General features: G+C 41.1%; 2 protein-coding genes across 3 annotated transcripts; one reads left to right on the forward strand and one right to left on the reverse strand.

The window, feature by feature from the left end:
• The first annotated feature begins 227 nt into the window (after positions 1-227).
• pigt (phosphatidylinositol glycan anchor biosynthesis, class T) lies at positions 228-7,200 on the forward strand. 2 transcript variants are annotated; one of them, XM_034144991.1, is made up of 11 exons: positions 228-656; positions 1,283-1,460; positions 1,633-1,760; positions 1,925-2,025; positions 2,170-2,344; positions 2,487-2,584; positions 3,495-3,651; positions 4,198-4,401; positions 5,221-5,386; positions 5,557-5,640; positions 5,746-7,200. In XM_034144991.1, the coding sequence occupies exons 1-11, from the start codon at positions 248-250 to the stop codon at positions 5,993-5,995; spliced, it is 1,950 nt and encodes a 649-aa protein (XP_034000882.1). In that variant the 5' UTR covers positions 228-247; the 3' UTR covers positions 5,996-7,200. The 2 variants fall into 2 exon arrangements, with proteins under 2 accessions (XP_034000882.1, XP_034000883.1); XM_034144992.1 differs by having other exon boundaries at positions 4,201-4,401; positions 5,746-6,026.
• A 551-nt stretch (positions 7,201-7,751) lies between these two features.
• On the reverse strand, positions 7,752-30,804 carry wfdc2 (WAP four-disulfide core domain 2). Its single transcript, XM_034144995.1, has 7 exons — positions 30,690-30,804; positions 30,418-30,552; positions 18,958-19,105; positions 17,803-17,804; positions 8,672-8,815; positions 8,384-8,521; positions 7,752-8,299 (listed from the first exon to the last, which is right to left on the reverse strand). The coding sequence occupies exons 1-7, from the start codon at positions 30,781-30,783 to the stop codon at positions 8,166-8,168; spliced, it is 795 nt and encodes a 264-aa protein (XP_034000886.1). The 5' UTR covers positions 30,784-30,804; the 3' UTR covers positions 7,752-8,165.
• Between the last annotated feature and the right edge of the window lie 41,285 nt (positions 30,805-72,089).

Raw genomic sequence — 72,089 nt, forward strand, 5'->3', positions numbered from 1 at the left:
GCTACCTTACATAAAACCCCTTATAAGCTGCTTTACAATATTATTATGTTTAGAGTAATTGCTTAAAATAAAACATGTAACACTTTTATATGAGCATTTTCCCGTAAATATCTTTCAAATTACAATATTTTTGGTTAAAACAAAGAAGGTCCAGCATTGACACAGAAATACATATGGAAGCAAGTGACGCGTGATGTGGAAGCAAGTGACGCGTGATGCGGAAGTAAGCCACCGCCGGAAGAGAAAGATGGCAGCGCACAGCTGCAGCTACTCGGCTCTGCTGCTAATTATTTGCAGTGTTTCAGTGTTTATTGTCGCAGACAGTCAAGACACGACTCTATCTGGTGGTCACCATGCTGCTGCGGTCGAGGATAATCCACAAGCAGCCACAGAAGCAGTGGAAAAAACGTCCGAGCAGCCCGCGGTGGAGGAGAGGAGCTGGGAAGCTACTGAGGTTGAAGAGGCGACTCTCCATGAAGCTGCAGCCGACAAACAGGACACTCCTGCCCCTGAAACCGAGGCCCCCTCCCCGGTACCACAGCCCAAAGACGACTTCCAGGAGGAGCTGGTCATCAGACCGCTGCACTCAGGAGATATTTATGCCAGCTTCCAGTTCCGCACCCTGTGGGAGACTGACTTCATGAGTGGAAACAAAGGTAAGCTAACTGTTAGCACTGAATTAATTTGAGTCAGAAACACACCTACTAATTTATCTAATGTTATTATTCAAACGCTCCATTTAAACGAAGGTGACGACTGTAGCGTACACGGAAGTTCTGTAATGGTCTTGAAGTAAATATTCAGGGTTTGAACTGGTTCACTTTTATAGTCTGGTAAGAATAGGGAACATATGAACTCCTTAAACGGTATTATTTTTTGTGTTTAGTTTGCTTTTTCAGTTATACATTTGAATGTACTTACTCTACTGATTGACATAAGGAGGTCCGAAAATACTTTACTAAAATTGTAACTTGCTGGCACACTTTTATTTACCTCAGGAACGATATATTATTGTATAAACTATACTACAAAAAATGTATTGCATTAATATCAACATTTTAGTAAGGGTACCAAAGTGCTTTTCATTCAGGCTATTAGCCAGGCTTCTATTTTTTACCACAAATGTAGCTTCACACTATGACCACTGGTAAACTGTAAACAAAGTTGCATAGCTTGATGATTTTGATAAATACCAGTTTTTCCTTTTGTTCATTCACACCCACATCATTAGACAATGAGTTTGCTAACTATAAGCCTTAACTGTGTAATGTTTGTTTTTCAGTGTCCCACTACCGGCTTTTTCCAAAGTCTCTGGGCCAGGTCATCTCCAAGTTCTCAGTGCGAGAGCTGCACATCTCCTTCACGCAGGGCTACTGGAGGACCATGCAGTGGGGGCAGCCCTTCCAGCCGGCCCCCCCTGGAGCTGAGCTCTGGGTGTGGTTCCAGGACTCAGTGACCGAGTGAGTACGGCCCTCTAGTGGCTGCAGGGCATCAGAGGAGAAATATATTTTCTGTGTTTATGTTTTTCTTATAAATAAGTTCATCCCTAAAAACTTGCACTACCATCCAACTCATTGGACGAGCTTTGTCAGTTTTTTCAATATGCTCATAACATTTCCTTTCATTTTTCAGTGTTGATGGCACGTGGAAGGAGCTGACAAATGTTCTTTCTGGAATCTTCTGTGCTTCACTGAACTTCATTGACTCCACCAACACAGTTCAGCCCAGTGCGTCTTTCAAACCGCTGGGAATAGGGAACGGTAAAGTGATGCTTTATCTCCCTTTGCATTTTGTAAAGCTCTCTATTGATTATCCTGAATAAAAGCTAATGGTATAATTGGAAACCTTAAATGATGGCAGCGTGCCGGTGCTACAGAGACGTTCCAAGATGCATTATTTATGTTTTTTTGTGTTGAACTTGCAGTGACAGACCACCGCTTCCTCCGCTATGCCACCCTCCCACGAGAGATAGTTTGTACTGAGAATTTGACACCCTGGAAGAAACTTTTGCCATGTGGATCCAAGGTGGGCGTCTATGTTTGTCTGTGTCTGTATTTTTAACAGATCTCAAAATTCACGTTGTCTGGAAACGATATGAGGCCGACATTCTGACTGCAGCTAACGCAGTTGCTCCTTCTGTTTCTTTTTTTGGCGATGTTGCATTCATAGGCTGGTCTCACTGTCCTGTTGAAGTCAGAGAAACTGTTCCACAGTAGTTTTCATTCCCAAGCAGTGCACATCAGACCCGTGTGCCAGGACTGGCAGTGTAAAACCACCTCCTGGGAGCTGAGACAGACTCTGAATGTCGTGTTTGACCTGCACACCTCTGGACAGGGCAAACGAGGTGAGCAGAAGTGCATTCTTTTCAGCATTCATCCAACATTGATTGATTGGTGTTTTTGTGTGTTTTGTATTAGAATAGAAGATCAGCCCCCCCGGCCTGTTTAACCTACCTTTGTTTTGACCTAAGCTGTTTGTTGTTTCAGAGTGGTCTCTGTTTAAGATGTTCTCTCGGACCCTGACAGAAGCCTGTCCACTGGCCTCCTCCAGTAAAATCTACATCGACATCACAGACGACCCTCAGGTTTGACTCCTACATAATATGCCCTTACCCCAGTCTTAGTTATTCCCTCAAAGCAAAACATTTTAGTTTTACTGAACTGTCAAAGCTTCCCTTCAGAGTTTAATATTTGTTATGGCCTCTGTGTTGAGATGACCGTCTATTCATTTTTGTGAAGGCGATATCTCAGGAACATCTAAAAGCAATTTATTCAAATTTGGCATAGAGATCAACTTGAACTCAAAGATAATCTAAGTTGGTGGTCAAAGATCACGGTGACCTCACAAAACACGTATTTGACCGTAACTTAAAAATATACGCTTTTTATGACCATTTCGCACAAATGCCTTTTTATAGGATAAAATGAAGAAGTGAGAACATTTTGGAAAGACTTCTATAGTAAAAGGATAAACACAAAAAGGAGAAATAGAGGGGACATGGGTGGGCGGTGGGTCGGATCACACCCAGCCCGTGGTAAGGACTATATTGCATGGGGCATATAATCTACCAGGGTGACCCCCAACCCCCCTTTGAAATGTTTGACCTTTAGTAGCTATGGAGCTGTTTGTTGATGAGCTGGCAAAATGTGCTGCAATGCGCAAACAAAAGCAGTGAAGAAGAAGACTGCTCACAAGTAAACATGGCGTTAACAATGGAGGATATATATTACAATAAATAAAAATAAATTATTTTAAATAAACACCATTTCTATGTTTGATGGAATAAATGCACTGAACACATTTGTTAGAGTCAAGGATTAGCAACAACGTCTGACACTGAATGTAAACACAACATTAGTTTGCTATAAGGAAACTCCACACGGTACCTGTTAGAGATAACTTGATCAGACGTAGAAACATGTCAAAATAGATTCTATCTTTTACAGTGTGTTGTTTTTTTTGCAACTCAAGAGAAATTTGATGTGATTGTGCAGGGCGAGCTGTTTGAGTTGAGCCCGGCCACTCCCCTGCTGAGCCAGGCGATGGTGCTCGGGGACAGACGGACCTTCTCCGTCTACGATCTGACGCAGCCACTCACCTTCGGCACCGTGCGCTCTCTCAACCCGCTGATCCGCTGGAAATCCAGTGAGGGTGAGTGAGCAGAGGATGACACACCGCTTTGTACAAGAGGCCGGACATACAGTATTCTCACATATTTAATGCAACCAGACGGACTATAAAGGAGTTAACAAAATGTTTCAACTGCATCTGTTTGTCATCGCTCTCTTGGCTACATCTTCTGTTCTGCTATTCTCAGGGTTTGCTGTCATCATTTCTACCTGCAACCTGTTCTCTGTTTTGGGACAGAAAGTCAGTAATGAGCAGCAGCTGAAGTCACTTTAAGATTGCAACATGTGACAGTTTTTACAAAACATTTATTCAAGCCAAAAAGGCAAATAAGAAAACACTTCTTGTGTCTGAGATAATTGTGTTTTGTACCGAAGACAAATAGTTTTCATTTGTTCCCAGAGGCTCCCTAGTTTCTCAACATTAGTCATACTAACAGATATTTTTTAGTTCAGTCATAAACGATATTCTCTGACTTCATGAAATGAAACATTACCCATGTGTCTTATTGTCTCTGCACAATGTTTCCCATATGGTTGACCAATAATCCTCCATGTCTCATACCCCCAGCAGGAGACATGCTGCGTCCCCTGCTCCATGCTGAGCGCTACGTGGCAGGTTACGGGCTGCAGACAGGAGAGATTCACACTCTGATGTACAACAACCACCCGTACAGGTCGTTCCCTGTGCTGCTGCTGGACACCGTGCCTTGGTACCTCCGTCTCTACATCCACACCCTCACTGTGACCAGCAAGGGGAAGGACAACAAGCCCAGTGAGTCACTTTAGAAAGTCCAGACGTATGACTGTGCTGCACACATTAACATCTATTAGGGTCTGAATTGTGCCAAATGCTGGAACTATTTTTCTATCATTGGTTCATTATTGGAAGAAAGTGAGACATTTCTATTTAAATGTACTTTAATTAACTATGCAAAATGTTTTCTAGACACTCCCTGTATTTTACATTCATAGCACAATTACTTCCCCTCAAATTTAGTTAAAACTACCATCATGTCCCACTCACACCAACGGTAGTATGCATCGTCAGCAGCACGGATAACAACAGAACATTTCTGACCAATATTTTTACCTTAATTACACTGCTTTTATTGTTTGAGATTGCACACCTTAAGCCTAAAAACACTTCACAGCTAGGTTAGCTGGGCATTAGCCTCCCTACAGGATTCATTGTTTTATCTAATTTCCTGCAATTGCTTCTTCTCACCAGAGGGAGGAGAACACGAGTCATATTCTCTAGCAACTCTCTTTCTTTTCATTCACTGAGCATGTCAACGACTAAAGAAAGTGCTGAGCCATTCATGGATTTAAAAACATGAAAGAAGTATTTTACAATCTATTCTTTCTTTTCTACTGGAAATCTACGAAAATTGAGAATTAAATAGATATGATCAAATATTTAGCTTCTGAAAAAGCTGGACTAATTTAAGAGCTTCTTTGTCAGTCCAGCAAAAAAGGCACAGTCATCGAGTTTCATTGTCACATTGTTCAATAAGTATATAAAACTTGTGAAATTGCAGAGGTCTAGCATAAACATTACAATAGTGTATTAATGGTCTTCTTCCTGCACCAGGCTACATCCACTACCAGCCATCTAAGGATCGCCTGAGGCCCCACCTGTTGGAGATGCTCGTCCAGCTTCCTCCCAACTCCGTCACCGAGGTCACGGTGCAGTTTGAGAGGGCTCTGCTCAAGTGGACTGAATACACCCCCGATCCCAACCACGGCTTCTATGTTGGGTAAGCAACATGTAGGGTTGTTTTCAAACCAATTGTTTCCAGCACATGTTATCTGTGTCTCTTCACACAGTGTGGTGTAGCGTGAGTTTCAGGGGTGTAAGAGTGGAAGGTCTTTAAAGTCATTTTCCCTCTCTTTCGTAATGACTGACATTGTTTTCTCCAACATTTAGGTCTTCAGTAATCAGCTCTCTTGTACCGAGCATTGTCGCCATGGATACAAACATAACGATGGATCGGCCACTTTTCAGCAGCTTGTAAGTATAGAGTGTTTCGTTTTTCTGATGTTGACTTCCTGTGGAGGAACACATTGTACAGTCTATTTATAATTGACCAATGATCACATTTCCCATCTCCCCCAGTTTCCCCTGTAAAGAGGAGTCCAGCTTCTTTGTGCGCGTCTACACGGAGCCTCTGCTGGTCAACCTGCCCACTCCAGACTTCAGCATGCCATACAACGTAATCTGCCTGACCTGCACTGTGGTTGCCGTGGGCTACGGCTCGCTCTACAACCTACTGACCCGGAGCTTCCAGATAGAGGAGCCCAGCCCGGGATTGGCCAAGCGGTTAGCCAACATCATCCGCAGGATGAGGGGCGTACCGCCACTCTGAGGCTGGACTGAAGGCCAACTGGATCTACTTTTTAGGATGGACGTTCTCCTCTTGGTGAAACCACTGGTAAACATGTGACACTCAGGGACTGAGTCAAGCACTGCTATGAATGTTTCTCTAAACAGTCATCTTGAAGGTTTGTTTTTTTAAATGACAGACAACAAATCGTTTTTTTTAATATTGAATTATTATGCCGGGGAAGGACAAGAACATAAAGACGTTTCTCTACCTAGACGGAAAGTAAGAGCTCTGTTATTGTAAGGAACCAAAGCTATGCACTATGCTGCAGTGGATAGCGCGTCACTGGGTTGGTTCAAATATTATTGTTTTTTGAATGTTTTAAGCCATAACTCCATTACATCATAATATTATAGCCATTTTGTTACAATAGGGTAAGATGATGTTTCTACAAATATGAAACTGATTGCCTCTCACAGCATAAAAAGCCTCAGAGCTGAATGGAAAAGAGGATGATCCTCTTTGTTTTCATACTCTATTCCTTACCTGTTGTTTTGTTATCTTCCTGCTGAAAAAGATGCATATAATCACTCAGTTCGAATGTCACATTTCCCCAACAGTCATTATAGGATATCAAATAACTTTCCCATGTCAAACCAGAAATGTACACAGCATCAAAATGTAACTATGGGACACCGTGTGGTATGTTCTTTTATTTATTTGTCCCTAACTCATTTGTGGTATCTGACAACTGTTTTATAGTAGTTTTAATATATAAGAAAAGAAGACATGTCAACAAAAACTATGAAAAGTAATCAAAACTATAAAAATCTGAGCAATAGCATTGCTTGTTTAGAACTACTTGCTCCACAGAAAAGGGACAGCCCTCTTACCAAACATTAATTTTGCACTTGTTGGTTTTTGGATGCATGCTTGAATGTTGAACGCGATTGTCTGAAGGTCTCTTCGTAATACATTGCCTTTTAGTTTGTCGGCCTAACTCACTCATTAGTTCAATGCCGTTTCGGTGTGTCTTATAGCAAAAAGAAGTCCTACATTATGGAAAAGACCTTACCCTACCATGAAACACTACCATGCGTTTGTTTGTTAATTTTCTTTGTTATGTTTGTCCGTCCATTCTGGTCCCCTGGCTGGGAAAAAGTGCACAGAATGTTCGAAGCGGTACTTTGTGTGTTTGGCGAAATGTATGTTCTTTATTGCTTTTACAATAAACGAAAACATCTTTATTTCATTGTATTTACATTTCTAGCTGAGAAAGAAGGTACGCCAGTGTAAACTGCACTGGAGCTGTATTACTTCCCACCGAGCACCCACATTTTTGTGTAAACAAACTTGGCCCCACTTCTGGCAGACTCGAGAGAACAAACACAGACGTCTCTGTGTTTGGCCGGTCAGTGATTCTCACCCCTTCACGTTTGGCAACATGGAACAAAAACAAAGAAAAGAGCAGCATTCCACCTAAATGATGTTCATATCTGCTCCACTGCAAACTATGTTTTCTTTCCAATCAAGTACATAAACACAGCCAGAGAAAACAGTCTGTGAAGGATGCATATCTTCAATAATGAGTGGCTCCTCACAGCTATGGTACAATGTGTGTTTCAGACAATCTTGGCCACCTCTTTTAATAGTCTTGTTTCTGCCAGTAAGCACTTTCCATTCTTGGCATATTTCATCTTTGTTTATTCAGCCAAGCTCTCGCCTAATAAGTCCACAAAAGAGACCTGTTAAACCCAAGACCTATAACCAGCTAGGTGAGAAATACATAAGACATTCCTAAGTTCTGGAAACATGTTTATTGGTTGAAATACAAAGAATTGCAGTATACTAGTACAGTACATTTTTCATCAATTGAGATGAGGGATATTATATCAAAACCGGTAAAAAACCCAGATGTTCTAGTATAAGATAAAATCGCAAACATAATGTAGGGTTTGTGAAGACTATGCATGGCACCCTGCCAACTCTTCTTTAAATGAAGAGTAAAATACTTTTATTTTGGTTATTAAAGTACAGGTGCATAAAATAATATCCTAACTATATTTGAATGACACATTTCTCTCCTCCCCAAATAATCCAACTTTGTGCAAATCAATGCTGGGATATACTTCCAAAGGGTGCTTTTATGGAGTTGAAAAAGAGAACATGACACATTGTCTCTCCACATGCAGCTGAATCCCGAGCTGTCCAATCAGCAGGGCTCGCTGCAGGCGTGGCCGCAGGTTGTCTTGCAGCACTTCTGTTCTCCTGGGCACTGACCGTCATGATAGCAGTACTCGGCACACATGGGGGTTCCCTGGGGAAGAGCGCAGCGACCCCGCTTCACTGAAGAGACAAATCACAGTGTCAACACATTTATCACTCAAACCCTGCCAGAGGAACATTTGGACGATTTGACTAACATCTAACCTGTGTACGGGGCAATGCACTCATGTCCACATCCATTATGGCAGCACTTCTCATCATTGGGGCAGTCATTGTCATTGGAGCAATATTCAGCACACAGTCCTGAGCCCCAGTTCCTGCGAGGGCACACTCCTGGCTTGGCTGTAGGAAAAAGAGAAAAATAACATATACAAAGATGGATGAAGCAGAAATGTGTTACAAGAACCTGTCCATTCTTGGTTTCAGCGTCACTGAAAGATTAAACAGAAGTTTAAACAGCTGTCCACTTGAGAAAAGGTTTGAGGCTCGTACTGAAAGCAGGGGGGACACAGACAGCTCCACAGTCAAAGACACAGCATTTGTTGTCAGCAGGACAGTCTTCATCACACTCACACCCCTTATGTGATGGGATAACATTAAGAAGGCGTGGGCAGTGGCCTGGTTTGGGAAGAATCGCTGAGAGAAAGAAACAGTAAAGCAGAAGAGGAGATGGATAAGCTGTGGAAACTTGGATTACATTAATGGAATTGTCCTTGTAGTGGAATGTTTCACACAAACAACACATTTGGAGGTTGAACTTTAAAAAACAAACTTACTTGTTAAATTGCCATCAGCACCTGCAGCAAAAACGATGTCAAAGTGCACCAAAGCACTGAGTGCTAAAACCAGTGCCCAAACTGACCAGTGCTGCTCCATGTTACCGTCTTTCTCACAAGAATGTTCTCCTGTTTGGACAAATATCTCAGTACACAACCTGCAGGCTGAGCAGCCCAGGAGGATGCTGGGTCCTCGTGCCTGTAGAGTTACATTCATATTTTTGCACTTTAGGGGTCCTGAGCTTGTCAGAGGGGTGGACCTAATAATGAAGAGTGTTTGACTTTATTTAGAAATTACATGATGTTTAGGTAATAGTTTGAACATAATTTGAGTGCTTGCAGCCAACATATTCATCTCTATTTTATTTGGATTTCAATGAAACTACAGCAGAACATTTGATTTCATTTTAGTTTATCATGGAAAAAACGGAGCAATTACTTACCTAAAATGCCATGCTTATTATTGCATGAATAATCTTACAACGATTGGGCATAATTAAATGATTTTGAGCAAATTATAGTAGATGGTGATTACACTGTTATTAATAAATTAGTCATGATCATGTTTCCATTACAGTTTTTACAGAAATACAGTAAATGAAGAAATACAAATGAGTTGTTGAATGAAATCATATTTTATTCAAAAATAACATTGTGCAACATGCATCTCAGCACATAGTTACTATGCTTCGGATCTCTCTAAGTGTGATGGCATTGTTTGCCAAAACCAAGTTTGTAACTGCTGCTTCCTGTGCCTCATTGAAAATCCTTAGCCTTCCACCTGCACCTCTTTTTTTCTCAGCCCTTCAGATAAACAACAAAGATATAGTGGTTGGTCAGTGTCTGTGTTGCATAAAAGTAAGTTTACCACAGTAAATTGTGCAGGATTTGTGTAGAACTAATGGTAAAATTGTCTTTTTATCACTCATCAGAGACAGCAGAAAACATGCATTATGTATGGAGGGGTCTTTGACAGAGGATTACTCACAAAGTACACAGTAAAAGTACTTCATTTTATTTCTGGTAGCAGTCAAACTAGTACCGAGTCCAACAGTGTCAGTTTTATTAAGAACTTATGATAACAAATATTTGTATCGATCATCAAATATAGCAGGACAAAAAATGAAGAGCAGCTGAATTGAAAAAACAAACTCGAGAGACGGCTGAGTTGACTCGAGTCAAGTCATAGTGCTAACATCCTGATTGATGAGCCAACAATTATGCTATCAGGTGTTTGGTCAGGTGGAACGTGTTTCTTGATCATTGGTCCATGTGTGAGGCATTTTGAATATCAGTGTTTTAAACCTGCTCACACGTGACTTTATGTCAGATTCCTGTGTCTTACGTGGAGAAACGTGTGCAGTGGTTTGCAAAAAGTGCCATGTTGATTTGCAAATTGTGTGAAAAACTGAAAACGTGTTGAGAGTTTTGGAGATTTGAGCCGATGTTTTGCTCTTTGAGTGTCAGTTAAAATAATTGTGCTTTATGTATAATTTTAGTGTGTTAGCAATCGAGAAAAACTGTAATGTTATTTTAAGATGAAAGCCTTGTGCCGTCATAACTTGGCTGCACTCGACCAGCACTTTGTATTTACTAAGTTGTTTTTGTTTGTGTTGCTTTATTTTTTGTAATGTGGCTTCAGTTGTCCTTCTTATGCAAAATGGCACTTAAACTACACTATGAAACAATAAAGGTCCTCTGATGTTGTGTGTCTCTCAAAGCATGGAGACTCAGCCTGCCCCTGTGTGGCCATCTATTGGCAAAATCTGGAATTACATGTAAGCTGTTCCCAGTTACACTATGCTGCACACCTAAAGCACTGTAAATGGTATTTTCTTTACAATTCACCATGGTTATGGTTATGAAGGAAAAAACGATTTTATTTGGACGAGATATGGGGACTACTCCCAATTAAGGGTATGTGTTTATTTAAGTGTAGCTTTTTTGCCAAAATATAAATTGAAGGGAACAGAAAGTTTAATTTAAAATCTTCTCCCTCGTTACCTTTTAATTCCCTTATGATTTTCCTATCATCTTTATTTTTCCTTTTTTTATTTCCAGTATGACTCCACTTATAGTATTATTTGTATTCCATGAATGAAATCTGATTTCTTTGCTTAAGAGCATGAAAAACATCACAGAGCCCATGACCCATGAGCCATGATAGAAACAAACAACAAGAGATAGTCTGCACAATAGCATTTTGCTTCTCCATGAGTCAGCTAGCAGCTTTGCATGTATTAGATTTCAGATGAGAGTGGCTGAGGCTCCCACTGCAGCAACGAGACTGGACTATCTGATCCAGTCCCCTGATCCTGATAAGATGGTGCCAATGCATGCACTCTAATGTGCTGTGTAATGGTGAACCAGCCGAAAGCACAACATATCAGCATTACACTGACGGTCAAAGCTACAGATTCATGAACAATTTTCATAATGACTTTTTCTAAAGATGGAAAGATTTGCTGTACCTCATTTCTAAATGTAATATCACATGAACCATTCACCTCCATATTATCAGAAAGGAGGCAGAACATCCAGTGGTTGATACTGTAAGCTGCATTTTAATGGTCTAACTGGTCGAAAGCAAGCTAACTTAAACTATACTATAAACATGTAATCCAGTCTGTTGAGTAGCCTAACTAAGAAGGCTATAGATATAGCTGTTTAATTATTGCATGTGGAAATAGGTGTAATATCTCCCTGTGAAATGTGCTGTACCAGGTGTTGAACTAATTAGGCTTTCGTTACACTGTGCTTGCATTTTGTAATGACAATAAAGTAATCTAATCTAATCTAATCTTACATTTAGACTAAATATTTAGGCAACTGTTAGTCGTTTTTATGTAGCAGAACAATAGAAAACTAGAGAATGCAATTCCTGAAGAAATTGCTAGTGGGAATGCTTTATGCTGAAAAGCTGACGCTAAACTGCTATGCTGAAATGTAATGTGTAAGAAGAAAGTGAAGAATTTAGATTGAAATGATACATGAACACTGGGAGGCTTGAATGTGTGATGAGAGAAGAAAAAAAAGTAAAAAGGCTTGGAAAAGCAGCAGAATATTTGAACTGCAAACTTTTGAACTAACTTGATGGCGAATGATCTGTCGCCATGCCAACGGCATTTGATGACATCCCATAATATGCTTAGATGCGTTGATGGCTGCATCGTTACCAAACCTGTGAAGTTTTGGGCCGTTTGGAGCATTTTCAATGAAGTTATGAGAAACCGTGTTTCATGGCGAGCATTGTGTTGCCATGGCAACGGCATTTGAAGAAATCTCAAAACTGTCCCGTAGATGTCTTCACGGCTGGACTGTTAGCACACATGTGAAGTTTGAGCACATTTTCATAGGAGTTATACATTACATTAGGAGGTTACATTACTCTCTCTCTTCTCTTGATCGCCCTCTCTCTCTTCTCTCTCTCTTCTCTTGCTCGCCCTCTCTCTTCTCTTGATCGCCCTCTCTCTTCTCTTGATCGCCCTCTCTCTCTTTCCTCTCTCTCTTCTCTTGATCACCCTCTCACTCTTCTATCACCCTCTCTCTCTTCTCTTGATCGCCGTCTCTCGCTTCTCTTGATCGCCCTCTCTCTCTTCTCTTGATCGCCCTCTCTCTCTTCTCTTGATCGCCCTCTCTTTCTCCTCTTGATCGCCCTCTCACAGGAGAACACTTCACTTTAGGGTTTCTGCCATGTCTCCACTTTAGTTTGACTCTCTCTCTTCTCTTGATCGCCCTCTCTTCTCTTGATCGCCCTCTCTCTTTTCTTTTGATCACCCTCTCACTCTTCTATCACCCTCTCACTCTTCTATCACCCTCTCTCTCTTCTCTTGATTGCCCTCTCTCTCTTCTCTTGATCACCCTCTCACTTTTCTATCACCCTCTCTCTCTTCTCTTGATCGCCCTCTCTCTCTCCTCTTGATCGCCCTCTCTCTCTTCTCTTGATTGCCCTCTCTCTCTTCTATCGCCCTCTCTCTCTTCTCTTGATCTTCCATGGAAATGGCATATGATGACACCCCATAATTGACGTAGAGCTGTTGAGGGCAGGACCATTAACCATTATCTGAAGTCTGCTGCTCTGAGCATGTCAGTTGGAGTTATGACATCATCGTGTTCCATGACACAGGTGTTTATATCTGAGCTAACGACGTGTCAACGTGCAGTAATCAGTGAGAGGAGAGCATTTGCATTGTTCTGAATGAGAGATAAACCTGTTACATGTGAACGTTTTTGTTGAAGAACCGTAACAGATATCGGTGAAATTTCAAAGCGTGAAGCATCTCAAGGACCTTGAGTATCTGAAGTGTGCTTTTTGTGTACTTTCGGGTCAATAATGTGGCCTTTTTGGCAGATTAACTAAAGGTGTGCGGCTGCTGCTGTGAGTAAATATCAGCCTGAAATTACAATGGGCTTTAATGGAGACATGTTGAAAGTTTTTGTCACTTCATGCCCTCAAGAGGCATTTTGTTTAATTATTTTTTGCTTAATTATATGTCATTTTTCAAGCTACGAGATGTTTTCCTACGTTTGTCATGAAAAATTATGTCTCAGGAATGTAGGGTTTGGGAATTATGGCAGTTTAAAAAAAAAATGAATTATGGGATATATCTCGAGAATTATGAAAGTTATGAATGAGAAAAGTAATAGCCATCGATTCCCGACCGAGCTGAACGTTTTGATGTTTGAACTGAGTTTCTGCGATCTGGAATGTGGGAGAAGAAGACCGGCAAAATAACGGGCGGAATCAAGATTTTGAATAACATATAGTGGGAATGCTGTATCAGCATTCCCACTAAATAATAGTCACATGAAAAAGAAGCAGCAGCAGGAGAAGCTGAAACTCTGGAAATGACTCATGAAGGTCCCTCACCTGGCCTGCTGCTCATAGTTAGTGATTATAAGTAAACAATTGCACAGAATTGTACTTACTGGGTTATAGTTCATTCCTAACATTAAAAGTATAAATAATAGATCATTCCAATAAATAAAGGTTGCACCTGCCTAAATCACAGATTGTTATGCATCACCCAGCTAACATGCTAAGTGACCTAAATCAAACAGACCTACAGGTGCAATTTGGATCTGGCTAACATGCTAACTGCGTAAATGCTAAACCGTGGACCCTCCTGTAACTTGTGTGTTTACTCAGGGACTTTTACCTTCAGTGAGGGATTGTGAGGCCCTGCCACTGTTATTGACAGCAGAGCTTCTTTTTAGCACAACATGTTTGAAAACTTTTCGAAAACCAAAACCTGGCTAAACCAGCCATCCTGGCCAGCTAAAAAAAACAGCATAGACCAGCATAGTATGCTGGTATGCTGGGCTGGTCACCAGCATCCATCTATCTGGTGGATCTCTTTTTTGCAGGTCTCCCTTGAAAAAGAGATCGATGATCTCAATGGGACCATCTGGTTAAATAAAGGTTTGAAATGAAATGAAAATAACCAGTTTATGTTTAATAATAGTATTAAATATACCATGCTGGAAGCTTACCAGGATTCCAGGTGACCAGCATACATTGTTTGAATAAATACTGGTATGATTATTTAAACTAGAGAATATAAATATATTACAAAGATTCATTGTGTCATGTATTCTGGTATCTACCAAAATAAAGACATTGTGAACACATTTATCACTCAAACCCTGCCAGAGGAACATTTGGACGATTTGACGAACATCTAACCTGTGTATACGGGGCAATGCAGTCATGTCCACATCCATTATGGCAGCACTTCTCATCATTGGGGCAGTTATTGTCATTGAAGCAAAATAAAGCACACAGTCCTGGGCCGTTCCTGTGAGGGCACACTCCTGGCTTGGCTGTAGGAAAAAGAGAAAAATAACATATAGATGGATAAGCTGTGGAAACTTGGATTACATTAATGGAATTGTCCTTGTAGTGGAATGTTTTACACAAACAACACATTTGGAGGTTGAACTTTAAAAAACAAACTTACTTGTTAAATTGTCATCAGCACAGCAAAAACGATGTCAAAGTGCACCAAAGCACTGAGTGCTAAAACCAGTGAATTACATGATGTTTAGGTAATAGTTTGAACATAATTTGAGTGCTTGCAGCCAACATATTCATCTCTATTTTATTTGGATTTCAATGAAACTACAACAGAACATTTGATTTCATTTTAGTTTATCATGGAAAAAACGGAGCAATTACTTACCTAAAATGCCATGCTTATTATTGCATGAATAATCTTACAACGATTGGGCATAATTAAATGATTTTGAGCAAATTATAGATGGTGATTACACTGTTTTTAATAAATTAGTCATGATCATGTTTCCATTAATGTTATTTTAAGATGAAAACCTTGTGCCGTCATAACTTGGCTGCACTCGACCAGCACTTTGTATTTACTAAGTTGTTTTTGTTTGTGTTGCCTTAATTTTTTGTAATGTGGCTTCAGTTGTCCTTCTTATGCAAAATGGCACTTAAAGGTGGGGTAGGTAAGTTTGAGAAACCGGCTCGAGATACACTTTTTGTTATATTCCATGGAATGCTCTTAACATCCCGATAGCAATGAATATCTTAAGTGCTTTGACAAAAAATCCATTAAAAAAATTCATCTGTGGAAGCCGTAGTACTGTAAAAAGCACGACCAATCATTTTAGCCGGCCCGGCTAAAATAACTGGATGGCCTACCTGCCTGTCAGCCTTCCATCTGTGCACAAACTTATCTCGTGCCCTCATTGGTCATGTGCGCGTTCGTGTGTGTTGGAGGAGGGGCTCTGTAAGGAAGTGGCAGATTTTTTCCGGCTGTGTATTTTCAAATTCTAGCGCACTCGAGCCGGTTTCTCCAAAATTACCTACCCCACCTTTAAACTACACTATGAAACAATAAAGATCCTCTGATGTTGTGTGTCTCTCAAAGCATGGAGACTCAGCCTGCCCCTGTGTGGCCATCTATTGGCAAAATCTGGAATTACATGTAAGCTGTTCCCAGTTACACTATGCTGCACACCTAAAGCACTGTAAATGGTATTTTCTTTACAATTCACCATGGTTATGGTTATGAATGAAAAAACGATTTTATTTGGACAAGATATGGGGACTACTCCCAATTAAGGGTATGTGTTTATTTAAGTGTAGCTTTTGCTGACCATTTTATAGGAAGGGAGATATCACACATTAATAACAAATATTATTTGCCAAAATATAAATTGAAGGGAACAGAAAGTTTAATTTAAAATCTTCTCCCTCGTTACCTTTTAATTCCCTTATGATTTTCCTATCATCTTTATTTTTCCTTTTTTTATTTCCAGTATGACTCCACTTATAGTATTATTTGTATTCCATGAATGAAATCTGATTTCTTTGCTTATGAGCATGAAAAACATCACAGAGCCCATGAGCCATGATAGAAACAAACAACAAGAGATAGTCTGCACAATAGCATTTTGCTTCTCCATGAGTCAGCTAGCAGCTTTGCATGTATTAGATTTCAGATGAGAGTGGCTGAGGCTCCCACTGCAGCAACGAGACTGGACTATCTGATCCAGTCCCCTGATCCTGATAAGATGGTGCCAATGCATGCACTCTAATGTGCTGTGTAATGGTGAACCAGCCGAAAGCACAACATATCAGCATTACACTGACGGTCAAAGCTACAGATTCATGAACAATTTTCATAATGACTTTTTCTAAAGATGGAAAGATTTGCTGTGCCTCATTTCTAAATGTAATATCACATGAACCATTCATCTCCATATTATCAGAAAGGAGGCAGAACATCCAGTGGTTGATACTGTAAGCTGCATTTTAATGGTCTAACTCAGGGATGGGCAACTTGGATGGTGGTGGGGGCCACATAATTTATGTACTGGCCACCAGGGGCCGCAGATTCACTTGGAACACACACACACAAATTCCATGTATTGTATGTAATTATTAACAAATATACTAAGTCTGACATCTTCATTGACATTTTACAATCTTTCAGGGAACCTCCTCTAATCAGCTCACTAAACAAATATCAGTTCACAGAAAAGTTATTTAATTTTTACAAGTGGCATGTTTGTATTGAACAGGTTATTTAACAGTAGAATAAAACTATTTTAAACTATTGGAAAGCACGGAAAATGTGTGTGCATTGAGATTAACCATTAAGATGAGATAAACATGAAGTCATGAACACTAACCCAGACATTAGTTGTCTAACTTGAACCTAAGACACTTGGAGCCTGTCTCTGCTGACGCACAATAAGGGGAATGTCAACACAGACACCTGTCAACCCGCACTCTGCTGTTCCTCAGCGCCGCTCCCCCTCCCTCCCGCTGAAATTATGAATGAAAAGCGTATAGTAATCATAGATAACACGGAAGGGTCCGTGACAGTTTGTTTTCATCTGATTTCAAATAAACAATAAAGTCTTGGTTTTTAGAATATTAAACTTGTTTCGCCAAATTCAGATGATAAATACAACTTTTAAGCTTGTAAAGGCCTAATAACAAGCGGCAACTTAACGTCATAGCAGGCATGACAACAGCTGGTATTTCTTGTGAGTGTTTCCCCGGGAAACAAACACAATACACACAAACGCGTCACAGATTATTTTGCTGTATTTGGCTGCTGAACGAAATTATGTACGCAGCTCGCGACGTAACTAGGAGTCTAGTTGACGTAATAATAATACATAATTCTTATAATTCTTTTATTAATTACCTTGTTTATAAATTAATCTGAGTGCCGCAAAAAGAGGAGGTGGGGGCCGCATGCGGCCCCCGGGCCGCCATTTGCCCATCCCTGGTCTAACTGGTCGAAAGCAAGCTAACTTAAACTATACTATAAACATGTAATCCAGTCTGTTGAGTAGCCTAACTAAGACGGCTATAGATATAGCTGTTCAATTATTGCATGTGGAAATAGGTGTAATATCTCCCTGTGAAATGTGCTGTACCAGGTGTTGAACTAATTAGGCTTACATTTAGACTAAATATTTAGGCAACTGTTAGTCGTTTTTATGTAGCAGAACAATAGAAAATAATAGTCACATGAAAAAGAAGCAGCAGCAGAAGAAGCTGAAACTCTGGAAATGACTCATGAAGGTCCCTCACTTGGCCTGCTACTCATAGTTAGTGATTATAAGTAAATAATTGCACAGAATTGTACTTACTGGGTTATAGTTAATTCCTAACATTGAAAGTATAAATAATAGATCATTCCAATAAATAAAGGTTGCACCTGCCTAAATCACAGATTGTTATGCATCACCCAGCTAACATGCTAACATGCTAAGTGACCTAAATCAAACAGACCTACAGGTGCAATTTGGATCTGGCTAACATGCTAACTGCGTAAATGCTAAACCGTGGACCCTCCTGTAACTTGTGTGTTTACTCAAGGACTTTTACCTTCAGTGAGGGATTGTTAGGCCCTGCCACTGTTAGTGACAGCAGAGCCTCTTTTTAGCTCAACATGTTTGAAAACCTTTCGGATTGCAGGGGGACACAGGCTGAGTGGACTGGATTTAAGAAAAAAGGAGCAGACAAATTTGATGGAGCAGATTGAGGAGGACTTCCCTGCTGAAAAAAACAGCTTAGACCAATTTAGCTACATTGACCAGCCTGGCTGGTTTAGAGGGGTTCTGGACACTTTAGCTGGCCAGGATGGCTGGTTTAGCTGGTGCACCAGCTAAACCAGCTAAACCAGCCATCCTGGCCAGCTAAAAAAAACAGCATAGACCAGCATACACTGTAGTATGCTGGTATGCTGGGCTGGTCACCAGCATCTATCTATCACCAGTTTATGTTTAAAAATAGTATTAAATATACCATGCTGGAAGCTTACCAGGATTCCAGGTGACCAGCATACATTGTTTAAATACTGGTATGAGTATTTAAACTAGAGAATATAAATATATTACAAAGATTCATTGTGTCATGTATTCTGGTATCTACCAAAATAAAGGCATTGTCAACACATTTATCACTCAAACCCTGCCAGAGGAACATTTGGACGATTTGACTACTAACCTGTGTACACAGTGTACGGGGCAATGCAGCCATGTCCACATCCATTATGGCAGCACTTCTCATCATTGGGGCAGTCATTGTCATTGGAGCAAAATTCAGCACACAGTCCTGGGCTGGGTCCTGGGCCGTTCTTGCGAGGGCACACTCCTGGCTTGGCTGTAGGAAAATGAGAAAAATAACATATAGATGGATAAGCTGTGGAAACTTGGATTACATTAATAGAATTGTCCTTGTAGTGGAATGTTTCACACAAACAACACATTTGGAGGTTGAACTTTAAAAAACAAACTTACTTGTTAAATTGTCATCAGCACCTACAGCAAAAACGATGTCAAAGTGCACCAAAGCACTGAGTGCTAAAACCAGGGCCCAAACTGACCAGTGCTACTCCATGTTACCGTCTTTCTCACAAGAATGTTCTCCTGTTTGGACAAATATCTCAGTACACAACCTGCAGGCTGAGCAGCCCAGGAGGATGCTGGGTCCTCGTGCCTGTAGAGTTACATTCATATTTTTGCACTTTAGGGGTCCTGAGCTTGTCAGAGGGGTGGACCTAATAATGAAGAGTGTTTGACTTTATTTAGAAATTACATGATGTTTAGGTAATAGTTTGAACATAATTTGAGTGCTTGCAGCCAACATATTCATCTCTATTTTATTTGGATTTCAATGAAACTACAGCAGAACATTTGATTTCATTTTAGTTTATCATGGAAAAAACGGAGCAATTACTTACGTAAAATGCCATGCTTATTATTGCATGAATAATCTTACAACGATTGGGCATAATTAAATGATTTTGAGCAAATTATAGATGGTGATTACACTGTTTTTAATAAATTAGTCATGATCAAGTTTCCATTAATGTTATTTTAAGATGAAAACCTTGTGCCGTCATAACTTGGCTGCACTCGACCAGCACTTTGTATTTACTAAGTTGTTTTTGTTTGTGTTGCCTTAATTTTTTGTAATGTGGCTTCAGTTGTCCTTCTTATGCAAAATGGCACTTAAAGGTGGGGTAGGTAAGTTTGAGAAACCGGCTCGAGATACACTTTTTGTTATATTCCATTGAATGCTCTTAACATCCCGATAGCAATGAATATCTTAAGTGCTTTGACAAAAAATCCATTAAAAAAATTAATCTGTGGAAGCCGTAGTACTGTAAAAAGCACGACCAATCATTTTAGCCGGCCCGGCTAAAATAACTGGATGGCCTACCTGCCTGTCAGCCTTCCATCTGTGGACAATCTTATCTCGTGCCCTCATTGGTCATGTGCGCGTTCGTGTGTGTTGGAGGAGGGGCTCTGTAAGGAAGTGGCAGATTTTTTCCGGCTGTGTATTTTCAAATTCTAGCGATCTCGAGCCGGTTTCTCCAAAATTACCTACCCCACCTTTAAACTACACTATGAAACAATAAATATCCTCTGATGTTGTGTGTCTCTCAAAGCATGGAGACTCAGCCTGCCCCTGTGTGGCCATCTATTGTCAAAATCTGGAATTACATGTAAGCTGTTCCCAGTTACACTATGCTGCACACCTAAAGCACTGTAAATGGTATTTTCTTTACAATTCACCATGGTTATGGTTATGAAGGAAAAAACGATTTTATTTGGACGAGATATGGGGACTACTCCCAATTAAGGGTATGTGTTTATTTAACCTCTTAAGCACGGCGGTCCCCCCATTGGACCCCTCCCACCGTTTTGTTTTCGAGATAATGTCTCAGGGCTTCTTAACATTTATGAAACTATTAATGTGTAGCACCAGATTAACGGGAAGAATCTCAGCTAACTGAAGATATGAACCATTTTTACCAAAACAAAACACAAGTCTCATAAGAAGGGTCTAAATGACCCCTGAGCGAAAAAATTCTAACGCACTGCGGCACACAATTCAAGATAAAGATACCCTTATTACTTATCGTAGCTGCACATACAATATAGCCTATTAAAGCTGAGACTCCACTGATTATTTAGGTATAGTATCATCACTGAGCGATCCAAACTTGCGACAGGGGAAGCAAACACAGACATCACAACACGTACCTTTACGGAGCTTTTACGGCAGATCGTCTCACCGTAGCTGTCAATTAGGTCAAAAGACGTGTTCAATGGCATTAAAAAAAAAAAAAAAAATCTACAACTGTTGATCCATAGGTTTATAATGTACCTGTGCCTTTTAAAAAATTATTTATAATCCATAAATAATTTTTTATGTAAAAATCGGAGCGGAAAAGTTAGCTGCTAATGGTAGCCACCAGAGTGTATGCAGCTTCCGGTTTTGGTAACGCGTCACTCTCACTCCTTATGCTGCGTTCACACCGGACGCGATGCGACTATTCGCTTCGCTCTAATCGCTCCTATCGCATCGCTCTAAACGCTGGAGGTTCACCGCGGCTGCCAGCTGTGTTTACTCGCATCATTCAAACAAGACGCGCTGGCTCGAGAGCTACAACTACAACAAATGAATTAAATTGTAATACACGTTTCTAAATGATGCCGAAGTAACAACATACTGATACCGGTAAGTAACAACCATGAATTAAGGCTTTGACAAGTCTGCAGACAAGACGGCAGGCAAAACACCTTTTAAAATGCTTGTTTTCTGAATGAAGATCGGATCGACCAGGCTAAGCTAACGTTGTATATGCTCATTCCACACTCATAACAACGGCCTACAGACATAAATAAGCAGCGACTGTATTCACCATGACACAGTCTGTGGTTTGTTCTTGTTTAACTTTTGTCCAGTTTCTGAACAGATATGAGGAGCTGTGAGCTCTGTGTACTAACTGCTAACAGCTAACGGCTGATGTTGTGTGGTTGAACGTCAGTGACGGCGGCTGAGATTCTCACCGCTGATTGGCTTCCGCGAGAACGCGTCACGTGAATTTGACGCTCGAGTTGAAAAAATTGAACTCTCGCGTTTAACGCGGCACCGTTTAATCGCCTCAATCGTGTGATTCGCGCCGCGTCCACCGCTTCATGCGCGCCGTCGGAGCGAATTCGCGTCTGTCCACGTCTCTGCATTGACTTTACATGTAATCGCGCCGCCCCCAAACAGCGCATCGCGTCCGGTGTGAACGCAGCATTATTTGTTAACGTGTTGGTCTGTATATAACTTTCCCTCGATTCCATTGGCTCTAGCGGTTATAAAGAGATTTCATTCATCAAAATCGACCAAGGGGGGCCAGAGATAGGTCAAATCCACCCAAATGACCCCAGAAGTGGGGGTTTTTGGCTAAATCTCTCTAAAAAGGTCAAATTTCACTTGTTTTGCATCAATCTTGATACAGGGTACTTATTATATGTTGTACTTTGGATTCCTAAAGCTTTTAGTCTACTAACCCATCATCCAAGGGTAGTTTTCACTATCTGTAAAAAAGAATTTTTGGACGGACACTATAATTTACAGTTTTTTATTATGTAAAATCTGAAATGTCTTTAAAATAAAAAACATCTATATTGATTCTGACTTTTCTACATCCAACTCACAGGTTTATCATTACTTTGAGAATAAAGATTATTAATTTAACCCTTTTAGAAGGGAAGATATGGTCATTTGTTCTGGGAATGTCATTTTCGAGCCTGAGACCTGAAAAACAGGCTCAGGGCTTAAGAGGTTAAGTGTAGCTTTTGCTGACCATTTTATAGGAAGGGAGATGATCACACATTAATAACAAATATTTTTTGCCAAAATATAAATTGAAGGGAACAGAAAGTTTAATTTAAAATCTTCTCCCTCGTTACCTTTTAATTCCCTTATGATTTTCCTATCATCTTTATTTGTCCTTTTTTTATTTCCAGTATGACTCCACTTATAGTATTATTTGTATTCCATGAATGAAATCTGATTTCTTTGCTTAAGAGCATGAAAAACATCACAGAGCCCATGAGCCATGATAGAAACAAACAACAAGAGATAGTCTGCAAAATTTGCTGTGCCTCATTTCTAAATGTAATATCACATGAACCATTCATCTCCATATTATCAGAAAGGAGGCAGAACATCCAGTGGTTGATACTGTAAGCTGCATTGTAATGGTCTAACTCAGGGATGGGCAACTTGGATGGTGGTGGGGGCCACATAATTTATGTACTGGCCACCAGGGGGCCGCAGATTCACTTGGAACACACACACACAAATTCCATGTATTGTATGTAATTATTAACAAATATACTAAGTCTGACATCTTCATTGACATTTTACAATCTTTCAGGGAACCTCCTCTAATCAGCTCACTAAACAAATATCAGTTCACAGAAAAGTTATTTAATTTTTACAAGTGGCATGTTTGTATTGAACAGGTTATTTAACAGTAGAATAAAACTATTTTAAACTATTGGAAAGCACGGAAAATGTGTGTGCATTGAGATTAACCATTAAGATGAGATAAACATGAAGTCATGAACACTAACCCAGACATTAGTTGTCTAACTTGAACCTAAGACACTTGTAGCCTGTCTCTGCTGACGCACAATAAGGGGAATGTCAACACAGACACCTGTCAACCCGCACTCTGCTGTTCCTCAGCGCCGCTCCCCCTCCCTCCCGCTGAAATTATGAATGAAAAGCGTATAGTAATCATAGATAACACGGAAGGGTCCGTGACAGTTTGTTTTCATCTGATTTCAAATAAACAATAAAGTCTTGGTTTTTAGAATATTAAACTTGTTTCGCCAAATTCAGATGATAAATACAACTTTTAAGCTTGTAAAGGCCTAATAACAAGCGGCAACTTAACGTCATAGCAGGCATGACAACAGCTGGTATTTCTTGTGAGTGTTTCCCCGGGAAACAAACACAATACACACAAACGCGTCACAGATTATTTTGCTGTATTTGGCTGCTGAACGAAATTATGTACGCAGCTCGCGACGTAACTAGGAGTCTAGTTGACGTAATAATAATAAATAATTCTTATAATTCTTTTATTAATTACCTTGTTTATAAATTAATCTGAGGGCCGCAAAAAGAGGAGGTGGGGGCCGCATGCGGCCCCCGGGCCGCCATTTGCCCATCCCTGGTCTAACTGGTCGAAAGCAAGCTAACTTAAACTATACTATAAACATGTAATCCAGTCTGTTGAGTAGCCTAACTAAGAAGGCTATAGATATAGCTGTTTAATTATTGCATGTGGAAATAGGTGTAATATCTCCCTGTGAAATGTGCTGTACCAGGTGTTGAACTAATTAGGCTTACATTTAGACTAAATATTTAGGCAACTGTTAGTCGTTTTTATGTAGCAGAACAATAGAAAATAATAGTCACATGAAAAAGAAGCAGCAGCAGAAGAAGCTGAAACTCTGGAAATGACTCATGAAGGTCCCTCACTTGGCCTGCTGCTCATAGTTAGTGATTATAAGTAAATAATTGCACAGAATTGTACTTACTGGGTTATAGTTAATTCCTAACATTGAAAGTATAAATAATAGATCATTCCAATAAATAAAGGTTGCACCTGCCTAAATCAGATTGTTATGCATCACCCAGCTAACATGCTAACATGCTAAGTGACCTAAATCAAACAGACCTACAGGTGCAATTTGGATCTGGCTAACATGCTAACTGCGTAAATGCTAAACCGTGCGTGGACCCTCCTGTAACTTGTGTGTTTACTCAAGGACTTTTACCTTCAGTGAGGGATTGTGAGGCCCTGCCACTGTTAGTGACAGCAGAGCCTCTTTTTAGCTCAACATGTTTGAAAACCTTTCGGATTGCAGGGGGACACAGGCTGAGTGGACTGGATTTAAGAAAAAAGGAGCAGACAAATTCGATGGAGCAGATTGAGGAGGACTTCCCTGCTGAAAAAAACAGCTTAGACCAATTTAGCTAAATTGACCAGCCTGGCTGGTTTAGAGGGGTTCTGGACACTTTAGCTGGCCAGGATGGCTGGTTTAGCTGGTGCACCAGCTAAACCAGCTAAACCAGCCATCCTGGCCAGCTAAAAAAAACAGCATAGACCAGCATACACTGTAGTATGCTGGTATGCTGGGCTGGTCACCAGCATCCATCTATCACCAGTTTATGTTTAATAATAGTATTAAATAGTCAGTCAGTTACCACAAAGAACCTGAATAATCCTGGAAAATTTTGGAAAGCCATAAAATCGATATCCACCGGTGATATTCGTAATGAGCTACCTCCGTGCATTACCACAGCATCTGGCACTATATCGGACAGGGCCACTATGTTAAATTGTTTTAATGAGCATTTTGTGTCCTGTGGCTCTCTGTTTGATTCTGTGACTAACTCTGCTTCTGTGAACACCACAGTCTGTGACTCTGAAAAACGTGTTTTGGAAAACCCTTTTAGTTTTACTCCTTTTACTGTTGATGTTGTTCGTGAAGCTTTAACCAAGTTAGATCCTAAGAAACCGGCCGGCCCGGACAACGTAGAACCTTTCTTTTTAAAGATAGCTGCAGATTTTATTGCTCCACCTCTCACTACTCTTTTTAACCTCTCCCTCAGCACAAACACAATTCCAAAATTGTGGAAGTCAGCGTATGTCCTGCCTTTACTAAAAGGAGGGGAGGCCACTTTATTAAATAATTATAGGCCCATCTCTAAATTATCAGTTCTGGCTAAGGTTCTTGAACGCCTAGTGAGTGAGCAGGTAAAGGTGTTTTTATGTACAAATGACATCCTGTCTAAACATCAGTCAGGCTTCAGAAAGCAACATAGCACCATCACTGCCACAATGAAAGTGGTGAATGACATTACGAGTATTTTAGATAATAAGCAGAGTTGTGCAGCTCTATTTATTGACCTTTCCAAAGCGTTTGATACCGTCGATCATCGCATCTTAAAGCAGAGGCTACTCAGTATTGGCATATCCAGCCATGCAGTGGGGTGGTTTGTGAACTACCTCTCTGAAAGGTCCCAATGTGTTCACTTTGATGGGCTGTCTTCTGAGTGGTTAAACATTATTAATGGTGTTCCTCAAGGTTCTGTTTTAGGTCCACTTTTATTCTCCATCTACATCAATAGTTTAGGTGAAAATGTCGATGGAGCAACCTTACATTTTTATGCGGACGATACCGTTATGTACTGTGCAGGTCCCTCCATTAAGGAGGCTATTGTTGAATTGCAAGCTGTTTTTAACATTATTCAGACTCAGCTCTCTGAACTAAAGCTTCTTTTAAATGTTGATAAAACCAAGGTAATGCTCTTTTCAAAAGCTAAAAAGACACCAGAGCCTGTTTTAGATATTGTAACTACGCAAGGAATAAAACTTGAAGTGGTTACCTGTTACAAATACCTTGGTATCTGGCTTGATGACTGTCTCACTTTTAAACGTCATGTCAATAACCTGCTTAAAAATCTGAGGGTTAGGCTAGGTTTCTTCTACAGGAACAAGTCCTGTTTCTCGCTTGAGGCCAGGAAAAGGCTAGTCTCTGTGACCTTTTTACCTGTGCTGGACTATGGTGATTTGATTTATATGAATGCACCTGCCAATTGCCTGGTCAAGTTAGATGCTGCGTATCACAGTGCACTGAGATTTGTGACAAACTGTAAAGCATTAACCCATCACTGTATCCTGTATGCAAGGGCTGGTTTGCCTTCGCTAACTGTACGGAGGCTCAGTCACTGGTACATTTTTATATACAAAGCCATGTTAGGGAAACTTCCATCCTACATCTGCTCCCTGATCTCACGGCGAATTGTAAGTGGCTACTGCCTGAGATCGCATGCTGTGGTTTTATTAAATGTGCCAACTGCTAGGACTGTCTTAGGGAAGATAGCATTTAGATGTGCAGCTCCACTGTCCTGGAACAGTCTGCAATTTAAATGGAAACTGAGCAATCTTGTGCCACTAAATGTTTTTAAAGCTCGGTTGGATGCTACTCAATCGGAAGCTGTTGGTACCTGTTCATGTGGATAGTTATGTCAATTGTAATCCCTGTAATGATGCTGTATGATGTCCTTTTTGTTGTTCTGTTTATGTTTTTAATGTTTCATGTGGAACCTACTTGAGCAGAGGCCTGTACTACGAAGCTGGTTCAACCTAACCTGGATATGTTTGAGTTAGCCGCTTGGCCCAATCCAAAACATACGCGCTCTGGCTAAACTGTACTACGACGCTGGTTATCAAGTGGATCGCTCAAGCCAGCCGTGTCCTATCTAGTTAGGTGCGCGTTCACATGAAAGGGGTGGTATTTGGAGCATTCGACCAATCTCAAACACGGACAAGCGTACTGACAGCGCAGCGTCATACTTCCTGAATGAAAAGTGAACTTTAATATTAGTCAAATATGAAGAAGTTAAACTTTAAACATCCATGACTTAAACACTTTATCCAGGATAAAAGCCACATAGCTGCACCTGCAAGGTGAATACAGCTGGTAAAAGAAAAAGTGTTTGAATGCGTACATTAACAGGTTTATGAAATCACTGCCCCGTCCAAGACACGAGTGGATCTGACTTTAATTAGGAGAATTTGACTCGAGTGTTTCGTCAACTTAATGTGTTGCTTAAAATAATACTTCTGCATACAGTATGTGACACTGTGAGTGTTGCAAGGCCAGATACGGCTCAAGAAGCTGACTCAAATAAGGAAATATATGATACATTATGATGTGATATGATATGAATGATAATGGGACACATCGCCGTCTGCACTCACAGTGCCGCGGACTGTACTTAATGTTACTCTGATCCGGTTACTTATGTCGTGGCAGATATTTAAGTAAGCTTTTTTAACGCTAATGTTAATAATAGTCAGATTGCTCTGAAGATGGGAGGGGATATTCTATTAATTTTCACGTTCACACAGTCAGTTGATTTTGGCCGGCCGTCTTTCCTGCAACTGCAGTTTTTCTGTATTTCCTCTATCCTGTAATATGAATTGATCGCTTTAAACTCCGCACACGGAGCTCTGATTGGTCAGCAGGCGGTGCTTTCACTGAGTTGATCTCTTAGCCTGCAACCTAACCTGCTCCGGAGCAGGGGGCTATACTACGAATCAAGATTTTCGTTTAGCAAGCTAACTTCAGGGGTTTCCGGTCCTACGAAGCTGGTTCACTTTTTAGCGGGCTAGATAACTTATTCTGAACGGCTATCCTCCGGAGCAGGATAGGTTCCAGGATAAAAGCACTGCCTGCTGACCAATCAGAGCTCAGTGTGCGGAGTTTAAAGCGATCAATTCATATGACAGGAGGAGAAAGGAAATACAGTTTAAACTGCCGTTGCAGGAAAGACAGCCGGCCAAAATCACCGACTGTGTGAACGTGAAAATGAATAGAATATCACCTCCCATCTTCAGAGCAATCTGACTATTATAACATTAGCGTTAAGAAAGCTTACTTAAATATCTGCCACAACATAAGTAACCTACAGTCCGCGGCACTGTGAGTGCAGACGTACCCCATTATCATTCATATCACATGATATCACATCATAATGTATCATATATTTCCTTATCTGAGTCAGCTTCTTGAGCCGTATCTGGCGTGCAACACTCACAGTGTCACATACTGTATGCAGAAGTATTATTTTAAGCAACACATTAAGTTGACGAAACACTCGAGTCAAATGTAATTAAAGTCAGATCCACTCGTGTCTTAGACGGGGCAGTGATATCATAAAACTGTTAATGAACGTATTCAAACACTTTTTCTTTTACCAGCAGTATTCACCTTGCAGCTGCAACTATGTGGCTTTTATCCTGGATAAAGTGTTTAAGTCATGGATGTTTAAAGTTTAACGTCTTCATATTTGTCTAATATTAGTTGACTTTTCATTCAGGAAATATATGACGCGCTGCGCTGTCAGTACACGGCTTGTCCATGTTTGTGATTGGTCGAACACTCCAAATACAACCCCTTTCATGTGAACGCGCACCTAACTAGATAGGACACCGCTGGCTTGAGCGATCGAGTTGATAGCCAGCGTCGTAGGACCGTTTAGCGAGAGTGGTTTCTTTTTGGATTTAGTCAACCGGATAACTCAAAACATATCCAGGATATGTTGAACTAGATTCGTAGTATACCCCCCTGGTTTGCCGCTCAGCATAAGTTACCATGGAAATCTAGCCTGCTAAAAAGAGAACCAGCGTCGTAGGACCGGAAAGCCCGAGATTTCCCTGAAGTTAGCCGGCTAAGCAAAAATCCAGCTTCGTAGTACAGGGGGGTATACTACGAATCTAGTTCAACATATCCTGGATATGTTTTGAGTTATCCGGCTGACTAAATCCAAAAAAAAAAAACGCTCTCGCTAAACTGTCCTACAACGCTGGCTATCACCTCGACCGCAAGCCAGCCGTGTCCTATCTAGTTAGGTGCGCGTTCACATAAAAGGGGTGGTATTTGGAGCATTCGACCAATCACAAACATGGACAAGCCGTGTACTGACAGCGCAGCGCGTCATATATTTCCTGAATGAAAAGTCAACTAATATTAGACAAATATGAAGACGTTAAACTTTAAACATCCATGACTTAAACACTTTATCCAGGATAAAAGCCACATAGTTGCAGCTGCAAGGTGAATATTGCTGGTAAAAGAAAAAGTGTTTGAATACGTTCATTAACAGTTTTATGATATCACTGCTGCCCCGTCCAAGACACGAGTGGATCTGACTTTAATTACATTTGACTCGAGTGTCAACTTAATGTGTTGCTTAAAATAATACTTCTGCATACAGTATGTGACACTGTGAGTGTTGCACGGCCAGATACGGCTCAAGAAGCTGACTCAGATAAGGAAATATATGATACATTATGATGTGATATCATGTGATATGAATGATAATGGGGTACGTCTGCACTCACAGTGCCGCGGACTGTAGGTTACTTATGTTGTGGCAGATATTTAAGTAAGCTTTCTTAACGCTAATGTTATAATAGTCAGATTGCTCTGAAGATGGGAGGTGATATTCTATTCATTTTCACGTTCACACAGTCGGTGATTTTGGCCGGCTGTCTTTCCTGCAACGGCAGTTTAAACTGTATTTCCTTTCTCCTCCTGTCATATGAATTGATCGCTTTAAACTCCGCACACTGAGCTCTGATTGGTCAGCAGGCAGTGCTTTTATCCTGGAACCTATCCTGCTCCGGAGGATAGCCGTTCAGAATAAGTTATCTAGCCCGCTAAAAAGTGAACCAGCTTCGTAGGACCGGAAACCCCTGAAGTTAGCTTGCTAAACGAAAATCTTGATTCGTAGTATAGCCCCCAGGCCTCTGGTCTCCCTTGAAAAAGAGATCAATGATCTCAATGGGATACAACCTGGATAAATAAAGGTTTGAAATTAAATTAAATTAAATATACCATGCTGGAAGCTTACCAGGATTCCAGGTGACCAGCATACATTGTTTAAATACTGGTATGAGTATTTAAACTAGAGAATATAAATATATTACAAAGATTCATTGTGTCATGTATTCTGGTATCTACCAAAATAAAGGCATTGTCAACACATTTATCACTCAAACCCTGCCAGAGGAACATTTGGACGATTTGACTAATAACCTGTGTACGGGACAATGCAGTCATGTCCACATCCATTATGGCAGCACTTCTCATCATTGGGGCAGTCATTGTCATTGGAGCAAAATTCAGCACACAGTCCTGGGCCGTTCCTGCGAGGGCACACTCCTGGCTTGGCTGTAGGAAAATGAGAAAAATAACATATAGATGGATAAACTGTGGAAACTTGGATTACATTAATGGAATTGTCCTTGTAGTGGAATGTTTCACAAAAACAACACATTTGGAGGTTGAACTTTAAAAAACAAACTTACTTGTTAAATTGCCATCAGCACCTGCAGCAAAAAAAAAGTGCACCAAAGCACTGAGTGCTAAAACCAGTGCCCAAACTGACCAGTGCTGCTCCATGTTACCGTCTTTCTCACAAGAATGTTCTCCTGTGTGGACAAATATCTCAGTACACAACCTGCAGGCTGAGCAGCCCAGGAGGATGCTGGGTCCTCGTGCCTGTAGAGTTACATTCATATTTTTGCACTTTAGGGGTCCTGAGCTTGTCAGAGGGGTGGACCTAATAATGAAGAGTGTTTGACTTTATTTAGAAATTACATGATGTTTAGGTAATAGTTTGAACATAATTTGAGTGCTTGCAGCCAACATATTCATCTCTATTTTATTTGGATTTCAATGAAACTACAGCAGAACATTTGATTTCATTTTAGTTTATCATGGAAAAAACGGAGCAATTACTTACCTAAAATGCCATGCTTATTATTGCATGAATAATCTTACAACGATTGGGCATAATTAAATGATTTTGAGCAAATTATAGTAGATGGTGATTACACTGTTATTAATAAATTAGTCATGATCATGTTTCCATTAATGTTATTTTAAGATGAAAACCTTGTGCCGTCATAACTTGGCTGCACTCGACCAGCACTTTGTATTTACTAAATTGTTTTTGTGTGTGTTGCTTTATTTTTTGTAATGTGGCTTCAGTTGTCCTTCTTATGCAAAATGGCACTTAAACTACACTATGAAACAATAAAGATCCTCTGATGTTGTGTGTCTCTCAAAGCATGGAGACTCAGCCTGCCCCTGTGTGGCCATCTATTGGCAAAATCTGGAATTACATGTAAACTGTTCCCAGTTACACTATGCTGCACACCTAAAGCACTGTAAATGGTATTTTCTTTACAATTCACCATGGTTATGAAGGAAAAAACGATTTTATTTGGACGAGATATGGGGACTACTCCCAATTAAGGGTATGTGTTTATTTAAGTGTAGCTTTTGCTGACCATTTTATAGGAAGGGAGATGATCACACATTAATAACAAATATTTGTTGCCAAATTGAAGGGAACAGAGAGTTTAATTTAAAATCTTCTCCCTCGTTACTTTTTAATTCCCTTATGATTTTCCTATCATCTTTATTTTTCCTTTTTTTATTTCCAGTATGACTCCACTTATAGTATTATTTGTATTCCATGAATGAAATCTGATTTCTTTGCTTAAGAGCATGAAAAACATCACAGAGCCCATGAGCCATGATAGAAACAAACAACAAGAGATAGTCTGCAAAATTTGCTGTGCCTCATTTCTAAATGTAATATCACATGAACCATTCATCTCCATATTATCAGAAAGGAGGCAGAACATCCAGTGGTTGATACTGTAAGCTACATTTTAATGGTCTAACTGGTCAAAAGCAAGCTAACTTAAACTATACTATAAACATGTAATCCAGTCTGTTGAGTAGCCTAACTAAGAAGGCTATAGATATAGCTGTTTAATTATTGCATGTGGAAATAGGTGTAATATCTCCCTGTGAAATGTGCTGTACCAGGTGTTGAACTAATTAGGCTTACATTTAGACTAAATATTTAGGCAACTGTTAGTCGTTTTTATGTAGCAGAACAATAGGAAATAATAGTCACATGAAAAAGAGGCAGCAGCAGAAGAAGCTGAAACTCTGGAAATGACTCATGAAGGTCCCTCACTTGGCCTGCTGCACATAGTTAGTGATTATAAGTTATAAATAATTGCACAGAATTGTACTTACTGGGTTATAGTTAATTCCTAACATTGAAAGTATAAATAATAGATCATTCCAATAAATAAAGTTTGCACCTGCCTAAATCACAGATTGTTATGCATCACCCAGCTAACATGCTAACATGCTAAGTGACCTAAATCAAACAGACCTACAGGTGCAATTTGGATCTGGCTAACATGCTAACTGCGTAAATGCTAAACCGTGGACCCTCCTGTAACTTGTGTGTTTACTCAGGGACTTTTACCTTCAGTGAGGGATTGTTAGGCCCTGCCACTGTTAGTGACAGCAGAGCCTCTTTTTAGCTCAATATGTTTGAAAATGTTTCGGATTGCAGGGGGACACAGGCTGAGTGGACTGGATTTAAGAAAAAAGGAGCAGAAAAGTTAGATGGAGCAGATTGAGGAGGACTTCCCTGCTGAAAAAAACAGCTTAGACCAATTTAGGTCAACCAGCCTGACCAGCTAAGGTCAGGCTGACCAGCTAAGGTCAGGCTGACCAGCTAAGTTGACCAGCCTGGCTGGTTTAGAGGGGTTTTGGACACTTTAGCTGGACAGCTAAAAAAAACAGCATAGACCAGCATAGTATGCTGGTATGCTGGGCTGGTCACCAGCATCCATCTATCACCAGTTTATGTTTAATAATAGTATTAAATATACCATGCTGGAAGCTTACCAGGATTCCAGGTGACCAGTTTACATTGTTAAATACTGGTATGATTATTTAAACTAGAGAATATAAATATATTACAAAGATTCATTGTGTCATGTATTCTGGTATCTACCAAAATAAAGACATTGTATAGTGTTCATAACAGTATTTTAATTTAATAAATAGCAATAAATAGCTAGTTAATATAATAAAATACGGAGGACTGGGTGGAGCAGGCATGACTAAAGCCAAGTGCATCAACAGAATCAGGTCATGTATTATCACACACAAACACAGACCCTGAACAGATGGAAAGGGTTACGGAGTCAAACAAAATAAACAACTAAAGAACAGACTAACCCAAAACAAGATAACCCAAAGCAATATGACCTAAAACAATATGATTCACCTTGACAGTGACACAGAAGCAAGTTCTGATAACGTCTCTATCAGCTCAGCCGATGAGGAAGAGGACATTTTAGAATTAGGTACAGTAGAATTAATGCTGGCTCACGTAGAGAAACCATTTGTTACCTTAAAAGTAATGGGAATAGATGTAACCAGATTATGCAAAACCGATTGTTCAGACAGCAGATTGTAAGAATGGATTTATGACGTCAGTACTCACTCAACTGCATGGGGGGAAAAATAGACCAGTGGCATTTTACTCTTCACAGTTAGACACAGCTCGAGCCATGCCCATTTGTTTACAAGCAGTAATAGCAGCCTCCATGGCAGTACAGGCATACGCAACAATAGTGCTTTTTAGATCATTAACTCTAAAACTAACTCACGCAGTGTCCGTACTATTGTTACAAAATAAACAAACCTATATGTCACCAGCTAGACATTTAGCATGCATGGCTACGTTGCTATCACAACCAAATCTTACTATCGAGAGATGTAGGCTACTACCTTAAATCCAGCTACACTGCTACCAGTAGAGATAGATGGGGAACCACATGACTGTATCGCAGAAACTGAGAACAGAGTCTTACCAAGGACAGACCTGACTGACATTCCCTTCCCTGATGCAGACATAACAATGTATGATGACGGTTCATGCAAGATGAATCTTGACGGAACTTATGCTGTAGTGACGCAGACGAAACTACTCAAGGGCGCATCATTGCCGTCTCACTTATCAGCACAGGCAGCAGAACGATAGTTACGTCTGTAACTACGGTTCTATGAGTCCCGGATGACCGCCAGAGGCGGTGCTTTAGCACTGGATATGTCCATCGCGCGCATGCGCCGTACAAGTACCAATAACAACAAAGTCACCTGTGACCCACGTGACACCGGCTATATCAGCCAGTGTCATCAGAGGATCTGTTCCCAGAATCTTCTCGCGAGCACACAAGAATTCTGAGTGACAGGAAACTCTGGCGGTCATCCGGGACTCATAGAACCGTAGTTACAGACGTAACTATCGTTCTATTTCGTCCCTACTGACCGCCAGAGGCGGTGCTTTAGCACTGGATGACTTATACCAACCATGTCATGAAGAAACCAAATACTCACCTAGCTGGAAGCAGCGGAGCTTGGCAACAGGACCACGCCCAAAGGATGGGGAGTGGCGACATTGACCCGGTAGAACCTGGAGAATGTGCCAGAAGACGCCCAAGACGCCGCGGCGCAGATGGTCTCCAGGGGCACTCCTCTCAGGGCGGCCCAAGACGTTGAGACGCTCCTTGTAGAGTGGCATCTCACCCCTGATGGCAGGGGGCGTCCAGTGGCCCCATAGGCATGTGCGATTGTATCAACAACCCAGTGGGACAGCCACTGCTTGGAGAGAGCACAACCCTTCCTAGTGCCACCATGGCAAACGGAGAGCTGCTCTGACTGCCGTATACAGGCCGTAGCATCAACATACGCTCTTAGGGCACGCACAGGGCACAGCAACTCGGGCGTGCGGCTCTCCTGTGGGACGTTAAAGCGTGCCAGCTGGATGGGCCGATTGGAGTGGGCAAGTGGAAGCACCTTGGGCAGGAACGCCACATTTGGCCAGAGGGCAACACCCGAGCCATCGGAGTTCCACCTCAGGCATGTATCGCTCACGGAGAGGGCATGCAACTCCCCAACTCGCTTCCCTGAGGTTATGGCAAGCAGAAATGCTGCCTTCAAGGACAGCCACTTAAGCCCCCCCTGGGCCAGGGGCTCGAAGGGAGGAGATGATAGGGCATCTAGCACTAGGGGCAGGTCCCAAGCCGGAGCCCTCGGGGTAATAGGGGGACGCTGCCGTAAGGCCCCTCTCAGGAAGAGGGACACCGACCTGTGGCGCCCCACCGTGGCGCCGTCGACCCCGACATGTTGGGCAGAGATAGCAGCCATATATACCTTCAAAGTGGAGTGAGAACGTCCACTATCCAGAAGGGACTGCAGGAACTCCAGAATGGTGGCCACAGAGCAATGCCCCGGATTCTCAGCCTTACCCAAACACCAGTGGGAGAAGAGCTTCCATTTGCACTCGTACTGTGCTCGAGTGGATGGTGCTCTGGCATTCAGGATAGTTTCCCTGACCGATGCCGTAAAAATGCTCAACAGTGGGTTGGGCCCCGCAGACGCCAAGCCCAGAGCTGAAGGCGGTGAGGGTCGGGATGCCAGATCTGACCCCTGAGCTGTGACAGAAGGTCCTTCCTGTCGGGGAGGCGCCATGGTGGGCCGCAGCAGAGACTGCGCAGAAGCGGGAACCAAACTCTCCCCGGCCAGCGGGGGGCGACCAGAAGGAGCCTGTGCCCCTGAGTAAGGACCCTCTGAAGCGTCTGTAATAACAGCGGCAGCGGCGGGAAGGCGTACAGGAGACTGTCTGGCCAGTCGTGTGCCAGAGCGTCCTGCCCCATTGGGCTGGTCACCTCTGTCCAGGAGAACCAGAGGGGGCAGTGCCTCGACTCTTCCGAGGCAAAGAGGTCCACCTCGGCCCTGCCGAAAAGGCTCCAGATTGTCTCCACCACTTCTGGCTGAAGCCTCCTCTCCCCTGGTGGAGGTTTGTGCCGAGAGAGGAAATCTGCCACCTGATTTCGGTCTCCTGGTAGAAAGACTGCCCGCAGGCTGGCCAAGCGGGGAGACGCCCAAGACAAGAGGCTCTGTGAAACCCGGAGCAGCTGTGCGGACCTGGTGCCCCCCTGGTGGTTGATCTGGGAAACCGTGGACATGTTGTCCGAACGAACAAGCACATGACTGTCCGTCAGTTGGGGTAAAAAGTGCCTGAGCGCAAGCAGCACAGCGCGAAGCTCTAGCACGTTGATGTGATATGCATCTTCCTGGGCGGACCACAGACCCTGAACAGTCCTGCCCTGCCACACCGCACCCCACCCTGAGAGACATGCATCTACTAGACCCTCCAGAAAAACACGACTATGCGATCGCATAATTTACCGCATAATCAGCAAAATGGCGCAGATTTTTAAAAGGGCGCATATTTATTAAAAGGTCGCATAATCCCCGCATTTTTCCACACAAAGTTGAGGGGAAAAAAAGTTAACGTGAAGTAGTGATGTCATCAGCTCGCGCAGGTAAACAACACCGTAGAGTGAACGTGTGGAACTCACACGAGAGAGAACACACCAAGATCAAAAAATCGAATCCATCTCATTTACCGACGAACATTTCTGCTAAAGACCGGGCAAAGCAGTACCCTGATGTCTTGCACGAAAGTGGGGGGAAACTATTCTGCACCCCGTGCAACTGTGTGTTGGAGCATAAGAGAAAACTTTGATTCATTCAAACATTCGAAAATGCTTTCTGCTGCTGCGGACAAGAAAGCCAAACAACTCGCGTTCACCGAGGCATCAACCTCCAAAACCCTTTCGAGGGCTACAAGAAACAAGGTGAGTAGCCTACAAGATTGAAGCTGGTCAGATAACGAACGAGTAAATGAAAACAGAATGAGACGGAGAAGAGTGTGTGTGTGTGTGTGTGTGTTTGTGTGTGTGTGTGTGAGAGAGAGTGATTAAAATAGCCCATATATAAATACTAGGGCTGTCAGTCGATTAAAATATTTAATCGCGATTAATCGCATGATTGTCCATAGTTAATCGCGATTAATCGCAAATTAATCGCACATTTATTATCTGTTCTAAATGTACCTTAGAGGGATATCTTTCAAGTTTTTAATACTCTTATCAACATATGAGTGGACACATATGCTTTATATGTTTGTTTATTATCATTTGAACAATGACAAATATTCTCATGAATATTAAACACAACAACCTGAACATTACAAATATTCGCTTCAAATCAACCTGGAACCTCTCTCATACAATAATAGTGTGTGTGTGTGTGTGTGTGTGTGTGTGTGTGTGTGTGTGTGTGTGTGTGTGTGTGTGTGTGTGTGTGTGTGTGTGTGTGTGTGTGTGTGTGTGTGTGTTGGAGCTATGTGCAGCTCAAGGCATATATGCTCCAACGGGAGCTGCCTGGATGCTGCAATCATGTTTCGTGTGCTGACTTTTCGTACAATGTCCCACTGTCTGGCTACCTGCATAAAGTCAAGTGCTCGGCGCAGTTGTCGGCGAAATGTCATTGAAACAGCTCCTTATATCCGTTAGCGCAGCTAGCTAGCACCAGATGCTAACAACAACACGTAAGGTGTGCCTCGCTCGCGCGAGTCGCGCCACACATACACACTCCCTCCCGGTCCTCCCGATGGCCAGTCCGGGCCTGCCAGTGAGCGTGGAAGTGTGGTCTGCCACAAGCGGGCGATAGGAGCGGGGCTGTCAGCATCAGCGGGGCTGTCAGCATCAGCTTGTCGATGGTATTTTAAACTCGATGCGCTCTGAAACTACGGCGGCCGAGGACAAAAAATACACATGCGTTAATCGCGTTAAAATAATTAGTGGCGTTAAATTTTTTTTTGCGTTAACGCGTTATTAACGCGTTAACTTGACAGCCCTAATAAATACATAAATAACACTTTGTGATGTAGCTTGCTTCTAGTATGCTTGTTTATCATAGGAACTCTTTAAAAGGGCTCACTTTCATTCAGTAGTAGCCTAGTAACAGGGTGTGGGAGAAGAATCACCTTTTTTCCGCTTCCCGCATATTTCGCAACTTTTCGCATATTTAGCATATTTCCGCATATTTCGCAACTTCACCGCATAAAATCACATAAAAACCCCGCATGTTTAATCGCATAATCAAGGATTTTAGCCCGCATAATCAAGGATTTTAGCCCGCATAATCAAGGATTTTAGCCCGTGTTTTTCTGGAGGGTCTAATCTACAGTGACAGTCTCCCGGCGGGATGTGATGGCGCCCAGTGTGATTTCTCCAGCGTGACAGAGAGTGAAGGCACTGGTGCGAAACCCTGACCTTCCTGTGCCTGTGCCACTTGGCGTCCAAGTGAAGGCTGTTCAGCCACATCTGCATAGGGCGCAGCGACAGCAGGCCTAAGGGCACAACGGCTGAGGCAGCTGTCAGTCTGCCCAAGAGCCGGAGGAACTGAATGTAAGGCACATTCTTGCCCAGCCTGAAGATGGGGAGAAGGTGGGAAATGTCGTCCACACGACGAGGTGTCAGGTAGGCCCTCATGGCGACCGAATCTAGGACCAACCCCAGGTAAGTGTCCCGGAACTGATAAGAGTGCGGCTGCTAGAGGGGCCCCTGGGCCTGCTGGGAGTAGGCACAGGCCTACGTAGACCCGAGAGCTGCTACCTGGTCTGCTTAGCTTGGGCAGCACGCTCTAGTGCCGCCAGGGCAGCTGCTCCAAACAGCTCCCCTGGTTCGACTGGCACGCCGCGGAGGACACTCCTACATGTCTCCGTTAGTGGTGACTGAGCCAAACCTGGCGTCGAGTCTGCACCAGTAGGGACATAACTCGTCCCAATTCCCTAGTCATTAGGGCAAAGGCCTGCAGTGATGCATCACTGAGGCCCAGCAAAGAAGGCTCAGCCGGAGCCTGCTGCAGAGAGGCGGAGGCGGCCAGCATTAGATGGGAGAGAGAGTTCTCGATACGACCCATGTGTGCCGCTGCGTCGTAGGCCTTACAGAGCAGTTCGTCAGTGACCCTGCACTAAGGCCGAGGGCACCTGGCATCAGGCCTTAGAGCCTCATCAGGAGCCAGAATCAGGGAGGCGATGGCAGGCTCGATGAGTGGCATGCGACCCAGCCCAACCCTTGCTGGATCCTGCATGGCAGCCAGGGTCCGGGCATCAGAGCTAAAGCGGGAGAGGGCCTTGGTGTCTCTCCAGCATGCATGGAGCTCCCTCAGCAGTGTTTCCCCTACCATTGTCTTGGCGGGGCGCTGCGCCCTGCCAACGGAGCCCCGCGCCCCGCCTGAAATTCAAGGTGTTTTTTTAATTAAAAAAATAATAATTTTAATTTAATTTATTTTAAATAAAAAAAAAATATATATATAGCACCAAATTGCAACTGAAGTAATCTATCTACGGTCACTTTTCACATTGAACATGTGCTCTTTTATTAAATAAACTAAACGCCTATGTTATTTATCCAATGTATGTGCATGTTTCAGTGTCCACTGCTTTGCGTATTCACATTGTCGTGTGTTTAAATTCCCCAGTCTCCCGGTGTTCATTGTCAGTTCGTCTTGTCTCATGCCTAGGTCAGATCTATGCTCTCCTTGATACCAAGATGTTTTTGTTCCTCACTACGTGAGCGATTTTCTTTTGTTCACTTTTTGTCATCTCATCCTAGAGATTTGATAGTGTTTATTTCTGTTCTTCTTTTGAAAATAAAGTATCTTACACTTTACCTCTGTCTCCTGGGTCGTGCAATTGGGTCCTATACCTTGAGTTTCTGAGTTCGTAACATTACCTCACTGAGCTGTAGTTATCAGCCTCTCAGTCTGACTGGAGAGGACTCTCCCTCCACATTATTATAGAAACATCTTCTTCTTATATCCGTTAGAGCAGCTAGCACCAGATTCTAATAACAACAGCGCCGGTGTTATGCCGTAGGTTGAAGCCTTGCCGTAGATTGAAGCCAGCAAGTGAAAAACTAAAGAGGGGCTTCCAAATCCGGCAGCTACAACACCTGGTCTGCCGGATATGGAAGCCCCTCTGTAGTTTTTTACCTGCTGGGCCCAGAGTAAAATGCTTTGGTGAGCATAAACTAGAGGGGAAAAGGCAACACCAGTATGATTTTGGTGAAGTTGTGGCTATCCTGGACAAAGATATAGGGGGGCTTACAAATCAGGCAGCTACAACACCTGGTCTGCCGGATATGGAACCCCCTCTTTCGTTTTTTACCTGCTGGGCCCAGAGTAAAATGCTTTTGCGAGCACAAACTAGAGGGGAACAGGCAACACCAGTGTGATTTTGGTGAGTCTATGACTATCCTAGACAAAATGATAGGGGGGCTTCCAAATCCGGCAGCACCAACACCTTCTCTGCCGGATTTGGAAGCCCCTCTGATGTTTTTAATGCTTCCCTGATCTGTAAATTAGAGGTGAACTGTGCTTTTAGTGCTGTTTGACTAGACATGTACCCTAATATTGGATTCTGTTGCTCCTTTTACGCTTAGACGCACCAAAGTTCTCTCAGAGCCGTGGCTCAATGACTGTACTCGTGCTCTCAGACGCACCTGCAGGCGTGCAGAGAGAAAATGGAAAAAGGATAAACTCCATGTCTTCCTAGAAATCCTTCGTGCTTGCCTTTCCGACTACCAGATGGCAGTCAAAGCAGCCACAACAGAGCACATTTCTCTGTTAATCTCCCAAAACAGCCATAAAGCTCAGGTTCTTTTTAATGTCCTCAACTCTATTATTAATCCCTGTGATGTTTCTTCTATTGTGCCATCACCTACTCTCTGTGATAAGTTTCTTACATTTTTTATTGAAAAAGTATCTGCTCTTAGGCTAGCCCACACTAATGCTACCCCAGATCCTGCTCCTTTTCTGGGCCCTGCTGTCCTCGACCACTTTGAGCCTGTATCCCTCTCTTCTCTCTCGGATGTAATCAAGCACCTGCGGCCGACAAACTGCACCTCAGACAGCATTCCCTCTCGCCTTCTCAGAGATGTTTTCGAATCAGTTGGAGCAAGTATTTTATTACTTATAAACACCTCTTAACTCAGGATGTGTTCCAGCTGCCTTCAAACATGCCGTGGTCCAGCCACTACTTAAAAAGAAAAATCTCGACCCCTCCATTCTCGCAAATTTTAGGCCCATCTCCCAGCTACCTTTTTTATCTAAAGCCCTGGAGCGAGTAGTCTATGTCCAGCTGCAGTCGTTCTTAACCACGCATGGCATCCATGAAAAGTTTCAGTCTGGCTTCAAACCTATGCACAGTACTGAAACAGCCCTTTTAAGAGTTTTTAATGATCTGCTCCTAGCCGCCGACTCAGGTAGCCCAGCTGTCTTGGTGCTGTTATGCCGCGTTTCCACTACACGGCCTCGCTCGGCCCCGCTCGGTATGGCTGGGCCTCGTTAGGACTGGCTCACTTTATGGCGCATTTCCATTACAGTTTAGGAACTGGGGCAGTATCTATAGTAACGCAGTGTAGGCGGAGCCGTGACGTGATCTTCAGAGGACCCCAGAAAAACAACACAGCCGTTAGCTGTTAGCACTCAGAGCTCACAGCTCCTCATATATGTTCAGAAACTAGACAAAAGTTAAACAAGTACAAACCACAGACTGCCTGTGTCATGGTGAATACAGTCGCTGCTTTATTTATGTCTGTATAGGCCGTTGTTGTGAGTGTGGACGGTCGGAGGATATACTGCGTTAGCTTAGCCAATCTCCATTTAGAAAACAAGCATTTTAAAAGGTTTTTCCCCTGCCGTCTGTCTGCAGACTTGACAAAGCATTAATTCATGGTTTTTACTAACCGGTATCAGTATGTTGTTACTTCGGCATCATTTTGAAACGTGTATTACAATTAAATCACGGTCAAATATGTCCATCTTGTTGTAGTTGTTGCCCCCTTGCCAGCGACGCTCTCTCTAGTTTAGCATACTCAGCCCGACTCAGCCTCGTTGTCTCTGGCCCTGGACCCACGATTTTATGAGGCCAGAAAAACTGTGAATTAGGACCCGCCGGCCGGTACTAGGCCAAGTGGAAACGCAACCAAAGACGGGCCGCTGACGTCACAGCCCTCTTAAACCGGGCTGCGGGCTGTAGTGGAAACGCGCCATTAGACCTGACTGCTGCATTTGACACTGTGGACCATAGCATCCTGTTGTCACGGCTTGAACAGTCCGCAGGCATCACAGGCTCTACCCTTGCATGGTTCAGGTCCTACCTGACAGACCGTAGCTTCTCAGTGCAGCTAGGTGCCTTCTCCTCTGCCAAAGCCCCTCTTACATGTGGGGTTCCCCAAGGCTCTATCCTGGGCCCCATCCTCTTTTTACTGTACATAATACATACACCCTAATTCTCACTAAACACAATATTCCCTTCCACTGCTACGCCGACGATGTACAGATCTATCTGCCTCTCAAAGCAAATGTCAAACACTCACTACAGCAGTTGATGGACTGCTTGATAGAGATAAAATCCTGGCTGAGCAAAAACTTCCTCAACCTCAACGAGAGCAAGACTGAGGTCATCATCTTTAGTGCCCAAGACCAGGCTCAAAACCCGAGGGCACCGAGCCTTCGCAGCAGCTGGCCCCAGGCTCTGGAATAGTCTGCCCCTCCATGTGAGGTCGGCCCAGACACTAGGGGTTTTTAAATCCTCACTAAAGACTCACTTCTTCTCCCTGGCCTTCTAGTCAGAGCGGAGCATGACACCTGACTATTCCCTGTGTTTTTGTTTTTTATATTTCTGTTGTAAATTATTGTCTTTTATTGTGATTGTAGTAATGTGTTTTTATTACATGTACAGCACTTTGGCTCGACCAAAAATCGCTTTTAAATGTGTTATATAAATAAAACTTGATTTGATTTGATTTGTTTCAACCACTGCCGTCTCGCCGTTCCCCCGTGTCCCGCCCTCTCTGTCTGTCTGTGTCTGTTTCAGTTTCGCCACCAAGACTGCTGGTAGACCAGCATAAATACCAGCTTCACCAGCATAGACCAGCTTAACTACCAGCTAAAACCAGCATAGACCAGCATGACATTCATGCTGGGCTATGCTGGTTTAGCTGACCAGGCTGGTCTTGAACCAGCAAGACCAGCCTGGCCAACTTGTCCAGCCTGGTAAACCAATTAAACCAGCCTAACACCAGCTAAAACCAGCTAAAACCAGCAACCATCTTAAGCTGGTCTATGCTGGTTTTTTCAGCAGGGTCATTGGTGCCATTGCCAAATGACGTAGAGACAGGTAAGTACAACAACACACTCTTTTTTCGAGCATGCCTTAATGATTTACCTTTTAAACTGAGCAGCTTTTACCTTTAATGTGTGTGGCTGCAGCTTGGTGGCCTTTTTTTATTGTTTTAACATCTCTGTTTTATTCTGCTGAACAATGTCATTGTTTTATTTATCTAGCTTTATAATGCCTGTTGCACCCGCCGTGCTGTCCTAGCCCTATTTGTGTTCTTCTTTTCTGTTAGGTTGTGTTGCCTTATTGATCTACATGTTTGTAGAAAAGGAACATATTGTTAGTTTGGACATATGGTGTAGTGCCTGTATAATTGACTAGTCAATGCACTTTCTTTGTAGCCGAAATGTGTATGGTAGGCTATAACATCATCGTCATATCCTATATATTTGTTCCTTAATCCATAAGGGGTATAATAACAAGTGTTCAACAAGGCGCAGTACCATCTCTTACCTCTGGGTGGGAGTCTCCACTTGAAGATATCTTTAGCCTTACCCTGTTTTTAATCTTCCACCAATCTGTGCATTATTGCTAAAGTCAAGTCAGTTTTATATTGAAACATTATTATAGTTGGACATAAATCACCTCCTAATAATAATGATGATTTTATGCATCTTGTGTTGGAGTCACAAAGATAACATCTGATAAAATCCCATATTTTGGGTCAATATCTGCTTATTTTTGTGAGATATATTCAGTGTCTCTCAGATGTTGCGATGTAGTGTTACTATGTAAATGTATTCTGTCTGGCTTTGATTTGATTGACAGGTATCCCCCAAACCTTACAGCAGGGGGTTATTATAAAGGGTGCAGTGAGTCATTTTAGCCCCAGGAGTGGAGAGGCCATGCAATTTACATGTACAATCGCATTGCTTATAGAAGGCTCAATAGCCAATGGGATTTTAGGTGTGAGCTTTTTAAGATCAATTATTTGTTGATATTATTATTATTATCTATTTTACCATATATCTGACACATGCAAGTGCCTGTCAATGTTTAGATATACATGTTTAACAGGTTATAGTATAGGCCAAGTAGTATAGCATTGTTATAATTTGGTGTATGTATATCATGTATATATACACACACACATTTGACTCTTCTCAGCACACCACACCTATGAATCACCTTGTATGTGCTAGCTCCCCTTCCATTTCATTTCCCCATTTTTTCTTTTTTTTGCTCTTGTCCTTGGGAATTCAATCATGGAATAATGTTGCTCAAAACCTTTCCTCTATGTATTCATGTAACAAGGCTTGGCTAGTGAGTGTTATTGTATGTCCTTGAAATGATGTAGATGCTATCAGTTTCACTACTGGCTGTGAATGCTGAACATGCGAATGAGCCGGAGTAAAAAGATGGTTCTGTATTACTGTACCTGCAAGTTGGAGCAGTTATATCGTGAGGAGTACAGTTTTCGATTCATTTTTAGGGCCTCCTTGTGCCTTTTCTATTGTCGGCAAAGACAGGATCGTAGATAGAAGGTGAAAATGAACAATAGCTATTTGATATGCTTGCATAACGGAACCAAGGAAACTGAAAATCTGGCTGACAAGATTTAAAATTGAGACGTGTCAGCAAGTACTAATAGTTGACAGCAGTTTTATTCAGCAAAATTCAATATCTACCTCATGCGTGACGTCTATGGATCCAACAGCAAAAATTAAAGCATATTATTATTTTGAGGATATTGGAAAATGGCTATACATATATTTTAGAGCCCTCAAATAAATGTAACATTGGTTTCATAAATGGATATAGGGGTTTGTAAACATATTTTACAGGTTTCCTCCGCAGTTAGAACAGAAATAGTTCGGGCCAAAGTCATATGACAAACATGATGAATGGGAATAATTCTCCACCCCATGCTCATATTGTTTCCAGACTGACCCAAAACAAGTCACAACGCCACCCCTTGACCTCAAGGCCCCTCCCCCCTGGGCTACTATAGTCAATCATGTATTACATTGTGCATTAACCTGCCATTGACCTCTGTATGCTAAACCCAATTGCCATATTATCTCCACCGTAATGTTCTTCTCTTAGTTATCTTCCTAGGACTGAATCTGATTTTGTGTCCCACTTTACCCTGAGGCATAAAAAGGGTCTCAAATGAATGCTTGGCTGTATGGATGGTTGTGAGGTTAGGGGGGTTGTCTCATCTAAATCACCAGAATTGGGATCTGAGGTAGAAGCTGCATCAGTAAAGAAGGGAGGGGGAATTTCCTCCGTGGCTAGAATTGAGAGTTACAGATATGGGTGTAAAACAGAGTTCTTATATTTTACCATAGGGTAAAATAGCTCCTTTTGAAAAGTGCCATCTGACACCTGACACTTTAAATGTCTCTAATTTTCACTTACTGCCTTGTGCAATTATTACGTTTTTATGACTACCAACTCGCTTGACCGATGCTCCCACAAATGGGTCCACTTATCTCGCTTATACAGAGAATAATTATAATCCCATGATAATGTTTTGAAGTCCAAATAATGCTAATGCCTCTAATGATGAAGCATGCCCAGAAATCTCTCCCCGTCATCCCATTGTCTCCCGTGGTGGAGGAGACGGCCCCCCGCTGCCCCATGGGAAATCTGTAATGTATTCAGCAAGGCCTTGGGAGTAAAATGAAAACAAATGTGGTGTAATAAAGGAGAGAAGATGAAGCGATTCTGTGATGATGCTCTCCACCAGCCTTATAAATCAAAATAAAAGTAGAGCAGGTCATATGTGCCCCCGCCCTCACTGAATACACATATACATATATATATTTATATACATGCACACACACCTACATGTACGTCTAGAAATATTAGATGCATGCGGATACATGTTTAGAGAAGGCCTGTATGCCATTTATTTGAACCAAATATAATTTGCTTTTCCCCTCAAACCGATTATTTCGTGTTGCTGTCAGTCATTTAGCTTTTTGTGTATTTTAATGCATAGCAGCAATTTCTTTACATTATATAACTGCAAAAGATTTGTTTATTCTTAAACATGTGCAATCAAAATTCAGCCCAGCAATGATCATATTTATAATTGATACCTTTGACTTTAACTTAATTCAAACTAGTATCCTGTATTTGCAGATTTTTAAACACATTTTGCTGCCATTTATACCTTCTAACATCTTATAAAGCAATGTCTTACTGTGACCTATCCTAAATGTTGCATGCGTCTATGATTTGTAACCAGGTCAAACACAAAGTGCTTTTTGTAAGAGTGTATTTTCCTGTTTTTTATTTGAATACTTTTAGTTGCCTGAAGAGGTAAAATAACCTAGTAATTCAAAAGAAAAAGCAAAGCAAAGAGACAAAATAAAATAGATTTATTTTTGCATTTTTACGTTTTTTCCCAGCTTTCCTACTTTTGTTAATCATCTCATGACCTCTTAAATTGATCGAGCCGGCCACTTTTGCAGGTGTCGAGCCCCAGCTTGGAAACCACCATTACTGTAATTAACAGGATTTAAGCTGAAGCCCGTGGTAGTACTGCTGTCCACCTGTAGGAGCTGCTGTGGTGTCAGTGTGCTTTCTGCATGAACCCAATGGTCCACCAGAGAGGCTGTGGGCCTGCTGATGGTACAGTATAGTCATTATTCAGAGAATCCCCAAAAATTAAAAGTGGGAAAAAAAATCTTACAGACAGCTGGTTATCTTGGCCCAGATTTAAGGCAGGCGACTAAACAATCTAAGATGTATTGACAGTGGAATTGGGGTTGATTTGAAAATTGTCCCCCTCATACACTCGTGGGGTTTTAAGTTCAACAACGAGAGGTGAGGTTTGTTTTCTTTAGGATACTTCTGCATGGTGAAATACATATTGTTCAGTCATACTTTGAAGACGGATTTGAGACTTTCTCCGACAAGGTGGCTGCTTATTACACAGATAAAGAATAATAAACAGAGAGTACAATACATAATTGATGCCTAATAAGTTGAGGGAGAGCGCGGCAGGGCTCCTCTTTTTTATTTTTCGGGCCAAGAATAGAGAAAGCCTCCTGAGTTGTTTATTTCCTTCCTTCATTCTTTCTTTTCATGTCCTTCTCATTTTACGAGCCATGAGTCAACACAGCACACGTAAATGATATTTTGACACAGAGAGCCATGAATAATGCATTTGAATTTACTTTTATGCCGGAGTTAGACCCCTCTCAGCACCCTTTCGCTCCCTCCCAACCTTTCCTTTTCCTCCCCTCAGTTCCCCCCTTTACTCCCCACCTCACAGACCCTACCCCCCATTCTACCCTACCCTACCCTCCTCCTCCTCTTCCTCTCTCTTCACTATTCATCCTCATCAGTGCTCAATCTCATTTCACCTCTCCTGGCCCCTCCCTCCTTTTCTCCTCCTCCTCCTCCTCCTCCTCCTCCTCCTCCTCCTCCTCCTCCTCCTCCTCCTCCTCCTCCATCAGACAGTGGAGAACTGAAGAGCTACTAGCGGTGTTTATTATCCATGTCTTGCTCAGGTGGCTGCTCACGGACACATTTTCATAATAAGGAGATAGGAATTGGGACACAGGCGAGATATTTTTTTGCAGAAGTTGAGAGCAATGATTGACTATTGATTTACCACGACACATTAGTATAGAATCGCATGGACACAGTAAACATTAAATAGGAATACATACTGATTTAAACTTGAATTAAAGAACAATATGTTGAGAGTGACGTTTCATTTCTAAAGTAATCTACCTCATTTTTACATATGTCGCTTTACACCTCCTAATGAAGCCCTCTAAGGTCAGCGAAGCCCTGATGAAGCCAAGGGAACACATTGATTCACTGTCTAAATTAATCATCAATAACTTGATCTCTTCCAATAAAGTCATCAGCAGCCGGCACACTGCATGATCAGCAGCAATCATTCTCCTCTGTCATGTAGATGATGTTTGGCCCACAAGCCACAAGCCAGCCAGGCCCAGCTGTGTTTCAAAAGTAAATCAAAAACATGTATTCTGCTGCTAAATAGCTCAATGTAGTCATGACAAACAGAGGGAGCAGGAATGAAGTTCAGGGCTCCATCTCATCATCACGGCCGTCATCATGTTCATGCTGTTTACGCTCCTCCACCTTCACATCATCATCATCATCATCATCATCATTATCATCAGTATCTTTAAGGGTGTGTTGTCCAAGAATTCCTCCTTTAGTTGTTTCCATAAGGTCCTATAAGGAAATAGTTTGATATTATTATTTTTATTTTATTATTTTGGAGGTTTCCATGGCTGGAAATGTTGTACCAGTATTGACCTGCTATCATCTGTTGTTATATTTGTTTTTTTCCACACAGTGGATGATTTTTTTGTATTTGTTCTCTATTCAGTAATAATGTTTTTAAATGTTCCGTAGACAATACTTTCTCAATATATCCTGAACAAAAAGAAGACTCATATTACTGTACACTACATCGGAATCTATCACAAAAATCTCAGCAAGGCCTCCAAAAAAAGAGAAATAGTTTAGTTCAATTATTATTATTATTTGTTTCCGGGAGTTCTTAACACTCAACCACTGTGTCATTACCCCACTGACCTTATTTAATTATTTGAATCACTATATGTTGTCCCTTTTTGTAATTTGATGTGTTAATCCACACATTCTGTTTTCGCTTTTATTTTTCTGTAAACCCTACTCTCTCTTTGGCCAGGATTCTTATCTCGGAGACCATCCAGATAAAATAAAGGTTGAATTTAAATGACAGAAAAGGCATCAGTGACACAACATCAACACCTGCAGCTAAAAAATGCTCCTCTAAGCTACTTCAGATCAAATCTTATCATGCACGAGCCTGTGGCTGAATGTATATCGATGTGGAAGTCTTTGACATTAAAAAGTTTGGGAACCCTTGATCCAGACCATAATCCAGATGGTGATAGCACTCGCTTGCTGCGGCCTGTAATCTACTTACTTTACACTTGTGAGGAATACAGTCCTCATCCCTCTGGTGTGAAATCCCTCTGCTGAGGAGTGGCTTCCAAAGGAAGCAGGGATGAATAATCTGCATCATCCTCATCGTCCACAGAGTGGTTCTTCATTCATAATTTACAACCCCACCATTACATTTGATGAAAGCCACTGACCTGAAAATACAGAGCGAATGAGCTCCTTCAAGAATGGCGTTAACTTTGCCTGTGTCCGCCCAGCAAACATCACTAGATCAGTCCAATGACAACTCTGGGATCTGATGTCAGTTCTGTGTGTCCACGTGGGAATAGGACACTGATTGGGTTTCCACCAGATATCTTATATTAATATAAAGCAATGTAACATTGCCTCAATAATAATGCACGTTTATAGTTGGTAGTAAAGTGATCTGTGGAGTGTAATTGGATGTTTCACGGCAAGATGCACAATTATGAAACTCCTGAGATCTGATCAAATGTTTTACTAACCAAGCAAATTTTAGACTAAAGACCACATGCAGTGATGATTTATAGATGAGAGGACATCAAAGAGTGCTTTCCATTCAAAGGGTGTTTTTATACTCGTTCATGCATCATATACAGTACAGTATACACTGGGCCATGCAGTATTCCAGAGTCAACTGTATTAAATGCATCTCTCAGAGGCTTTTTCCCATGCTATGACCCAGAAACTTGCTTTTTTGAAAAGTGCAAAGATGCACAGTACGTGGTTATATGTATTTAAGTTGTGTGTATGTTTGTGTGTAATTGTGTGTGCCGTTGTCTGTGTATGTGTGTGTTTGTGAGACAGAGCACACATTTAAGGTACGTTTTCTTGTGGCCATACATTTTCCTGAGCTCAAAGCTCTTTTAGTAGGCGTCCCTTTGTTCTTCTGATTGGATTGTAACGAACAATGGAAAAAGCTTAGCCTACAATAACAACTAAACAGTCAATTAGTGCGTCATCCTTTTCCCACAATGAACTGCCCTGAACTGAAGACTATTTAGTATAGTTATTTAATACAGTTTTGAATAATATTTTTTTAGCTGGGGTCTGCTAAAATAATGTTATATAAGCAGGTTCTCAGCCAACAACTTTGATGCTCTCAATTTCTTTCTTTCTTGTAAAACATGACCACTTTTCACATGAAATATATAGGCTGTTTAATCGCAGATAAATGCATTAGTCACCGTGTTGCCCCGAGGCAAGGACTGTGTTCACAGCGCATCATTTGCTGTGATATATAAAGCTACCATATCCCTTCAAGCTAGTTTCACCAAGTGTATTTCTTGTTGCAGTTAAGTGCATATTCAACAGACTTTCTAGTTGCTCCTACAAAGCTATTCATATCAAGGTTTTTAGAGATAAGCCCGTCTCTGAGCACAGTTTAAGAACTTCCAACCCCACCCTCCAAAAAAAGAAAAAAAACTCCAACCTTGTCAACACTGTACCCAAACCCATCCTGTATCGACATTAAAGATCAGTTTATATTGAGAACCTCAATGTTACTTCAACGCACCACATGAGTCACCTGGGATTATGAGTCATATTCTACCTCAATACAGCAAGAGCCCCAGCTTCACCGCACACCTACAGACAGAAAACTTTTCTCAGACTGAAGTTACCACCTCAGCAAGCCTGCGACTATCGACTTTACTGAAAGTGGGACAATGGCTTTTGACTAGAATAAGTTTAGACTGACTTTAGAGGATGAATAGTCTCCACAGCAGAGAGGAAATAGGGTTTGATAGGAAGCGATTGACCTTTCAAGCTTTGCATTGCTTTTCAAATGTTGTTTAGTATTTCTTTTTTTACTGCATTTAAAGTAAGTACATAGAATGACTGAATAGCCTGAATGAAATAGTTCTTATAAGCCTTATGACTTAATTACATTTTAAATTGTTGCATGCAGCATCCAAATCACTCAAACATGCAGGGAACAAAGAATCTCAACTCAGGCTTAATTAAGTAAACTTTATCTAAAGTTGCAAGCTCTCTTTGAAATGAATGCATCTACGGTTCTACGCCATTATAGGAAAATAATTGTGGCCACTTTCATCCCCCGCGCAATTAGTCTCTGTTCTGTGAAGTCGTCAGTCAGATAAAGGACAAGAGCAGACAGAACCTTTGTCACTTTAATCATTCCTATGTTTTTTTTCTCCACACTGGAGTGAAATGAGTTTCCTACAGTTGAATGTCAACAACTGGATGTGTCCTTCAGGCCCATTTCACATCATTAGTGCTCTCCTTTGTGTTAGTACTGTGACACTACCACCCTGCGCTGTATGTGCTGTATGAGGAGAGCGTGAGCAGCAGTCTGTGCCATCTGTATGTTATTTACAACACTCTGCGGTGTTTGATCTAACAAAATGTTTTAAGATCATTGTGAGTCAAGTTATACCAATATTAATATAGATACACGTGGAATCAGAATGTGTTGTTATAGTTGCATAGGGCTTGGTAGTAATGGATTACATTTAAAACATGTAATCTGGGTTGTTTAGATTTCACACACCTATATAGGATTTTATAAAATATCATGCATTGTTAGAATTTAAACAATCTTACTGCATAGAGTTGTTAAAATGTGCATTATTGAAATAAATGGATTAATAAATAAATAGTTATTCAATAATATAATCTGTTTATCTATAGTCTCTGAAAGTAACTTTGCATTATAAGCATGTTTACTTTTAATAATTAATTATTTTAGCTGGAAGTACTCGAGTAAAGTTTGTGCAGGATGTATCGTCAATTATTGTCGGTATTTTCACATATCTATCGCTGCCTTTAATTACCGTAAGTAAACAATCTCATTACCTTCCATCTCATTTTGACTTCACAGTTGTGAACTCACCACAGATCAATTTGACTTATTGTCTTGTTGTGTATCTTTGTCGCACACAGTCACTCTTTGTGGCGACTGCCGTGAAGCCTAGTGAACCAAAGCTAGAGTTTGAACCCCCCGCCCCCCCACCACCTCCCAATAAAACTGATTTGCTCTGGCATGTATTGTTTTGGAAAATAAATCAGTCGACTCTTTCCACTTCATGCACTCATGACATCATTTGTTTCCCCTCTTAACTCAATTATTGTCACTTAGTTCATCTGTACGGCAACAATGACCTGTAGCTACAGTATAGAGGGCCCTTCCCTCTCTCCCAAGCATGACGGAAACGACTAGGAAACGGTTACGCCTTGAGCCTCTAAGTTTGTCAAAGTTAAATACAAGACAGCATATTATCCGCCTTATTTTTCTGTCACCGGATCCTTTCTTTCCCGCCTCGAAAAAATAAGCTTTAAGGTAATTGTGTCATTGTGTCATAAGGCACAGGGAAAAATGGTAATCCATTAAATTGTACTCAGTGTTCTCGGTTGCTTTTGTAGTACAGAGCGACACCGCAGGATTTTGGAAAGGTAAATTATGAATAATTGCCTTTGATCCCGGGAGCCTGACGAGTAATAACATTTAATACTATAGCTGATCAATGAAAGTGAGGCTCCGTGTTTTATATGTTCGATGAGACAGTTTGTCAGAAGGTACCAGCTGGTTTATTATCACAAAGGGATATTGAGATTTACCACAACGTTTTTAAGTTAACTTTGGCTTACTTGACTCTAGTTTGACCTTTTAACATTTGCTGCCTGACACATTTATCAGCCGCTGAAACCTGACTTACAGCTAGTTGGGATGCAAAAAGTCATCCTGGTAAATAATTTAACTCTAATCCTGAGAGGGGCCAGATGTTATTGAACACACATTCGAAAAGGTCTTTGTTGTGTCAATTAGTTGATTAAGTATCATCTACTCTCCTGTTGCCACCTGGAAACCTGATCTGTTTTTAAATGGATTCATATTACAGTGCCGGTGGAGAGCAAGAGAACGGGGACATTTTCAATTACGTGTCAGCATATTTGACCGACTGTCAGCCACCATTTGATCTGGCTTTTACTTTAATTGCTTGCATTTCATTAAGTGTAATCATTTATGGTGGAATTTAATCAGCGGGGATTCAGCGACACGCTGTGTGGAAGGCAAACAGACAGCAGAATACATTCAATTAAAGTATGAGAGGTTTGAGACAGTCTCATCATTAGGGTTCATTTAACTCTAAAAATGAACGATACGTCAGTGTTTAATAAGGTTCATACCACTTAATTCAACATTTTTATATTTTGTACATACAGGTCAAAGACATCAGCTCAGTAAGTGGACAATCAACTTTATTATAAATACTTGTCAGCACTGAATTACTGAATAAAAAAATCTTTAGTGATTAACTGAGAACATTTAAACTAGAAGTGGCTCTCAGCGCTAATATCTTGAAGGGTTTAAGAGTTAAATCCTTTCATACAACTGAAACTCTTTGTTTTAAAAACAATTTCTTCCCACATGAAATACTTTCTTCCTACACAACATCTCAAGGATGCCTGCTGTATTGTAGATGCGATCACTTGCAGAAAGGAGGATACAGAGATACAAAGACACAAAGAAGACAGCGCGAGCATGAGTGGGTATGAGGAAGAGAAACCGAGTATAAAATACACACCAGTAGTGGAAGAAATATTATGACAAGCAACAACACAGTAATAAAATACTCAATCACGAGTAAAAGTACAGAAGTGTTACGAGGGAAATGAGTTTGCATTGCATTATTTGTGATACAACATAGACATTATTTTAAATCATGCATCTGTAAATTAATTTAATGATGTTTGTATTAGGCTAATTTTAAAAACGTAATACTCTGTTGGTTAGTTTATTAGAAAGTATGAATTATATAGTAATTAATAATGATTCGTTTGATCTCTAAATAAACTGTAAGCTAAAGCTAACTGATTTCCTACTGAAATGTAGTGGATTAGAAGTATACAGTTTTATAAAATAGAAAAAATGAACTAAGTTAGGTATTGTTCAGTTGCATCAAAATAAACAAGTACATCGCTTGAATACATATACTTGATTTCAATCCCCTAAGTCACAGAGAAGAAGGTTTTAACCGAGCCTTATGAAGAGAGCCTTCGCCCAGCAAGAAGTCTTCATCCTCCTAAATATTTGTCAAGCACCTGATCCTCAGCTGATAGTCCGGACCGGGCCTTATAGGGTCAGGAACATCACAAGACCTGATCCTGCACCACCTGCCAGAAGGACACACAGCGCTCTCTTCCTCCGTCAGACTGCTGGTTCTCCTGCGAGAGGGAAATGATTTTGCAGTGAGCCAGATTATCCCTTCAACTGATGAAACAAGATATGTCACCTGTGGATTTATAACAATCTTTGGTTTGCTGATCAAACACAATTTAAATCCGACAGAGTGCTCATAATAACTCATAATGGAGAATTTGTGTTTTATCAGCAAAGCAAAAAGCGCTAGGACTTAATTGTTTGCCCACAATCATTGTCAAAGCTTTTGTTGCTTTTAAAATATATGAACATATGGAAAATAAAGTGATATGATGAGAGTGGGATCCCCCAAAATTAGATTAGTTTTCTCCTTCTCTTACAAATAGTGCCATGCAGATAGATTGAGATTAAAATGATGTGTCTGATAGTTATGCAACATGTCTTTCTAGGAACCTATCTCTACAGAAGAAAATAGTGCCTATAAATACTTTTGAGAGAGTGTTCTGTGGAATATTCAACGTAACTGGGACACTGTTTCTGGGAAGGCATACTGCTGTTTAATTTTTAAATTGTAAAGTTTTATATAAAAACTGATATTTTAAAACCTGGGCAAATGAAATCAGAGTAACTACTTTCGCATCCTTTTGAAGGAGGAGCTTTAGCATGCTTGAAAATACTTCAAGCACGAATCAACTGAGTGGAAATAGCAGCTACAGCGTTTTTACAGACTCAGCACACACAAACACTCACAGCCGAAATAAAAACAATAAGTGTGGCTTGATATTGAATAAGAAAAAGGTTTATAACGCTGTGAGAATGGGTCTGCGGAGAGCATTTCTCCGCGATCCCAACTTAGCAGCCCGAAAAACGTTTACCCATTTAACAGTCGTGGTAGATACCTTGTTTGTTTTAAACATCATAAATACACAAACAACAATGAATACTTACAGGTTGTGTACCCGAATCTCCCGCTGGTCCAAACAAAGTAGGAACAGCATCGTTCTTCAGTGCCCTACGCTGTACATATCCGGCATGAATCGCTGAAAGGTTTGTGAAGCTTTGTTTCGTGAAATGCTGGCAGAGGGTGTGGCCTCTGGGTATTCACACCTCAGAGTACCCAGGAAGTAAACAATGGAAAATGAGAAATCTCCAACAAGGCGTTTTGGGGCAGCATAGACTGTGTTAGAGTTTTCCTCGCTACAGGGTGTACTTTGAGGGTTTTTGACGCTGCAGACCGTTTACATGCATAAAAACCTTCATAACACACAAGGGGACGGGTAATAACTGGAAAAGCATGACATGGGACCTTTAAGAAGGCAAATCTGAGATTTCATTTAACTCCAGCTCTCGACACAGGTTCGGGAAAGCCCCATGAGCTTCTCGTTGTAGAGTGAAAATGGAACGCACACGCTATTTGTTGTTTGTTTATATCGCGCAGTCTGTTCTTCTTCTCTCGGTTATCACGCAGTCTGTCTTCCGGTTGTTGCCTCTTTTGAATGACGAATACACACTACCGCCGCCTGCTGGTAAGGAGAGTTATTGCCACTCACGCATGCGCAGTTCGTACATGCTTCTTGGCCGTCGGCTGAAGTCTTTGCGGTGTGTTCCAGTGCGACACATGGCCAAAACGCAGAGACGCGAGGCGACGCAACAGTCTGGGTCCGTCTGTGTCAGTTCTTTGTTGTCAGATTGGTGTGTCCGAGCCTTTAGAGAAGTGCTGATTCTGGGTCCTTAGCTTGAAAAAAAAAGCAAATCTGGATCAGCTCCGTTTTCCCGCCGTTTTTTTTTATTTGGGTACTTTGTGAGTTCGTTGGCACACCGGGGACACATATTTATGTATAAAGGACATTAAAAAGTGCATTTTGCATGATAGGAGACCTTCAATGAAAGTTGAATTGCACTTATTCCTGTCGGAGGTTGTTTTCTCTCAGCTTGGATACCATGCATTGCAGCAGCTGTTTTAAAAGCGTGTCATCATTATTGTCATTGTGAGCCTGTTAGCATCCTGATGTTCGCATTTTGCTCGCAGTATGGCTGTGCTGCATCACAGCCACACAAAGCGCTATAGCATGGATGTACATTCTTAGCCTTGGTTTTATTGCATTAACTTTACACACGAGGACTCTTGGCTGATTTTCATTTGTGTTTATCTCCACATACCCCATAGCTATATGTTGGTTTCATCATCAGAACCACGTAGAATTTGGCTTGGTACGTTTTGCTCACCCTGAGACATTAATCAGGCCAGTGTCGTTCTCACCCAGTGTCAGCCCGCTGCTAATCTATTCAGTTTGGGCCGGAGTGCCACAAAAAACCTAAAGAGAAGAAGCAGCAGGAGACCGTCTCAAACAAAACCTTCTCTTTGACTGCCTTTGCTGACATTGTTTCTCAGTAAGAAATGGGGAAATCCATGCGGCGGTTTCTTTCATCCTGTGTGCACGATGAGGTGCGTGGGTGTTCACCTAACAGATGGACATCCTGATCTAAATTATAATCAGGTTATCCAGTGAGAAGAGGGACAGCTCATCATTGACGGGCATGTCATTTGCATAAAAGTATAAACGGCTGTGAAAACCCCCAAAGCCTTTGACATATGCCTTCAGTTCACTTTATCTAGGAATGCACAGCGTCAAAATCACAGGGTGACAAGGCGTTAACAAAAAGAGAAAATGATTCACGAGCATCATGGAGAAGCAGTTCACTCTTCTTGTTCCATTTTGTTTCTTTATAAATACGGCGGCTCTGAGGGCTGTTAATACTTTGTGTATCAGTTTGTTCTTGTTTGCCAGACAGTGTTCAGCAGCAGCCTCTGGGGCTTGTCTGCAGTCAAACAGGCTTTCTCCTCGTTCTCTGTTTTCTGTCAGTTTTAAGTGATAGAAGACAAGGGTGAGGGATGTCAGCAACAAGCAGCGCTACAACAGTAGAGTGTTGATGCGGGTCTCTCCTGGCACATGTGAGAGCTGTCACTTCTCCTCTCAATCACAAGGTCTCGAGTGTCAAAACACAGTGCCAAACATGACATTTTAAATCTTTGTCCACTATTTTAATCAGTTTCAATTGGTGAATATTACTAAGAATTAAAAAAAATTACAAATCCGGGGAACATGTGTGTCATTAAAAGCGGAATGAAATGGTTAAATTAGAATTAAAATCTTGCTGTGTTTATTCCAGCTTCCAGAGTACTCTTTTGTATCGTAATGGCAATATTTTCACAATGTTCCCTGCCATCTGTGGGAATGTGATACCTTTCTATAGCTGAGTGAAAGAGGGGTGGGGGGAGGAAGTGGTGTTCTCTAATCCCAGAATCCCTCACATCGAATCATGCAAATTTGGTGCACTTTGAAGCGAATCCAGCTCCTACCATATGCAGAGTGAAAACAACAATCTATTATGCATGCATTGCACCAAGCTTATGGTAATGTTATTTCGCTGCTTTTCCTATAAAGTCAAATTTGCAGATTCGCAACATATCTAAAGTTTATTTTTTAAATAATATTTGTCTCTTTGTGGCGTGTATTTATGAATAGCAAGCAAAGTGTTTGAAGGTAGCTGCTGATATCTGTTTGTGTCTTGCTGTGGAAGTGATACTTGGAAATTGGATGGCTGATATGTTCGTCTTCCAATCTGTGTTTTAGAGGTTGTAGTTTTCCCGTATTCACTCTAAGTATGTTCTCATGATTCAAGCTGTTCTCTTCAAAGACAACAACACAATTGAAAACTTCCTTCAATACAATGCTGTTTGTTTTTTAATGGTGTCTGGCACTCCCCCGGCACCGAGCAGCTTAGCGTTCATGATGTCTTTGTCATGTTGTTCATCGGTAACAAACCATGTTATCCTGTCAGAGCAGCATGATGAAGTTAGAGATCTGCATCAGCCGAAAATAAACTTTTAATAACCAGGTATGTGTTTAAGCTCTCAGGCTGCTCATCACAACAAACTGTTGGGCGCTCTCGCATTATGTATTATTTCACAAGCCAAAAAGCTGTCAGTGCGTTTTGTTGCTCTCTCTACGGCTGTATTAAGAACACAACATCAATGATATTTCCATTTGTTCAATGGATAATTAGGGCCCACGACATGCCAAGAATCATTTTCCATCTTGGCTCATCCTAATTTGGGGGAGGAATCATGCAAAGTGTAATTGGCAAGACTAGATGTGACTGGTGTCTCCCGAGCGGATCCATGCTTTGTTACAACATGAGTTTTTAATGAAGAGACCGGCAGCTCGCTTGATTATGTTGTGTTGTAATATAAAATCGTATGCAAAAGCCAACACTGTGTAAGTCAACTAAATTAAAACTTAAGTCACTACCTGACAACTTTGTCGTCTACCCATCTGTGTTGGGTATCTCCTTCCGTCTGTCTGTCATCTTTCCATTTGCTTATTTTGCATGTCCGTCTGTCTTTCTGTTGTATCTATCATCTATATATTTGCTTACTTTGCATTTACTTGTATCTACAGGATTGGTGTTCTTTCATCTCTTGCTCTCCCTCTGAGCTGAAAAAAAGAAACCTTACTGAATGCAAAATCAGCAGGTTTGAGACTGTCTGGGTCAGTGTGGGAGGTGTTGAAGAAGGGATGGCTCACCATTGAAAGAATACACACACATGCAGAGGAGCACACTTTACACACTGGGCAATGTACCTGTGACAGTAGTGTTATGAAAGATGACAGTGTGTCATACCTTGTATGTTCTTGTTGATTATAAAACCTTTCACACACTGAAGCACTGTTTTCCTGCCGTGCTGCATGCGCCCAAATCTTATAAATACACTCTCTTGTAGAGTGACACTGTCAAGGTGTCACTCTCCACTCGTAAAGGCAGATTCTGAGGTGGTAAGAAATATATTTATTTCAGTTAAACACATGGGGAAACATTTCCAAACCAATTTCCTCCCTTCAAATCCAATTTCCTTTTCTTTTGGATTTTTATTTTTCTGAATGATGTTAAACCTCAGAGAAATATACAGACCCTAAACCAAATGTGTTTTTTATGGCTGCAGCATTCCATAAAATGAAAAATCATTATTTTTTACAAATGTTCTGAAAAATCTTCCCGAGATAGCCTAATTATGATCTTCGGAAACTTTAGCAGCTCCACCAGAATTTAAATTAATAGCCTTTGTGTAGTAAACTTACATAATGCATATACAACACTTACAAACAATATATACAATGATGCATGCTGCTCACATCCATTATGCACACAAAGCCTCATAGCACCAGCATACACCTTATAACTCCTCAGGATTTGGGGAATAAAACAGTTAACCTAGTGCAGAGCGTGAGTGTGGCTCGGCAGGGCGGCTGCATATCATGCAGGATGAGAGGCGGGACGTGGGGTGGCTTTATCGCTCAAACTGGCCTCATGGAGCCCGGCGCTCTCTTCCAGTCAGACTCCCAAGTTATTCTATGCCAGTGGAGCATTGATTTTCCACACTGTTAGCTCACATGATTCCCCCTTTCCTCAGAGGAAAATAGCTGGGATGGAAAAAAAAAGGACTCCCTGTGATCGATTGGTCCACTGCGCTCCTGAATTCAGGTTACAAGCTGAGGGAGATGAGGAGAGAGGGAGAGCAGGGAGGGAGGGAGGGAGAGTGAGAGTGAGAATGAAGAGAGTGCACAGCGGGGGGGTTTGCATGTTAGTCTCACTGAGGTAAATCCGGACAACTAGGGCTGAGGACGCACAGTTGTAAAGCAACAGTGCACAGGTACTTGTTTTAGACTTAACACAACCGTGTTTTCAATTATTCCTTGTAGAGGCCTCAGACAAGAGAAGCATAATGTATCAAGACAAACAATTGGTCTCTTTTGAACATTATTCTTTATAAAGACACCTGACTTTGGCTTATACATTCATGTGGGTAGGGTGTTCACATAAAGACGTTAAATATCTGTTTAATCAAAGGCGCTTATTGTTTTTGGCTGTTCACTTTTCTTTATGTAACAGCATTCTATAGTCACGATTCACACATTAAACCTTTTTCTAAGAAGCCAGTAATTATTCAAAAAGTCCTGGATACAGAGCCAACAATGCCCAAAAGCAACCTAATAATGTAGTCTTCTTTCTTGAAGAAGAACTTGGCAACAAAGAACATGAAGTATATTGTGTCAGTATGAAAATAGCCCATGCCATCAACAGCCAGTCACTTAGCCCTTTAGTATTAATAAATAATGCTCCGTCTTCCTTTTAGCCATTACTTCTACTAGTTTTAAATGGTATACATTTTCATTAACGTCAGTGGCTTCTTCTTTATTGTGCCATCCTGCATGTTAGGTGAGCCTCTCTTTCAGCCTCTTAAGACCATTATGTTAGCAGTGATGCATATGAACTCATTTCCACATGATGGATGTGAGGATGGAGAGAGGCACAATGGCCCATGCAGTAGCTCATCTCTTAGCGGGAAAAGAGAAGCTGCCCCCTTTGTTTTACAATGAAATATCATGCCATGCAAATATGTATATAATGTGTACATATTGGAGAGTTCTTTGAACAAAGCTATTGGCAATTCTCTTCACTTACATTGTACTGGGTCGGTGGCAAAAACTTCAGAGATGGACAGAACAAACTAGAAAAGTGTCTCTCCTTCTCTGCTCCCAAACAAATAATCATCCCTCACTATGTACTAACAGTCAAGATGGATTTATGAACTTGTATTGGGCCTTTTTATTGTAATTTATTTGATAGAGTTTTAATCTGCAGATGCTCAGGTTCAAAATGAGACCCACATTATCCATAGATATTGGTTTTTCAGCCTCAACGAAGGCCAAAGTGTCTCCAGCAACAGGCTGGCTAAGTCTTGTTTGAGACAAATGCCTCAAATGTATTTTTTTACCGAAGTTCTTGATCACTCATCTCCCCAAAGGCGTTATGCCCGAAACCTAAACTATCTTTTGGTTAAACAGCACAATATGTATTTGTTTCTGCTTTGGGTGATAAAACTCAGAGGAAACCTGATTTTAGCCCTGCAACATTTATTTGAGAGATTATGAAGTGTGTCCTTGGGGGACTATTTTCATACATTGGAGTTGCGAGTAGCCCAGAAGATAAATATTAGCCTTGCTCCCAGGAGTAAAACCCAGATCTAAAGTGTATGCCTTTACACAGAAATAAAGGAATACAAAAACCCTTAACATTTCTTATTTAACAGTAACACCCTGACAGTGGTCACATTTCCATGCGTAGAGATGCGGCCAACGCGCTCTGCTAAGGGACTTGTTTGGGTTCAGAGGCTTCCATAAACCTTTGATGTTGTTTGATTGAGTTTCCCTGTTACCATTAATAATTCAAATCAGAGGGGCATCATGATTACAGTTATAATGTTAATTCTGCTTTTTGCATTTTTTCATGTCAGAATATACACATTTCTGCGTGATGGTCATAAGTTAAAGGCTTATTCTGTACTAAGCCATGTACTTATGTCATAAAAAATGATTTCATATTAACATAAAATATCAAAGTTCAATTTAATAAGCTTTTATTCCATACAGATGTTTAAAATTGTAGTTTTAATCAGTTTAAGAATCAGAAATCCTTTATCTGTCCCGCAACGGGGACATATACATGATTACAACAGCAGATTTTTTGTATGCACACGTTATTAATAACACAATAAGTAATAAACTAAAACAAAAAGCACAGATGTACATCATGGTGAAGAAAGTAGCAATACATATTTTCTTTACAAGCAATAACTGCAGCTGATGTAAACAAACCTTGACATCCTTAATAGGTTGGGTTTGATGTATTAATACTGTGTGTGTTTTAAAGAAACTGTAAATACAACTGGATGTGGTAGTAGGGATCCCAGTCCTTTGTTTTAACTTCCAGGATTACCTGTTTGTGTAATTTAGATCATGGATTTATCTTTTTTAAAGAAGAAAGTTCTGTAGATGCCACACACAACTGTAATCCCTGATTCTTAATCACGTTAATGGTAATAAAAGGGTCATTGTTAAATAATAATTGATTATTGTTACTTAGTTTTGTAGTTTATAAGCAACAACATACAATCAGGTAAAAAGTTGTGGTTGATGTAAATAACATTGTTAATACATGTATCTCCATGTATGATTTGAGTTCAAAATCATCCCTTATCATAACACTATTGAAATCTACGGACACAACAACTTCTATTTTACACCTCATCCTGATCATTGTTTTCATATCTAAACAGGGCATTTCCTTCATTTTTTGGGCCAGAATGGCTGAGAAGCATTGCCACTTTAATTGCATCAATGTAAATATTTCATATTGGCTAAATCAGATCTTGTGGCTGCAACATTCTTGTAAATGGAATTTTATCTGTAGCTCGGGACCATTAGTGGCACTGAGTTCTGAGGCAGCCTAGAGGACGGTAATTAAGTCCACTCAGCCGTGACTAAACATTTTTGACATTTTTCCTAGTCCGGAATGAACTGTCAGTGTGCAGAGAGAGTAACCATCTTGTCACTTTGTGTTTGTATAAGAATAGCAGAAAGCTGCGCTGCGAGTCCACAGTTTCATATCAGACATTTTTCATTATCAGAAAAAAAAGAGAACAATGAAATGCAGAAAAAGGTGTGTGTGTGTGTGTGTGTGTGTGTGTGTGTGTGTGTGTGTGTGTGTGTGTGTGTGTGTGTGTGTGTGTGTGTGTGTGTGTGTGTGTGTGTGTGTGTGTGTGTGTGTGTGTGTGTGTGTGTGTGTGTGTTGTGTGTGTGTGTGTGTGTGTGTGTGTGTGTGTGTGTGTGTGTGTGTGTGTGTGTGTGTGTGTGTGTGTGTGTGTGTGTGTGTGTGTGTAACTGTAACCAATTTGTAATTATTTCTGAAGAGGGAGCAGCCTTAAATACAGTGTGTGTGGAAATGTAGAAAGTGTTTGGAGCTAGTGCAGAGGAAAGTAGGGCACATTTGACTTTGCTTTGCATCATGGTTAGCTGATGGATCAAAGCTGTCAGAATAGCCCAGTTTCTCATGGGTGCTTTTGTCAGATCTTCTCTATATTTGTTTGGACCTTCAACCAAGGTGTGTGTATACGTCTCTCTGAAAGTGTGTGAGCACATTCATTAGCAGAAACTGAGGTCGATTTCAACAAAGTAACTGCATATTGTGATACATTTTGCATTCCATATTAGTAAGATACCAGGCTACTAATACCTCTCTCCTCTTGCTCGTGCGGATATAATGAGTTACAGTGGTATCGAAGACAAAATCCAGAGATAACAAGGTGACTTTGAACTTGCCTCTGTAGATATTCTGCTGGCATTCTTAAGAAGAAGAAAACAACCAATGCCTTAATAGCCAATACAAGCATTCCATCAACTTTGGTATGCTTGAGTAAATTGAATACCCCTGCTTTGCCTTTTGTTCTAGAAAATGCATCAAATTGATTGAAAGAAGCAATTACGGTGCCAGGGAGCCGTATTGATTTCATGAAAGTGTGCAATTACTTTAATTGGAATAACCGTGTCTCGATTAAATGTTAGTGGTAGGCTATGTTTTTTTTTAACTGTCCGCATTTTACATAGTTGTTTGGATTTTTTGTAAAATCCATTTCCAGTGCAGCCGACCTTTGTACCTGATTAGCCTGTTCATTTTCTTCTGTAACCATTTTATTTGAGGAAGCAAAATAGTTTCAATCATGGGTTCAATGGTAATGAAACAAGTCAATGGGAGCATTAGTGAAAACTCTTTTTAATGTCACATGTCGGAGTGATTCCTCTACACAATACCTGGATTTGGTTTGTGCATCAGGCAGACTGTGAAATCCCTGTTTTGAGCAAATAAGAACTGTGTTTTATCCCTGAATGTGCTGGTTGCCAGGTATGATTCAAATTCAATACTGAGTTAGAGAATCAGTAAAAAAAAAGGGGGAAAATGAACAGTGAAGTCAAGCCTTAAATCTGGCTGCATACCATGTGACTTGACATGGAGCAACTGAATAAAAAGAGAGAGATAGAAAGAGAAAAAGAGTGTGTTTGTGTGTCTGTAGATGTGTGTGAAAGAGAGAGAGAGAGAGAGAGAGAGAGAGAGAGAGAGAGAGAGAGCGAGAGAGAGAGAGAGAGAGAGAGAGAGAGAGCGAGAGAGAGAGAGAGAGAGAGAGAGAGAGAGAGATAGAGAGTGAAAGAATGAGAGAGAGAGAGAGATAGAGAGAGAGAGATAGAGAGAGAGAGAGAGATAGAGAGAGCGAGAGCAATACCCCCATAAAACCATCTCTGCTTTCAGTTCAAATAGGTCCTATCATCTCCATGACAACAGTCGTAATGGTAACATGGAAATATATTAATGTAAAACCATGGCAACGTTCTCCAATTGAATTAAGCAGCACCTGTGCACATTACAGAAGAAGATAAAAGACAAAAGGAGCCAGCTTCTGCTTGCCAAGCAGCTGTGGCTTTCAGACCTTAAAAACCCATCTACATTTCCTGAACGCATTTGTTTTCCAATGTTTCTGTGCGGCAAATTACCGTAGCGTTGAGCGGTTTTCTGAGGGGTTTTCTGTCGTATTTGTGCAAACAGATGAGAAACTGGATAATTATCTTCCTGTTTTATTCCGTCGACTATAAGCCCAGCTCCTCTGCCAGAGTGGTGTAGCCGGATTAAGAGTATGTGTGTTTTACCATTAAATCACATAATGGTGGGGCAATCATTCTGATAGGTAAAAGGGCACAGTGTTTGTGCACAAAGAGATGTGTTAGACGCACAAACCCAGAACATTGTGCTCCCTTTCATTCAAAACAGAGGGAGTGTGAGAGAGTGAAAGTGGTTGTGTTCTGCCTTCTTTTCTCTGAGCTGAGCTGAAAAGAGAAAACATTATCTACATCACCATGCCATCAAATCTGATGGATTTTATCCCATCCCTCCCCCTCCTCCTTTCTTCTCTCTCCTCCTAGCCTCTGTGTTCACTGGTAATGGCAATGTAGCATTCTCTCACCCTTGAAAATGTGAGTCTGTGTGTGTTTGTTTGTGTCTGTAAAAGAGGAAAAAGAAGGGGTGAGGCTGGCGAGGACACACAGCCTAAGTGAAATCACTCTTAAAAGAATATTGTTGTGTTGAACAGCATGTTCAACGGCTATATTTTATTCATACGAGCAGTCATGTCCAACACAGAGACCCGTACAGTACTTCAGCTCAACTCTGTCTGTCTCCGGGAGAAAATCCTCATCCTGTTTCAAGGTAGCGTAGATAAAACTCTAATCTCCAATCTCTCAAGGGATCCTCGGAGAAACTATTTTCTCCATCCTGCTTTCCATTGTGCAACAATGCCACTCCTTCCAGGCTGATGGAGGTCCAACCATCAGTACTAAGTGTGCTTATACATTATAAGGCACTCAGGCCTCCCGAGAGGCACCTTCTTGGGTCAAAATTGCATAACCATAGCTTTTAAGTCTTCCAGCTGTTTAATGCCGGGAAAAAAAGGGAAGGTGGAGATTAACAAGATCACAACACTGAGGGACAATGTATAGTCAAGACTGACTTCCCATCAAACATACAGTACATCAGTGTGCCGTGCACCAAACCTTGATTTACGTAGTTTCACAAGGACCATGATGCTCACTTGTCGGAAAATTGCAATAACTTCTTGAATATATTACAAGCATGGGATTTTTAGGTATTTGACCGTGACACCCATTCTTACCCACACAGTATTTTGTACTCACCAACATCTATCACCGCATGAATCAACTTGAAAAGTGCGATTATAGTCTGATTTGTCCTTTTGTAAGCCAAGGTGAGAGAGCATGGAGAGTAGCCTTGAATTATGAGTTAAATACTAAATTTATTTTTGCACTCCACTGACTGCTGAAAAATGTTATTCTCAGTTTCTTATGATGAATTTTCAGTAAACAAATAAAGACAAAACACATTTACAGTTTAGGGTGTTTTACTTCCCCCCCAGATTAAGGACCTTCAGAGTGAGTATTGGCTTTCAGATTAAAGGAGTACTCCCCCCAAGATTAGAGAATTAAATCGAAGCTAACCGTTGCTAGGCTACGATTGGACGATTGTGTTTCAAGGGTGTGGTTAATCATATGATCACTGATAATAATTGTGAAAGAAGAGTTTGTTTGATCATTGATACTTTTATATTATAATCCTAATGGCCCAGTGAATGATTCATACTTGAGATGAGGTACTTTCACTACTTAGATTAAATAAAACCTTCAGAGTTCATCCGCAGATACCTACCCTCTCGACGTATCTAATAAATATATCGTATTTATTTTATTTCACAGCCTACAGGACCTGGATAGAGGCCAGTGCAGGCATCATCCTTCAAACCAGATAAAGATCAAGTATGCTTCATTTAATCAGTGGATGGAACATGAGAAGCAAAAGCATTGTTTCACCATCATGCATGATAGAGATTACACGGGATCTGCATGTCTTGAGATCAAAAGAGAGTGGAAATGGAGGAAGATTTTTATAGAAAATGAAGCTTGTATCAAATCGATAGATCTACATAAATTGAGGATTTAGCAACAGTGTACAGCACGGCTGTAAAAGCTAACGGTTCCTGAAAAAGGATGATAGAAAAATAAAACGTTGACTTCTGACCAAATAACTTCCAAAAATGTGCAGTCACTGGAAGTTAAAATGTATTTAATGCTTGTTATTGCTGTTAGGTCACATTAAAAAGATGACTGAATTCAAATTAGTCTCGTTTTCCCTTTTCCTCTTTTCTTCCCCCCCCCATTTGGTAAAGACATCTATAATTTGAGCTACTCAAAAAGAATCCTAATTGCTCATCTGAAAGGGGCCATGATTGGATGCTTGAATTTCTTTATATAGGAATGACTCACAATTCCTCCGCTTGAATGACAAACAATTTTCACTGGCAAATGATGCCATGTGTCTTGTTGAGTAGAAACAAGAATAGGTCCTGTTTTCCGACATGTGCACAAAACATGCACTCAGTCATATGCAGTGGCGGTTCTAGACCAATTTGACTGGGGGGGCCAGGCTGGGGGCCAGTTATTTTCTGAGGGGGGCACAATAAATGCAGGACGAAAAAGACAAAGACAGTATGAAGTAATTGCGCATAAGAAAACAATGCAATGCAGTTATTGGTATTTGTTTCAGTACACATATTTATTTCAGATACTTATAGTTACAGTTTTTAACCCTCTAATGCAGGGGTCTCCAACCTTTTTTAGGAATAAAACAAGTCGTGAGCTACTTTTACTCCTCTTTTCTTTGTTTTCTGCAGTGTATATATTTAGCACATTTTAACATTATTATATTCTTACCTTTAACCTTTGTGTGCTGTTTGGGTCTGTGGGACCTGTTTTCAGTGTTTACTAAAAGAAAATGTATGCAATTTAATTATTTTAACCTGCTTTATTTGGGGGTGGACCTCACCTCCTCTAGGGGGGTCCGGGGGCATGTCAATGTTGAAGTTAAAAGCATCAATCTGGTGCACTTTGAGCACAAAATGCATTGATGGATACAGCTCTCAACACTGATATGAAAAGGAGCTGTATACTTTTCAATAATCAACACATCTTTAGAATATGATCACAACCAATAACAATTCATTTAAACTTGTTTATTCTTATCTTATGTTACCTAGTTAGCTTCTTTCTTTTTATTTATGCATATTTGACTAATCACTCCCCTTTTAAACTGTTTTTCTTTTTTTTACTGTCCTATATACACATTGGAATGATTTCTTACTTTATTTTTTACAGCTATATTAAATAGATAAAGGTGTGCTCTCTAGCTCTCTCTCTCTCTCTCTCTCTCTCTCTCTCTCTAGCTCTCTCTCTCTCTGTCTCGCTCGCTCACAGAGGCTGTGTGCTCCTCCGTGGCGATGACGGCTTGCGTTAAAAAATTGCGTATGTGTGCGTCAAGTGCAATAAATATATATATATGCAAGTTGCAGCACACACACAGTAACACTCTGCCCCTCATGTGCTGTATAGGCTGGCACGACTAGGCTGTTCAATGGGGCTGATGTGTTGTGTAGATTCTGCCAGAAGGAAAATCAAACTCCTTATGAAGTGTGCAGTGCCGCTCCACATTGCTTTTCTTCCCGATTGCAACGCTGGTCCCGCAAATCAAGCAAGAACGTGATTGGTCAATATTCATTGTGGGGGGTTGGGGGAGGAGGGGTGTTAGATATATAGATATATAGATAGAGTTCGCTATGATTGAGGTTTCGTTTATGCATAGAGTGATTCTTTTAATTACATTTCCTTTTTTTTTGTGTGTATTTTTACATTTTGGATTTGCTTGGCGAGCTATTTATTGAGGGCTTGCGAGCTACCGGTAGCTCGCGATCGACGTGTTGGAGACCCCTGCTCCAATGTGTGCGACTAGAATGACACATATCGTTAGTTCCGCCTATTCTGTCAGCCTAGAAATCGTTTAATCATAAACTTTTCATTTTTTTTCATTTTTAGGGGGGCCACAGGGGGGTCCAAAGTCAGTGTTAGGGGGGCACTGGCACCCCCTGGCCCCCCCTAGAACCGCCCCTGGTCATATGCATGAGATCAATTGCATCCAAAATGCGACAAAAAAGATCCTGTGCAAATGTGATTGACTTTATTGGATGGCACAAACCTAACACAGCCAGTAAAACCTACACAAACCCTGCTTACTTTTCCACAAGGTCCAGAATATGAAACTTTCACTTGACATTATCACCATGTGCAAATGTTGGCCTTTTTAATGATATGAAAACACTGAGCTAAGCTCCTGCAGACTGCAATACATTCTTCCCCAAATGAGAGCTGAAATGCTATAGGCAATTAGAAGACTCTCTAGAATTTCCTTGAAATGAAGTGCTAAATGAAACGTGGTCGGACTGACAAGTCTGCTCTCTTTCTCACTGAGCTTCTCTGTCTTCCTGCAGCCTCTATGCAGAGGGGAAAGGTATACATGTCTCTTTAACCAAATCAAGCAGGCAATGCATGTTAGCCCTGTGGTGATTTTCCTTAATTATGCTTCAGGGTGATTTGCAAGGTGTATGACACAATGAGGACAGGAAGTCAGTCATATCATACCCTGGCATTTTTCTTCACTGCAAGCTGAGATATTCAGGCGTACTGTACTGTTTCTGACTTATATAAGGAAGTCAGCATTTTCCATGTATGGCATAAAGCAAGAAAAAAACCACACATGGACATAATCTTTTAGTGGTTCAGATGTCAGAGGCTTAAAGTCCTGCTACAGAGTGGGGTTGCTGACCTTTGGGGAAACTAGGTCATGACCTCCTTGTCTGCAGAGCTGCATTGAGCACATTATAGGATCACTGCATATATTCCAATAGAAATCTAGGAGAGAGAATAGGCTGGCTTATGTTTCAGGCTGTAACACCACGGCCAAAATCACTCTCACTATAGATACAAAATTACAACTACTGCCCTTGAGGAAATGAATGATCCCAGAATCATTATCTTAACCGCTGTTTGTGCACTTGGTCAAGATTGTTGACACACTCGGGACACACCGCTGGTTCCCATGCCCTGCTGAGACCAGCGGGGTCAGGGCAACCTGGCACAGGGGTCAAAGGTCAGCATGATGGGCCAAAGAAATCTCCTCAAATTTCCTTAAGGTGATTTCTGAGATTTAAATTATTTGTTTTTAAAGTAGGGAGGTCTCTCCATGTACACTTTTACCTAAATCCACTCAAAACGAATGTACCTTTTTGCGCCAGCAGCAAGTTGTTGTAACATTAATTAACTTACAATCATATAATATGCGAATGATAGATAACAAAATATTCACAGTGAGTTAGTTGCATGTACCTTACCAAAGCTGTTTGCATGAAAAGGTGAATGCTAGACAACATGTCCTGCACTTGTGTGGGTGGGGTGTACATCAGGAACAAAGCTGAGTTCAGAGAAACATATTCTGGTATTTAAATCTTCTGTCAACACTTACGGGATTTACTGTCCATCTGTTTGCTATTTTGTATTTAATCACATCATAAACATAAGTATATGTGTAGTCAAAAGTATGCAAAATGCCACAAATAAAAGCTCTAACAAAAAACAAGCCAGAAACTCAAAATGTAAATAAGTTTGCCATTACTTCATCACATGTGAGTCATAAAAATACATTTAAAAAAACATTTTAAATGTATACGTCTGTAACATGGACTTTGTTGTGCCACTGCCTCTGCAACATGTAGATAAACACATTTATAAATTACTTGTGTAGCTCCCCAATTGTCACTGAGCAAAGTTAAAATTGTGAAGAAAAACACAAAGTACCAGCGTTGACTTTAACCTCTCTTTGGTTATTATTTTCATTGTTATGCTCTCTGTTTTCCTCTGCCATTAGTTTTTGGTCTATAGTTTTAGGTTTCATTATTAAGAGATATTTGCAACTGTTCTAATTAATCCATTAGTGACACCATCTAGAAGTTGTTACAACCGCTTATTTTATTTTAGCCATTAATGACTAATAGGTATTTTTGTTTGGTTGGTTGTATTATTAAATAGCTATAGCTCAGGATAGGCTTTTAGAAAAGCAATCCACAATGCTTTGTGTTTGAGGGGCTGGCAATCATACTGATCAGCAATTATGCCTCTACCATTGTATATATTATATATACTGTATAGAGAGACTTAAAGGGGCAATTAATGAATTGATTTTGAGTGTGAATAATCGTCATAATTGTTTATGAATGTTCTGCATAGAGCCTAGCAATACAGGATCATATTAGACTTCAAGCTACATACGGTTATTACTAAATGTGCTAAAATGATGCACAAATCAGGAATCATGGAAAAGATTTACAAACTGAAAAAGTTAAACAATGAGACAGAGTTTTCCATTGCGTTTTAACCTGAGATAATGGCTTTAAAAATCACAGTAATGTTCAAGTGAATACAGTCAGATTGAGAAACTTCATTTTCCATTTAATGTATATACTATTCTCTAAGGAATGTACACAGCCACTATAGGTACAGCTTAGCTCTGTAGTATCAAATGAACCTGAAGTGGGTGAAAAGCAATCAGCAGCGACTCTTCACATTTCTTCATTGTGAAGGTAGTCTTTTTTTATGACATCAATCAATCAATCAATCAATCAATCAATCATCAATCAATATTTATTTATATAGCCCAATATCACAAATGTTACATTTGTCTCAGTGGACTTCACAGTTTGTACAGAATATCAGTATGACAATACGACACCCTCTGTCCTTACACCCTCACATCGTACAAGGAAAAACTTCCAGAGAAACCCCACAGTTTAAAGGGGAACATGGGAGAAACCTCAGGGAGAGCAACAGAGGAGGGATCCCTCTCCCAGGACGGAAAGACGTGCAATAGATGCCGTGTGTAAATCGAAGAGATAATACATTTTACAGTATAGGTAGACAAAATGTTTGGAAATGCATGTGTCTATAATAAGAAGATGAATCCTCGAGGATGTCCATAATCCTGTGGGAGCCATCAGGGAAGTAGTATGATGAGAGTCAGGCAGGACCACAGCGATAGGTTCAGCCACGACTCGAAGTCCAGGACTCAAATCCAGAACTCAGGATAGAGGATCCAGGACACAGGATCCAGGACTAAGGATCCAGGACTCAGGATCCAGGACTCCGGATCCAGGACTCAGGATGCAGGATCCAGGACACATGATTCAGGATCTAGGACACAGGACCGCAGCAACAGGATCAGCCATGACTCAGGATCCCGTCGTAGATAGACACCAAAAAGAAATTTGGGGGAAGCTGGGTTATTCGGAACATGAGAGTACACAGGTACAGACAGACAGAAGGAAGAAGTAAGATGTCCCCTGACAGTCTAAGCCTA

This window comes from Trematomus bernacchii, unplaced genomic scaffold (assembly GCF_902827165.1).
Source record: "Trematomus bernacchii unplaced genomic scaffold, fTreBer1.1, whole genome shotgun sequence".
In the NCBI taxonomy this organism is placed as follows: Eukaryota; Metazoa; Chordata; class Actinopteri; order Perciformes; family Nototheniidae; genus Trematomus; species Trematomus bernacchii.

What these genes read in the sequence shown, in the direction of transcription:
- pigt (XM_034144991.1), top strand. Translation starts at nt 248, where the DNA reads ATGGCAGCGCACAGCTGCAGCTACTCGGCTCTGCTGCTAATTATTTGC. An exon ending in TTTTGCCATGTGGATCCAAG is followed by an intron (nt 2,026 to 2,169) that starts GTGGGCGTCTAT and finishes TTGCATTCATAG; the next exon opens with GCTGGTCTCACTGTCCTGTT. An exon ending in CCGCTGGAAATCCAGTGAGG is followed by an intron (nt 3,652 to 4,197) that starts GTGAGTGAGCAG and finishes TCATACCCCCAG; the next exon opens with CAGGAGACATGCTGCGTCCC.
- wfdc2 (XM_034144995.1), bottom strand. Translation starts at nt 30,783, where the DNA reads ATGGAGCAGCACTGGTCAGTTTGGGCACTGGTTTTAGCACTCAGTGCT. An exon ending in TGCTGATGGCAATTTAACAA is followed by an intron (nt 30,553 to 30,689) that starts GTAAGTTTGTTT and finishes ATTTTCCTACAG; the next exon opens with CCAAGCCAGGAGTGTGCCCT. An exon ending in CTGTGTCCCCCCTGCTTTCA is followed by an intron (nt 8,522 to 8,671) that starts GTACGAGCCTCA and finishes TTTTTCCTACAG; the next exon opens with CCAAGCCAGGAGTGTGCCCT.